This window comes from Odocoileus virginianus, chromosome 27 (assembly GCF_023699985.2).
Source record: "Odocoileus virginianus isolate 20LAN1187 ecotype Illinois chromosome 27, Ovbor_1.2, whole genome shotgun sequence".
Lineage (NCBI taxonomy): Eukaryota > Metazoa > Chordata > Mammalia > Artiodactyla > Cervidae > Odocoileus > Odocoileus virginianus.
The window spans coordinates 25,983,245-26,049,107 of record NC_069700.1 but is presented as its reverse complement, the minus strand read 5'-3'; the positions used below and the strand labels follow the sequence as shown (position 1 = coordinate 26,049,107).

At 54.8% G+C, this 65,863-nt stretch overlaps 6 protein-coding genes and 2 long non-coding RNA genes across 10 annotated transcripts; 4 read left to right on the top strand and 4 right to left on the bottom strand.

Moving 5' to 3' along the window:
* The first annotated feature begins 2,744 nt into the window (after nt 1-2,744).
* On the top strand, nt 2,745-12,715 carry SLC29A1 (solute carrier family 29 member 1 (Augustine blood group)). 3 transcript variants are annotated; one of them, XM_020890763.2, is made up of 14 exons: nt 2,745-2,833; nt 5,115-5,224; nt 6,418-6,500; nt 8,352-8,433; nt 8,548-8,750; nt 8,856-8,995; nt 9,247-9,381; nt 9,474-9,571; nt 9,728-9,806; nt 10,239-10,336; nt 10,561-10,669; nt 10,921-11,006; nt 11,551-11,750; nt 12,074-12,715. In XM_020890763.2, exons 3-14 carry the CDS (start codon nt 6,472-6,474, stop codon nt 12,183-12,185), a joined length of 1,371 nt encoding a protein of 456 aa, XP_020746422.2. In that variant the 5' UTR covers nt 2,745-2,833; nt 5,115-5,224; nt 6,418-6,471; the 3' UTR covers nt 12,186-12,715. The 3 variants fall into 3 exon arrangements, with proteins under 3 accessions (XP_020746422.2, XP_020746426.2, XP_020746423.2); XM_020890767.2 differs by having other exon boundaries at nt 2,745-2,847; XM_020890764.2 differs by lacking the exons at nt 2,745-2,833; nt 5,115-5,224 and adding an exon at nt 5,877-6,209.
* Nucleotides 12,716-15,040: 2,325 nt separating this feature from the next.
* LOC139031426 (uncharacterized) lies at nt 15,041-19,347 on the top strand. The gene is made up of 2 exons (XR_011483901.1): nt 15,041-16,410; nt 18,442-19,347. It is a non-coding gene; the product is annotated as an uncharacterized lncRNA (long non-coding RNA).
* Nucleotides 17,854-23,491, bottom strand: LOC110135635 (uncharacterized). The gene is made up of 2 exons (XR_002313419.2): nt 22,851-23,491; nt 17,854-22,122 (listed from the first exon to the last, which is right to left on the bottom strand). It is a non-coding gene; the product is annotated as an uncharacterized lncRNA (long non-coding RNA).
* A 753-nt stretch (nt 23,492-24,244) lies between these two features.
* HSP90AB1 (heat shock protein 90 alpha family class B member 1) lies at nt 24,245-29,956 on the top strand. The gene is made up of 12 exons (XM_020890768.2): nt 24,245-24,354; nt 25,722-25,868; nt 26,178-26,384; nt 26,481-26,640; nt 26,769-26,902; nt 27,017-27,325; nt 27,692-27,857; nt 28,069-28,259; nt 28,368-28,515; nt 28,640-28,908; nt 29,169-29,502; nt 29,587-29,956. The coding sequence occupies exons 2-12, from the start codon at nt 25,722-25,724 to the stop codon at nt 29,694-29,696; spliced, it is 2,175 nt and encodes a 724-aa protein (XP_020746427.1). The 5' UTR covers nt 24,245-24,354; the 3' UTR covers nt 29,697-29,956.
* A 1,841-nt stretch (nt 29,957-31,797) lies between these two features.
* SLC35B2 (solute carrier family 35 member B2) lies at nt 31,798-35,088 on the bottom strand. The gene is made up of 4 exons (XM_020890773.2): nt 34,995-35,088; nt 34,263-34,459; nt 33,936-34,090; nt 31,798-33,300 (listed from the first exon to the last, which is right to left on the bottom strand). Exons 1-4 carry the CDS (start codon nt 35,003-35,005, stop codon nt 32,362-32,364), a joined length of 1,302 nt encoding a protein of 433 aa, XP_020746432.1. The 5' UTR covers nt 35,006-35,088; the 3' UTR covers nt 31,798-32,361.
* A 905-nt stretch (nt 35,089-35,993) lies between these two features.
* Nucleotides 35,994-43,458, bottom strand: NFKBIE (NFKB inhibitor epsilon). Its single transcript, XM_020890774.2, has 6 exons — nt 42,848-43,458; nt 40,392-40,494; nt 39,454-39,676; nt 37,969-38,057; nt 37,618-37,857; nt 35,994-36,993 (listed from the first exon to the last, which is right to left on the bottom strand). The coding sequence occupies exons 1-6, from the start codon at nt 43,213-43,215 to the stop codon at nt 36,928-36,930; spliced, it is 1,089 nt and encodes a 362-aa protein (XP_020746433.1). The 5' UTR covers nt 43,216-43,458; the 3' UTR covers nt 35,994-36,927.
* Nucleotides 43,459-47,579: 4,121 nt separating this feature from the next.
* Nucleotides 47,580-55,115, top strand: TMEM151B (transmembrane protein 151B). The gene is made up of 3 exons (XM_070456361.1): nt 47,580-48,206; nt 50,327-50,767; nt 51,177-55,115. The coding sequence occupies exons 1-3, from the start codon at nt 48,081-48,083 to the stop codon at nt 52,311-52,313; spliced, it is 1,704 nt and encodes a 567-aa protein (XP_070312462.1). The 5' UTR covers nt 47,580-48,080; the 3' UTR covers nt 52,314-55,115.
* On the bottom strand, nt 54,351-65,044 carry TCTE1 (t-complex-associated-testis-expressed 1). Its single transcript, XM_020890776.2, has 5 exons — nt 64,864-65,044; nt 62,150-62,525; nt 59,990-60,558; nt 57,561-58,010; nt 54,351-55,994 (listed from the first exon to the last, which is right to left on the bottom strand). Exons 2-5 carry the CDS (start codon nt 62,427-62,429, stop codon nt 55,785-55,787), a joined length of 1,509 nt encoding a protein of 502 aa, XP_020746435.2. The 5' UTR covers nt 62,430-62,525; nt 64,864-65,044; the 3' UTR covers nt 54,351-55,784.
* Nucleotides 65,045-65,863: the final 819 nt, after the last annotated feature.

Sequence of the window (65,863 nt, the reverse complement as noted above, 5' to 3'; positions counted from 1 at the left end):
TCCCGGCTCCCTGACACCGGAGCCCCCCCGGGGAAGTCCCAGCAGGTGCGCGGGCAGCAGAGGCGGGCAGCGGCGAGGGGCGGGGCAGCGGGAGGGGGCGGGGCCTGCTGTTTCCCGGGCGGGCGGGGCGGGGCGGGGCGAGGCGGAGAACGGAGTGGGCGGGGCTCTCGTGGGGTGGTGGAAATCAACGGAGTTTGCATCTGCGGTTTCTGGCGGACTTTGGAGGCCGTGGTGAGATGACTGCCCTCCCCTAATCACTTGCAGATGTGTCCAGGGTCAGAGACCTCGGAGCCAAGGATGGGGCAGAGGTCTGAGACAGGAAGCTGGAAAACCAAGTCCAGTCTTCCTGAACCCTGACCCCTTTACACACCCAATAATGAAGGTGAAGGACTTGAGGTATCTGACTGAGAGGGCTGGATTCTGTCTTCATCTTAGCTGATATTTTGTTCTTCATGGATTTTTGTTTCTTTCATTAACTTTAATTTTTTAAAAAATATTGTATTAACACATTATTTATCTGGATTCTGGAATATTTGGGCTCCCCCTTAAATATTGCACCTCAGGCAAGTTGCCTCTTTGGCCCCTCTCTGGCCCCAGCCCTGCCGCAAGGCCATGGAGATAGAGTCACAAACACAACTGAGAACATACAGTCATGAGACACGTTGGTGACAAACTGCAGAGCCAAGCAAACACTGAGCAAACGCAGATGGAGGCAGGGCTAAGAAAAGATAGGACTGTATGTGCGAGGTGATGAGGCACCCTTGGGGCCTGGAAGGGGGAGGCGGGAGTCACAGGTCACAGCCTCACAGAGGTGGGGGATCGGGTGGGGGTGGGGGTGCAGCTGGGTCAGCGCTTCACACCCTACTCCTGGACCCAGGACCTGAGGGAGCCAAAAGACTGGGCAGCGAATGGCTGGGCCTGGTGGGCCCAGGCCACTGTGAGTTGGGCTCTGAGGCTGTCCAGCAGAGAGCCCTGGCCCTCAGCAGCCATCCCTGTGTAGACAGGCGGTGCTGGAGGGGTATGGGTGCTGGCTGGGGGCCCAGGCGAGGAGAGTGCCAGACAGGCTTCTGTCCAGCAATAACAGCCCTGCCTGCTGCCATCTACTAGCAGGCTAGGCTTCAGCGGGGGTGGGGAGGGGAACCAGCCTTCCCCTGTCTGGCCTGGGACCCTCACCACTTCCTCCCAGTCTCTTTCCACTTCCAGCCCCCTTTGCACACAGCAGCCACTGGCCGCCAGCCTGGCCATGCATGCCGGATCCATTTGGCCACTAAAGCCTGCCACCCCCACAGGCTCAGAGACGGGAAATGAGCATGGGCAGAGAGACAGGGGCCAAGAAAAAGGGGAGAGGAGGGCCCGGAGAGGATGAAAGAGGCTGGACAAACACAGGGTAGGAATTGGGTGGGGGAGACCCAAACATGAAGCTGCCCTCAAGCTGTGGGGCAGTGCCTAGATAAACACTACTCATATCCCTCTTCCTGCCCTCTGCTGGTTAAGGCCGGGGGATGATGGTGTATCATGCCTCCGTGGGTTTCCGAGCCAGTAGGCTGGCAACAGCTCTTCTGAGTATCTTGGGGTGAATCCACTGATCAGTCCTAAGAAGAAAAATTACCCTTTGCCTCAAAGCCCAGTCTGTTCACTGGAGAGAGGGTGTTAGTACTAACATCCCTATGATGTTAGTACTGCTAATTGTTAATTAGTGTCTGTGACTTTCTCCAGGGTAAAAGCCTCTTGGGTAATTGGGTTAAAGGAGTGGGGCTGGACTGGATTTTCTCTCCTCAGCATCTCTCTAGCCTTTGGATCGTCCTCCTGTACTGAGGGCTGCTGCAGGGGCAGTGATTCCCCTATCCCCTACATTTACTGACCAACCAAAAAGGAGGGAATCCTTCCTCCTTCCTTGCAGGTACAAGAAGGACTAATCATCCCTCAGCGTGCCCACCCCCTTCCTCCTCAGATTGGGAGGATGCGGGGCTCAGCAAGGCTTCCCTCGCTGAGTATTAAGGATTACAGGATTCACTCAGGATGTAAGACTTTTCCCGTTCCCAGCAGTATCTTAGCTTTTCCAAAGTTCTGGATTTAGAAAGGGTGAATCATAAGAGGGCTAGAGTAGGGCTGCCACCCCCTCCCCCAACCTTCTCCCCCACCCCCTACACACATCTCTCTCTAAATCACAGTTGTGGGTGAGCGGATCTGTAAGTGTTCGAGGTGGGAAAACCCTGGTCACCCATCACACTGATTCGGTCAGAGGGATGCCCGGCATGGGGACTGAGAGGATAGTTCCAAACGAAGAAAGTGCTCTGAAAAGGGAAGGGGGCGCTGGAAAGGAAAAAGGTGCTGTGGGAGAGTGGTGTATGTAGGAGGCAACTTCGCGAGCCATAACGGAACATCTGAGACGGTGTTTGGACGGGGCGGAGCGGGGAGGGTGGGGGGCTCCGGATCTGCCTGAGCAGGTTTGTCGCTGGGAGAGTCCCGAGACGGCCGTGTAGGAGTTTGTGTAACCCCAGCCAGGAGACCAGGGATGTACTCAGCCCCACGTGCTCCGTGATGGGGCAGCGTTTGGCGGGGCAAGGCCCCCAGAGGTCCAGTATACAGAAATAGTACAAAGGGTGGGCCAGGCAGGTACGGGGTCTTGGTTCTGGGGGTCCCTTGTTGCTCCCGGCAGGCGTGCGGGGGGCGGGGTGAGGGCGGGGCCGCGGCGAGCGCCGGGGAGCGGATGCGGGCGGGGGCGCGCCGGGGCGGGGCGAGCGGAGGGCGGGTTTGAATGTGCTCGGGCGGGCGCGGGAAGCGGCCCGGGAGAGCGCGCAGGCCTCCACGCGGGAGAACTCCTTCCCAGCAGGTGCTGCCCGAGGGGTGAGAGGGGGCCGGGGGTCGCCGGGGCGGAAGGCGCACCGCTTTTGCCTCCTGCCACGCGGGCAGGGAGGCTGGGCCTGGCAGCTGCGCCGCCGGGACTGGGGGATGCGGGGTGGGGCCCCCGTGCGGAGCCGCGCAGCACGTGGCGCGCCGGGGCCCCGGCATAGGGTTACTGTGCGGGGACCTGGACCCCAGCAGGCGGGGACGACCTGGCTACCGGGCCTGAAACTGCCTGTCGCCGAGCTGACCTCCCCAAGGGGCGGGCGAGTTGAAGGTTAATCTCGATCAATCTCGTCGTTGGTACTGGGGAGGGGCCTCACCGTTAACTGCGCCGGGTGAGGGGAATGGACAGGAGAGCACGCGGAGTGGAGGTGGAGGCCTGTCTCTTTAACACCCGGCCTTTTATTGGCCGAACCCGTGTACCTGGCCTCCCTCCCTTGCTGGGCGCGTCCTCGTTTATTCCCAGAGAGAACACCCTTGCTTCACTTTAAAGGACATCCCAGATTTTCTTCCCAGGGGAGAGCTGTGGCTGATGAAGGCTGCTCCCACCCCTGCCCCTCACCCCTGTTGGGGCCACTCCTTTGCCCGTTCCTCTCGGTCACGGTCACCTCCAGATCCTCTTGCCTTTTCTTCCTGTCTGTGTGAGCTCTCTTTGCCAGGATGTGTGTGTAATGGGGTGGGGGAGCGCCTTACACCCAACACAAGTCAGACTGGAGATGACCTGACCCCCACCATACTTTTTAACCCCCACCTTAGTTTTCATTCACCACCCTATTTCCCCCCCCCCCCACCTTATTTTTTAACCCCTTAGTTGGAGTAGAGTTACCCCACCTCCCAGTATATGAGGCTGGCTGGGAAGCTGCCCTTAAACCTCCCTCCCCTCCCCGGAAGGAGCCTAGAGTAAACTTCACATTGAGTTTTGAATTTCAGCTCACTCGTTCACTAGTTCTGTTGCCTTACGCAAATGATTCAACCTTTCTGAACTTCAGCTGTCCTCATCTGTTCAATGGAGACAATCTATACTAGCTTATGATGGTGGTGAAGGCAGCCAAGGGCCAGAGAGGGTATCTGCAGGTAGTGGCTGCCCCATATGGGATCCAGGGAAGTGGTGAATTTGATGCCACCACAGAGATGTCTCTAGAAGCTGCCATGGGTGAGAGGTGTTGGAAGTCAGGGGACCAGGGGGCCAGGGAGGTGCCCGTTTGGTGGCTGCTATCAGGGCCCCTTCTGGGCAGGCCAGGGCATGACTGGAGGGACACCAGTTGTTCTGAACTGGTATCAAATCCCTGACTGGGCCAAGGCAGACAAAAGCAAAAGGGGTGACTGGCCTTCAGGATGTGGGCAGGAGGAGTGGGCTGCCCCTGGAGTTGAGTTGTGCCCAGGGCTGGGGTTGGGGGCAGCCTAGAACACAGAGTAGGGGTGTAGCTGGTGGGGGGTGGGGGTGGGGCTGGGGGAGGTGAAGAGGAGGGCCAGAGGGCAGAAAGGAATACTCCTAAGCCTAAGCCAGGTTTTCCTGAAATAGAGGAGATACTTTGTCCGCCACCCCAGTCTTCACCTATGTTGAAACTGCACCTGCTCTTGACTGCCAGGAATCTTGCCTGTGGGTGGAGCACAGGGTTGGCTGAAGTGAGAAGCTGGGGGTTTCCCTCTTTCTACCTAATAGAAAACATGAGTCTCTCACCTCCTCTGCCCACCCCCCAGAGTAGAGCCCTGTCACCACCACCCCCATCCTTCTAGAAAACGTAAAAACCGTCGTTCACCGCTCTCCCAAGTGCATAGAACATTGCCTGGCTGGCATGCAGGGGTCCTTGGTACATATTTGTGGAAAGGAAGGAAGAGTGAAAGAAGCCGTCTGCCTCCTTCTGAGGTGTCTGGGTCTGCCTCTCCCGTCCCTGTGCTGTCATCATCCAGGTGTAGTCAGGGGAGGAGGGAAGCAAGGCCTTCGGAGAGGCTGGAGTTGACGCAGGGAGGGGTGGAGAGGAATTTTGGGGAGGAGCAGAAAGGTCTGTCCAGGTTCTTTCTCAGAGGCCCTAGGGCTGTCCATCTCAGGCTGGGGCCTAGAGTACTGGCTGCACCTGGGAGTGGACCCACCCCCTCAGCTCTCCTGCTGAGACTGCTGGTGGGAGATAAGGGCTGGCTTTTATCTCCCTGGCTGTGTTAGTGCAGAAGGCTTCTCAGAATGGAGGTGCTCTGTCCCCCAGCAGGACCTGGGGGGTTCTCTCCCGATACGCCCGCTGCCGCAATTTTCACTCTGGACCCTTATTCAGGAGGAGCCCATGGACAAGACCTGCCGCCTGCCTCTGAGCTAGGACCACCTCCCACAGACTGCCCGGACCCCCTCTGCCCCGACCCTTCTGCTGGCAAGTCTGGGCATCCGGTGAGTGCTGGTCCAGGTGGGCGAGGAAGCCAGTCCTCATCCAGAACGGCAGAGTTGGCTCCAGAGCTCGCACGTGGGGGACAGGCCCGCCCACCCCTGCCTGGCTTTCTACACTTGATCTTAGGCAAAAGGCTGAGAAGCGATTCCTGCCTGGCTTTCCATGCCATCCAAGGGAAAGCTGGTTCCTCTCCTAGTGCCAGGGACCCCCCCCCCCCCGCCCTGCCTGAGCGGGGAGCAGGGAAGGGGTATGAAGTGGAGAGGCTGGGGACTGGGCAGGCCCTTGCTCCCATCCCTCCATCTTGCCTCCAACTTTGCTCTCAGAAAGGGGAAGAAGCCAGGGGCCTGGGAATGAGTCAGAGAGGAACCCAGCAGTGGGGGGGAGGGAGGATGGGATGTCCTCGGGGGTCAAGGGAGCAGCTGTGCCCACACGCACGTCCTGAAGTGTTTTCCTGGAAAACAGGACAGGAACCAGGAAAACTCTGGGCATTGGCTGGAAAGGATGGTTAAGGTGCCACCCACAGAGAGGCTGGCATCTGGGTTGCCTGCAGGAGAGGACAGGCTCTCCAGAGCCCGCCCTAGCCATGAGCCCAAGGGCTCCTCGGGAGAGCAGAGAGATCAGAGGGAGAGCCCCGGGGAGGGAGGGAGCGAGGCAGGCCGGCCTCTCTGGCTGGCCTGGTCATCACGCCTGAGGCTGCTGCTGCAGCAGTTCTGTTTGTTTTGCGTCCTCCTCCCTCCCTTTTCCCCCTTATCTCTCTTCTGTTTCCCTCCTCTGTCCCCACTTCCATCGTTGTCACTGTCGCTGACCCCTCTCATCCTCTCATGACCCCCGTCATGCCTTTGCCTGTTTTTTTCCCTCCCTCTCAGCCATACTTTCTCCTCCTCCTCCTCTCCTGCTCTCCACCCTCCCCTGTTTCCCTGCTCACAGACAGCTTCAGCTGCGGGATAAAAATAGCGGAGGCAGTGGCCAGGCCAGGCCGGGAGCCAGGTAGCGTCTGAGAAGGCAGGGGGGCTCAGCGGGACTGGCCTGAGGGGGTCAAAAGGAGCAGCCTTGAGAGGCAGGGCCAGGAGCGGGGCCTTCAGGACCCTGCAGCCTGCCTGCTCTGTCAGCCTGGCCCTCCTCACCCACCAAGAGTCTGAAGAGGCCTATAGGGGAGCAGGGCCACGACAGGGCCTCATACTGCTTCTGCCCCCAGCAAGCACCAGAGGGAGGAAGCTGTCAGCCAGGCGTAACCAAGAACGCTGTCACCATGACAACCAGTCACCAGCCTCAGGACAGGTACCGGGGAGGGGGACCTGGGCTGTGGATCCAGGGGAGCGGGAATGGGTCTCCAGGGGGGCTGGGTGCTGTATCCTTTCGAATTTGGGATTGCCACTGCTGATGAGCCTTCCAGCCAGGTAGCTACAAGTCACGTTTGCATCAGGGGACCCTGCGTGTCATGGCTGCGTGCTGAGCGCGATGTCTCCAGGGAGGCCCAGGGCGGTGGTGGTGGCCCCTCCCTGGCCTGTTGGAGTTCCCAGTGTTGCTCTTCGGCAGCTTCCGGCTCCTCCCGCCAGCACCGCGGGGAGACATTTGGCAGCACCCCTCATTCCCAGGCTGGCCAGCGGATGGAGCTGGCCTCGGCCTCAGATGACTTTGGCCCGCCCTGGTCCTGGCTTTGACCTCCCTCTCACTTCCCCACCTCCAGAGCCTGGGACTTCCCTCCAGTTAGACCCATAGCTGTGGCCATGCGTGTGTGTTCTGGGGGAAGAGATTGTAGCTGTATTCAAGTTCTTCCAGGAGTCTAGACCCCAAGGAAGTTGATGAAGCCATGCCTGGTTCCCAAAACATCTTTTCATCACAGTCCCCCAGCCCCATCCCCTGCTCATCCTGCCCCTCTGCGCCATAGGCCACTTCTGGCGGTGTGATCTTAGGCGCTTAGCTTTATCTCTCTGGGACCGCCTCCCACTTGTGAAGCAGAGGTGGGGTTTACTTGGATGGGAGGGAATTTAAGGAGACGTAGTAAGTATAGGGCCCAGCGTTGTTTGCTAGGATCCCTCCCTGGTGTCCTTCATTCCCAGGCTGACTACTACCCCATCCCAGCACCCCCATTCTGGTGGCAGCCCTCTGAACCCCGCTCCGCCTCCTCCAGTGGCCCCATACTGGGTCCCTATCCTGTGGGACCTTGGCTGGGAGCTGTTCCCTTCATCTGGGCCTCTGAATCCAGGCCTCGCCTCTCTTCCTCAGGGTGAAGACTATAGGAGGGAGATGGGAGGGGGCTGCATTTGTCAGGACTCAGACCTGCCCACCTGGGACGCGGGGCCAAGCCCTGCTCTCTGGCCTGACCAGTTTCCTCATTGCCCTGGGCTTGTCCCTGCCAGCTCTGTGAAGACAGCAGGTGTGGACACTGGGGAAAGTATGGCAGACACATTTAGGGACCACAGGGCTGCCTGGGAGAAGCTGTCCCATCCCAGACAGGCCCCAAGGTGTAGGGCTTGGGGCAAGTGAGTGTCCTGACCCAGGCTGGGAGGCTCTTATTTACACTCTGGAGCCCAGATGACGTCTCGTGGCCCATCCCTCCCGGCCTCCTATGTGGTGCAGCCTACAAAGCTGGTTCTGTCTGGGCCAGGAAAAAACAGCTCCCTCATTTCCCAGCCATCCCAAGACACCAGCATCCCTGTCCTCCTAGATCCAGAATGGTCTGGGAGTTTCCTGACCTCAGATTCCTCTTTAGAAAGCCACACAGCCCTGCCCAGACAGTGTAGTCACTTCCAGCCTACCCAGCAGGGGTAGAGGACTTGTGTTTTGCTTTCTCACTCACCCGCCCACCCCCCAGCCTTTTGCAAGATTTCCAAAAACACCTCCGGATGTGTGGGTCACATCGGTTCCCAAGCCTGCAGGGTCCCCCGAGTCTTTGGGACTGAGAACCAAGGTCCTCTGGCCATGCCCTTCGGTCCTATGTCCCTGATCCCCCTCCCTCTCGGGACTCATCTGTGCCCTTTCCCCCATCCCAGGCCACCTCCTCCTCTGCATGTTCTGCGCCCTGGGACAGCTGGAGAGATAGAAGGGGGTGGGGCTGCCCCAGGTTTGATTTGGGAAGGAAGGTGGGGTGGTGGGTCACCTGGCCCCACTTTCCTCTCCCATCCCTAGGTACAAAGCCGTCTGGCTTATCTTCTTCGTACTGGGTCTGGGCACACTGCTGCCCTGGAATTTCTTCATGACAGCCACTAAGGTGAGATGTGGGAATGGGCTCCCAGGGGCTCATCCACTGGGCATTTAGGGCCTGGATACGTGCTTGCAGGCACAGGGCGAAAGGTGCCAACACTCCTCTCTGTAACCCTCACAGTATTTCACAAGCCGCCTGGACATGTCCCAGAATATGTCCTTGGCCCCTGCTGAAGTAAGCAAGGACATCCAGGCCTCAGCCAGCCCCCCGACACCCTTGCCAGAGCGGAACCATCTCAGCGCCATGTTCAACAACGTCATGACCTTATGTGCCATGGTGCCCCTGCTGATCTTCACCTGCCTCAACTCCTTCCTGCATCAGAAGTGAGCCCCTAGGCCCCCACCCTGACCCCCTTGCTGCCTCTTGCCCACTCTGGGCTGGGTCCCCGGCTTCGCCACCCATCTCTGCCACCACCTCCTCTCCAACAGGATCCCCCAGTCTGTGCGGATCCTGGGCAGCCTGGTGGCCATCCTCTTGGTGTTCCTGATCACTGCCATCCTGGTGAAGGTGCACCTGCATGCGCTGTCCTTCTTCGTCATCACCATGATCAAGATCATGCTTATTAACTGTAAGCGGGGCTGGGTGGGGACCTGGGCAGAAGTCCCATGGTTGGTCAGAGAGGAAACTTTTCCTCTCTCTGGGTGGTGAGGATTCAAGAGCCTGAGCAGGGAAGGACCAGGGCTGGGAGACGGGGCCCTGGGAGCGGGAAGAAAAGGGGCTGCTCAGCGTCAGGACTCACTGGGAGTCAAGCGGGACTTGCCGAGGCCCCACGACCCACCCGGCTCCCCTCTCCCTTTCGCTGTCCACCCTGTTGCACAGCTTTCGGCGCCATCCTGCAGGGCAGCCTGTTTGGCCTGGCTGGCCTCCTGCCTGCCAGCTACACAGCCCCCATCATGAGTGGCCAGGGCCTGGCAGGCTTCTTCGCCTCCGTGGCCATGATCTGCGCCATCGCCAGTAAGTCCTGCCATCTGTCTGCCTGTCACCCTGGTGGTTGTGGGGAGGAGGGGAAGGGGCCGGCCTCTGACCGCTGACACCCTCCGCCCCAGGTGGCTCTGAGCTGTCGGAAAGTGCCTTTGGCTATTTTATCACAGCCTGTGGAGTTATCATTTTGACCATCATCTGTTATCTGGGCCTGCCACGGCTGGTGAGCACTCGAACCCCAGGTTTGGAGATCTTGGCAGGGAGAGAGGGGGCCCAGGGCTCTAAGCCAAACCTGTGGGAAGGAGAAGCTCTGGAGATTCTGCTTCTTTCTTTTTTTTTTGAGATTCTGCTTCTGAATCCACCTTCCTTCACTTGATAGGAATTCTACCGCTATTACCGGCAGCTCAAGCTCGAAGGGCCTGGGGAGCAGGAGACCAAGCTGGACCTCATTAGTAAAGGTCTGAAGAACCTGAGGAAGCTGGGGTGGAGGATGGCTGCTCAGCAGGGGGCTAGCATGAGCTGGGAACAAGAATGAGCCTCCTGCAGTGATGCCAGAGGGATGCGGGGGTGAGGGGTAACACCAGTAAACAAGGACTGGGCTAGAGAAGCTGGGGGAGATCCTGGGTGGCCTTCAATGCAACTGGGAAGCAATTACGGATTTGGGGGCAGGGCGTGGCCTGACCTGAGACTCCTGGGAGAGGTCAGGACCCAGAGGACTTGGGCAGTGGGGGTTGGAGACCATCTGGGCTAAGCCTTGGGTGGGGCTGTGCACTGGTTTAAGGGGGTGTCCACCCCCAGCTGACCCCAGCCCTTTTGGGGATTGTGTCATTTCCTGTTGCTCTGTTCCTCCCATAACTTGAAGACCCTCTTACCACCTGTCACCCCCCCAGGAGAGGAATCAAAAGCAGGCCAAGAGGAGACCAGATTCTCAGCCCCCAGCTCTCAGCCCACCGAGGAAAGCCACTCTGTCCGCACTATCCTCAAAAGTGTATGTAGGGCTGGGGCATCCTGCATTCTACCCCTCCCTTTCTTCCCTTTTTTCTGATCCTTTCCGACCCCATGCCCATACCCTCCCTTTCTGACTGGAGACTGGCCACTTTCCTGGATTTTCCTGCATGTATGTGTGCGTGCATGTGTGTGTATTGGGGAATCTTGATTCTTTAATGATGCACAACCACCATGAAGACACAGACCAGGGTCCCTTTCCTCCAGATCTTAGTCCCAGCCTTCTCCGTCTGCTTCATCTTCACCATCACCATTGGGCTATTTCCTGCTGTGACAGCTGAAGTCGAGTCCAGCATTGACGGCACGAGCGCCTGGAGTGAGGAAACCATGGGTTCCCAGGATGGGGGAGGACAGGGACTCGAGAGCAGGGCTAGGAGCCTGGGAGAGGGGAGCCTGGGCTATTGCCTCCGCAGCCAGACTCTGCTGGTCCATTTACCCTTCCCCGGCCTGGAAGCATCTTCTCCATTTCACAGCTGGGAAACTCAAGTCCCAGTGAGAGTCAGGGTTGCTAGATCCTGCCTTTCTTGGACCCCCTAACCCTCTCCTAATCTACTCTTTGTCTTCCAGAGGCCTACTTCATTCCTGTGTCCTGTTTCTTGACTTTCAATGTCTTTGACTGGCTGGGCCGGAGCCTCACAGCCATCACCATGTGGGTAAGTGAAGGAGGGTCTCCAAGCACCTGTGAGGTGGGAGAGTCCAGACAGACACCCAGGGAGGGAACCGAGAAAGTATGGTGGAAAGGGGACTGTGCTTTTTTAAATTTTTTTTTTCATTTATTTTTATTAGTTGGAGGCTAATTACTTTACAATATTGTAGTGGTTTTTGCCATACATCGACATGAATCAGCCATGGATTTACATGTGTTCCCTATCCCGATCCCCCCTCCCGCCTCCCTCCCCACGTGCTTTTTTTTTTTAAAACACCGAGACATCTGTGTATAAGGTGTAAAAGTTGTAGATGTATAGTTTAATAACTACACACACACACACACACACACACACACACGTAAACATACACGTACCCCTGATAATCACCACCCAGGTCACGCTGTAGCACATGGCCAGAAGGCTCTATCTACCATGGCCACTCCCTACAAGGGTTACTAGGCTTGGAGGTTTCAATTCAGGTCCTGAGGGCCTCCGAATGGAGCCCTGGGGGCTGGCCCAGCCTGACTGCGGCGTGGCCTGGTCCCCGCAGCCTGGGAAGGACAGCTACTGGCTGCCGAGCCTGGTGCTGGCCCGGCTGGCCTTCGTGCCCCTGTTGCTGCTGTGTAACGTCCAGCCCCGCCGCAACCTGCCTGTGGTCTTCGACCACGACTCCTGGTTCATCATCTTCATGGCTGGCTTCGCCTTCTCCAATGGCTACCTCGCCAGTCTCTGCATGTGCTTCGGGCCCAAGTGAGTGGGGAGCATAGTGGCCTCAGATGCGGTCTAGTGCTCCAGCCGGGGATACTCAGCAGAGGGAGCGTGGGCGGAAGGAGACTCCTGATCGCGGAGCTCAGCGTTTCCAGGCTGAGAGAGGAGCCCACTGGCTCTTGGGGGCCAGGCAGTGGGAGGGGAGGAGGGGCTCCCAGGGAAAGGTAGAGACAGCCCTAGGACACACCCCCTCCCCAAGAGGGAGAAGAGGACAGGTGGGTGGGTCAGCAGAATGAGATGCTTTGGGTGAGGCTGGGGACTGGGGTTGGGGACATCCTAAGGTCGGCTCGTCCTCCCTCCTTTAGGAAAGTGAAGCCGGCTGAGGCCGAGACAGCTGGAGCCATCATGGCCTTCTTTCTGTCTCTGGGCCTGGCCCTGGGGGCTGTCTTCTCCTTCCTGTTCCGGGCAGTCGTGTGACCGCGGATGGACAGCAAGATGGCACCAGCTGCCGGCTCCTGCCTTCCCCTTTAGGGGTGGGCAGGGGTCCTCTGGAGGTTTTCTTGTCTAGCCATCTTCTGCTTGCTCATGGCCTGCGCTGGGCCCGGCATCCAGGCCCCGAGGAGAGAGCCTGTATGGATGAACATGGGGAACACTGGGCTGGAGGGTCAGAGTCGAGGGAGGGGATGCAGTCTCTGCTCACGTGCACCCCCCACTCTTGGCTCTGACCAATGCCTGCCTGGGCAGAGTGGCAGGGGTTCCTAAGCTCAGAGAGTGTGAGTTGTGTGTCTTGTCTGTCTGCCTGTACCGAGGGTGGCCGGGGGCCAGGACTGCTTGTTCTGAAGTCTGATCTGGTATTTCCGCAGCCCCCTTCTCCCCATGTGCCTCTTCCTCCCACCTCTCCATGTTCCTACCCATCATGAACCCTATACATTTGCCATTTTACTGCCTTTTTTTATACTTAAACCAGGTGCCTTCAAAGCCTGATTAAATAAACTTTTTTTTTTTTTCCTCCGTGGCTCCCTGTGTCCTGCAGCCCAGGCTTCACGCCCTGGAGAGGCTAGAGGGATGGCAGCCCGAGTCTGGGGGGATGAGCATGACCCAGATGGGCCTTGGCCAGCACTGGGCCTGGGTCCAAGGCATGAGGGGTGGGGTTGGTCCTCTGTAGTCTCAGAGGCACTACAGTGCCTCCTGCTGGGGCCACAGAAAAGAGACAGACCTGGAGCCAGGACACCCAGACTGTTGCCTGAGATGGAGAAAGGCTATTTCCTTTTGCCATTTCATTCCTCCTTTCACAGGCCTGGGCGTGGAGACAGTGCCCCATCTTTCTTTTGTCTTCAGTGTCACCCCCTCTATTCTGTCCTCACCCCAACCCTGGGGAGGGAGCTCTCTAAAAGCAGCCGGCTCCACCTCCCCACCCCCACCCCACCAGCAGGAAGAGGCTGCAGCCGGAGGGTTCTGCCCTGCCTGGCACTAGGCCCTGACCCCGAAGTCAAGGCAGACTTCTTGGCGAACAAGGGGCCTGTGTGTCCTCGTTGAAGCTGGGCCCCTTTCTCTTCCCAGACTTTGGCCTTGGGAGGTGTGCAGTGATTCAGGACCGTGAGAGGACTCGGTGGAGGGGGCCATACCACTGGAGTCCCCCTTCTCAGAAAGAGCTCTTCCTGATAGGAAGTGAAACCAGAGCTCTGGTCGCTGAGCTGACATTGACCCCCCCCCCCCACTCCCCCCGTGCCCTTGGCACTTCTGTCAGGGCTTTACTTCTGACAGTTTAATTTAATTGAAGACTTCTTTAAGGGCTGTTGGCACATTTTTAAGGGTCTTTGATTAGCTCTGAAGTCCTAACAGAGAGTTAAGTATTATCATATGGGGAACTGGAGCCCACAGATATACCCCAGGGTACACGTCAAACCAGGACACGTAATCTGAGGCTGGTGGGAAACAAGGTGCTCCTTTCCTATCAGTTTCAAAAGCAAGGGGTGCCCTGAGTCTTCTCCCATTCCTGCAGAGCCCTTTAGTCACGAGGCTGCGGGAAAACCACACCCCTTCTCTGCTCCCTTTGCTCCTCGACAGACCCATGGTACCCAGAGCGGACCGTCCTACAGGGCTCCTTCCTCAGCCCAGCCCTTCAGGGACCCTGTGCTTCCTCCCTGGGCCCCTTCCTGCCTCTTGCCTGGCCTTTCAGGACTCCAGCCAGGTCTACTGCAGCCCATCACACACACGGCTGCAGAATAATCTGAAAAGAACACTGAGTCACAGGCTGGTCTATCCTGGAGCACGCCAGGCATTTCCTGATTTTCCTCCACCACCAGCAGCCACCAGTTTCCATAGTTCCTTCCCCTTCTGCACCTTTTATAACTGTGGCTTATGCTCTTATCTTACTCCAGTTACCAGTCATGTTTTTCAGGTTCAGGTCCACATTTTACGTTTTCACTCTAAGCTCCCAGAGATACTCAGAAATGTTCGCTTCCTTGATTCTGCTTGTCCCCCTCACAGTCTTTGCAGGCCAGACTCCAGCTGTGTGGTAGGACTCAGTTCATCTCCAGCAGTGACTTGAAGGACAAACATTTTAGATTACAGTCACATCTTTCTGAACTTTGAAAAAAAATTTATCTGACTGCTTGATCATGTGGGATCTAGTTCCCTGACCAGGGATTGAACCCAGGCCCCCTGCATTGGGAATGTGGAGTCTTAGCCACTGGAAGTCCCCTGACTGAAACTGATGTTTGAAGATGAGTACTAGAATATCTTTTCCAAAAACTTTTCTAATGCAATTATCAAAAAATGTGAATCTCATTCATTTTACTCGAGACCTCACCATCCTCACCCTGAGAGCCGGGCGGTTAGAAAGCTCGGGGTTAGACAACAGCTCCTGCCGGCCCAACTGCAGTGACGGTTTCTGACCACAAGCGAGCGCTCTGCAAGCAACGCTGCCTGTGGGAGGCAGGCCTCTGGGGCCTCACCTTCCCTCCCGGCACTTTGCTTCCTGTAAAGTGGGCAAAGGCTGGGCTTGTGCTGGTCATCGCCTTCCTTCGTGTGACATTTCTGCCCCGAGCAGTGGTCTGTGCATAGGCTACTGTACTCCCTGAGGTGGCCGCCACAGCCTCACAGAAACTTCCCTCTTGTTTAATCTTATTTGGTGAATTGTTGGGGCTTCAAATCTTTGAAAAGTTAAAGAACCCCAGAAAAATTAGCCATCATCCTTAAAAACAGAAGTGAACCATCAGGTATAACCGATGAATTGGAATATACCTGTTTGTAGTCTTTGGAGTGAAGATGGGAAGAGTAGGGTGTGGGGTAGTATGATGCAAGCAGGTGCTTGAAAGGAAACACCCCCCCCCCTCCATTATTGGGAAAATTATTCTCAGAATGTAAAACTCTTGATAGTGATTCAAAATGGATGTGAGCAGAGAAGTGCAGAGTCACCTTAAAGAGATAGCCGGGTTCTGGCCAGCAGGCCCTGCGTGAAACCCAAGTCTTGACACACACAGGAAGAGTGGCAGTCTGAAGGAGGGAAGCCAGGCTTCCAGGGAGGCCTCTCTGGTTCCTGGGGCAAGCTAATAGGGAGGGTGAAGGTGAGCAGAACCCACGTTTCCCCACAACCCACCAGGAGCCTGTGTCCCAGCTGGGTTCCTCCCGCTCATCTCCACCTGACCCGGCTTCCTGCGTGGGTGCCCTCGGGAGAGTGTGCTCACCACAGCCCCACAGCCTTGGCGGTTCGGGTGATCCCTGCCAGTGAGCCCGCCGGCGTTCTGGCTCCAGACAGCAGGGCAAATGCTAAATGAGTCAGCAGGACCTCACAAAAGCAGGGGCTTCTGCTCAGGACAGCTACCCGCTCCCAGGAACTTTGTACGGGGTGGGGACGTAGTTCAGATTCAGAGACGAGGAGGATTCCATCTTGGTCCTGCCAAGAACCATCTGTGTCACCCATTCTCTGTGGCCCAGATTCTTGTTCTTTAAACGGGGTGACGTGTACGGACTTGCTAAGGGAATTAAGCGAGCCTGCGGGAGAGCCTGGGTGCGGGAGATGCGAGCCCTAGAGACAGAGGTGCCAAGAGTCATTAGGGCGACCTCTGGTGGGCTCCCAGCCCCCATCTAAGGGACCCGCGGCTCCTCCCTCCACGCTGTTCGGGCCCCTCCCCTGCACCTTCAGCCCCGGGAAGCCTCGAGAACCAGACTTCATTTCCTTCAGCCCAGCCAAGTGCGAACGAGCACTCGAGTCCCTGCCTCGCGCGCGACAGCCGAGAACCGCCAGGCAAGGACGCGAACGAGGGGAGCCTGCGTCCTTCTCAGCCCCGCCCCGCGCCGGGGCCTGGGGGCGCGACGTCGGCGTGCTGCGCGCGCCCCCTCGCGGGAGCGCGGCCTCCATCCGCGCAGCCCTTCGCATCTGCCCCGCCAGCTGGGGTGAGGGGCCGACTTTACTGCCCTTTGAGTCCGAGAGACCTTAAGCCAAGCGCTTTCCATCTCACAGTCGCTCATCTGTAAAGCAAGGGTATTAATATTTGCCTAGCCTACCTCTCCCGGTTGTGAAACTCCACGGAGTTAATGAATAACGCTCACCTGCGGCTCCTTTTACATATATGGACTCCTACGAACGTCTAATAATCCTAAGGAGGGCTGACGATGGCCAATGCCTGTTTTCGTCCATAAAACCGAGGTTGGAAAGTTTAACGGATAGGAAAACATTTTGTAAACTTCAAAGCACCAGGTACGTTTAAGTCTCTGTTTCTCTGTGTCTCTCTCTCTCTCACACACACATACACACACACACACACGTTTCAAGGTAGTGAAGGGCGTGGGAAAAGGTCCAGAGCCTCACTTGATAGGGTGGCACCGTCACCTGCCTCCCTGCCTCCAGAACATTCCAGAGAGGCATCTTCTAACATCCCAGGGATTCTAAGCCTCCTAGGATCCCGAGTTCCCTTGACATCCTTCCTGGGAGAAACCAGCAAGGTCCTTCCTAATGTGTAGCCTCAGGCCCTCCTGTCGGTGAGCTCCTCACCCCCCACCAGCAGTACCATGGCCCTACCCGTCTCTTACCTGGTGCAGGTGGACCAGGCAAGGCTTGAGTCCTGTGACTGACCCAGAAATCCAGGCAGTTGAGACCTGCACATTGAGCCTTGTGCCTGGAGCAGGACAGGTGTCAGGCAGCACAGTTAAGCAGGTCAGAGTTGTTTGTGGTGTCACCTGCCCCCTGCACCTTTCCAACTATAATCTGTTCTGAGCTGAGCCGGTTTGGGGTTATGTTTTCCCTTGTTAGTCAGAGGGGACCCAGAACACTGAACAACGCCCAGGACAAAAAGGGCTGCCTGGTGGGTGTAATGGCAGGAGGAGGACAGGCATTTGGGGGCTGGGCTGACCACAGCAGGTAGGCAGGACTGTCACACCCCCCCAGGCCACATATAACTATGCCCTTAGAGTCAAGACACTGATATTGAATATTAAAGAGAAAGTTACCAAAGGTGTGCCCCATTTACAATTCCTGAATGGCTTAGACCACAATTTCTAGCTTTCGCACCCCACTCTCCTGACATATTTCGTTCTTGCCCCTGACTTCAGCCGTCAGCCTTTGCCTCCTGAACGTCTCTCTTTGATGCCCTACAATCCCTGAAACAGACTTCTAGACCCCTCCAACCCAGTGGTCCTCCTCCCCTCAGCCCCCATTTCTTTTTTTTTTTAATTTATTTTAATTGGACGTTAATTACTTTACAATATTGTGGTGGTTTTTGCCATACATTCACATGAATCAGCCATGGGTGTACATGTGTTCCCCATCCTGACCCTCCCTCCCCATCCCCATTTCTTTTTTTGATATTTTTAATTTTTATACATTTATTAGCTGCACCAGATCTTAGTTGCAGCATGTAGGATCTGCTTGATGCAGCGAGCAGGATCTTTAGCTGCAACATGTAGGATCTTTTTAGTTGTGGCATGCAGGATCTAGTTCCCCAACCAGGGATAGAATCCGGGCCCTGCTCTGGGAGCACAGAGAATTGCCTCAGGCCTACTTCTGTCACCCTACCTCAGAGAAGGCATGCACCCTGCCTCTGCCCCACCCCTGTGAGAGCTCCCCACCTTCAGCCTCTCCCTTCTCCAAGCTATGTCCCAAGGAGTCTCCAAATGGGTGTTTTGTTTGTTTGGAACAACACAATTAACTGGCTTGATTTAGTAAGTTTAATGTATTTAGACTTATCCAACAGCTAGGTGATACTTTTTCTCAAGCATACATGGAGGGTTTATAAATATTAACCACATCCTAGATTACAAAGGAAGTCTCAAATAGAAAAGTTCAGCACCATACATACCATTGTATATTGTCGGCATAAATGAAAAGATAATATAAAACAACTGACCATTTTAAGCACTTATGAATGGATCAACAAAGGTACCATAAGGGTAATCAAAATCCTTTAAACTGAGTTAAAAATACTATATATTGAAATTTGTGGGATATAGCTAAAATAGTACTTGAGAAGAAACTTATAGTCTTAAATCCTTATGTCTGAAAAGGGGAAAGGCTGAAATTTAATATGCCAAGTATTGAAGTTAAGAAAATAGAAAAAGAACAACAGACTCGATCCCCTGAAAATAGAAGTCGTGAGAAAAAGTTTAGCAGAAATTTAAAAATTAAAGGAATAAAGTAAAAAAAAATTAAAGAATTAAGCAGAAAAATTATGTAAATGAAATAGATAAGTCCCCTGGTGAAACTGATTTTTTTTTTTTTTTTTTTAATTTTTAGGGAAGGAGATGGAACCTGAAGGTCTCTGAAGACCTGGTCCCCAGCCTTTTGCTCCCTGCCTGGCTATGCCCGCACTCCTGCTCTGGGGCCATGGTCTCGGAAGAGGCACCCTGCTGTCTGCACAGCAGTTTTACTGCCTGGCTCCCCTGCTCTTCTGCTCCGCCCTGACCCCAGGCACAGCTTCTGCCACCTTCTGGGTAGACAGACTCCTGTCACCTCTCCTGCCAACACAGAGTACAGTGCGATGGACTCCACCCTCGCGTTTTCCAGCCATTCTGAGCTGCTTTTGGTATTCTCAGTCCTGTAAGGGCTTTGCTCCTGCTCGCCCCTCTGAGCGGGCTGCCCTGCTCTTCCCCGTTCTCCTGTGGGTAGTTTTGTCATACTGGGGCTTTTACTTTATCTCCAGTCACTAGTCCATTTAGGGGGCCAAGTCTGCCCAGCCAAGACGAAGGGCTGAGGCATGGTGGGGCCCCTTGTCTGTCCTGACCCACCAACTCCCTATCAACCCTCTATTCTGAGATCACTGGGTCAGCAAGAAGAGGCTGAGCCTCTGACAGGCATTCTCCCAGTTATCCTGAGACGGGCTGCCCTCCACCCCCAACTCCACCCTTGCCTGAGGAGTGGGCCTCAGACTTTTTCTCTCCCCGAAACTGATTATTATAAAAAAGGAAAAGACACAAGAAAGAATTGTAGGAGTGAAAAAGGAGACATACTTGAGACAGAACAGAGATTTAAAAGTTAGTCAAGGAAACAGAATGCCATAATCTTTAAAGCTTTCAAGAAACATCCGGAAAAATTATTAAACAAAATTCACTCAAGGAGTAAGTAGTAGAAAACTTGAGTGCACTTATATCATGAAAAAAAATTGAGTTTCTAATTAAAATGTTTTATTTAAAAAATTTTAAATCTTATGTATTATTTATTTATTTGGCTGCACCAGGTCTTAGTTGCGGCACAGCACATGGGGATCTAGTTCCCTGACTAGGGATTGAACCCAGGGCCACCTTCATTGGGAGCATAGAGTCTCAGCCACTGCACCATCAGGGAAGCCCCTAAAAAGTTTTAATATACAAAACAACAGAAACAACAGGCAGTTTTATAGATGGGTTCTACAAAACTTAAAATAGATAATCTCAGTGTAACATTAATAAGTCTGTTAATGAATTAAAAATATCAATAGATAAAGGAAATTTTAAAAACAATATTTTCAATAGATGCCAAAAAAAATCCTGATACTTACTCAGTTTAAGATGTATCACAAGTGGGGAGCAGAGACAGTAAATATGCTCAATGATAAAGGGTTCCTTTTCTGATCAGAAAGGAGACAGGGATACCCAGGACCACTCTTTTCACACATCATTTTTCTGCAGGTCCTAGCTGGTGCAGTATAACAAGAAATAAGACACACAAGGGTTAGAAAGGCAAGAAACAAAATATCATTGTTCTCAGATGATAGCTAGGGTTGTACTAGAAAACAAGAAAAACTATAAAACAAATACTGACGGACAAATTAAGAATTAGTAACATAGCTTACCAAGTTGTGGGATCAATACACAACAATCAATTGCTTTTCAGACTCTCCAGGAAACAGAAAATGATCAAAAATTTCCGTTTGCCACTGCATCAAAAAATAACATAACAATCAAATGAGCAAATGCTGTGGAAGGCATGTCCCAGCAGAACATGGAAACTAAGGCAAAGAGATGGAACACTGGTTGGCCCTGCAGACCTGCTCAGCTCTCCCATCGTATCTTAATGTCAGGTCCATTGGCCCAGGAGGATGTCAGCTCAAGAATTGAGAGATGTAAACTTGGTGAAACCAGGAAGACCAAAACTGATAGAGCATGCCTGGCAGGCTCTGAACTTGGGGGGCTGCCTGTTCTGGGGGTTAAGGATCCAGAGCTACGTGCATGCTGAGTCGCTTCAGTCATGTCTGACTCTGTGTGACCCTATGGACTGCAGCCTGCCAGGCTCCTCTGTCCATGGGATTCTCCAGGCAAGAATACTGGAGTAGGTTGTCCGTGTTCTCCTCCAGGGGATCTTCCCGACCCAGGGATCAAATTCACATCTGTTACGTCTCCATTCTTATACAGTCTCTGATGTCCTGATGCCCACAGTTGTTTGATTCATCCATTGCCCGGTATCTAAACTCCCCTCAGTGACCCCGACCCCCATGAACGACCATTTGCACTTCCTAACTAGAAGTCCCAGAATGAGCAGCAGCAGGAAGCCTCTATCCAGGTCTTGTGTGGCCTGCAAGACCCTACTTCTCTTTAGCTAGATCGGGGGTCTGCAGCGCTTTTCTGCAAAAGGTGAGAGGGTAAATATTTAGACTTTGCAAGCTATATGGTCTCTGTCTCAACTATCAGCTCTCTCATTACAGTGTGAAACAAACTGAAGACAACATGTACAGAGAAGCAAAGCTGTGTTTCAGTAAAACTTTATGGACACAAATTCAAATTTCATCTACTTTAAAAAATATTTATTTTACTTGGGTGCACCAGGTCTTAGGTGCAGCATGCAGGATCTTTTAGCTGTGGCATGTGAGATCTAGTTCCCTGACCATCAATGGAACCCAGGCCCCCTGCTTTGGGAGTGCAGAGTCTTAGCCACTGGATCACCAGGAAAGTCCTCACATACTTTTCACATGCCAAAATCCTATCTTTCCTTTGATTTTTTTCAACCATTAAACATCGAAAAAACCATTTTTATTCACAGGCCACACAAAAGCAAGTGATAAGACCACTGGCTAAGGGCCACAGTTTGTCAGTCCTTGCTTCATCTGGCATTGCTCCAGGCAGCAGAAGGTGAGGCTGGGTCTTTGAGGCCTGGTTGGAAATAAAGGGTCTTTTGGGAACATCAAGGATTGCAAATAATGCTGAGAAAACACTTCTGGGGATGGGGGGGCGGGGTCAAGTCATCTTTAACAGCCTTAAGTGACTTCCTTGACCCTAAGTTAAGGTCAGAACTACTTAGCATGGCATTGTGACCCTATGTGACCCGACTCCTGCCTGCTGAGCCGCTTTCAGTGACCCCTGCCTCCCTGGGTTTCCCTGGTGGCTCAGAGGATAAAGCGTCTGCCTGCAATGCGGGAGACCCAGATTCTATCTCTGGGTTGGGAAGATCCCCTGGAGAAGGAAATGGCAACCCACTCCGGTATTCTTGCCTGGAAAATTCATGGACGGAGGAGCCTGGTGGGCTACAGTCCATGAGGTAACAAAGAGTCGGACACGACTGAGCGACTTCACTTTCTTTCATTTTCACTTTGCCTCCCTTGAGGGTTCCTGGTCCCTCTATCAGGGCTGTGCCTTCCCCATGCTTTCCCTGTGCTGGGGGCAGACCTGTGCCGGCCACGTTCCCCAGGCTGAGCTGGGAGACTCTGAGGTTTCTCCCCTGCTTCTAGCTGCTCTGATTCACAGCTGGTCTGCTGCAGCTCCCCACAGTGGGCTGAGGACTTCTTGTCTTGTTGCCGCATCTCCGCGTGGTAAGGCAAGGCTTACAAGTGGGGCTTAGTGAGTGTCAGTGAGCTGGAGAGGTCATCCTGGGAGGCTTCCAGAAGAGAAATCAGAATTTCTGTCCTGGTGTTGAGACTTGAGATTTTCCCATCAGGAACCCCCTGAGGAATTTTTGGTCCCAACACTGGTCCACAGGAGTGATTCTTGTTCTGCTTCCGGCTTGAGTCTGGGAAGGGAAACATCATCTGCACTACTGGATTCCTGCAGCAGGGAGCTCGGGAGTTAGTGGAGCAAAGGCTCTGAGCTGACCCACCCAGGGGTACTCACTAAAGCCTTCCTCTCTCACTTTCTAGGTGTGCAGACTCATTCCCACCCCTTCACAGGACTGTGAAATACTGTGGATGCTCTTGTGAACCAGGGAGGTGTTTAATTACTAACCCCTTCTGTGCATAGGGAGGCAGGTGCACTGGGGCGGGGGTGATGCTCCTGGTTTGAGGTTTCCATCAGGAACAGAGCAGCCGGGGGCCCCTCCTAGCAGCAGCGCCCATGCCCCTTCCCACACTCATTGACTTCTCCCAGCCACAGGCTTCTCCCACACCATAAGGAAGAGAAGTCTTTGGAGAGATGAAATTGAGGTAATGGGGGCAGAGCTGTTGAGGGCTGGAGTGTGGGCCAAGGAGAAGGGAGGCAAGGGTCCTTTGTTCCCTGGAACTCAACACATGAACAAAGAAAATGTGAAAGAATGAGACTGGAAACCAGGGCTGCTGAGGGAGGTCCGCGGGTGGGTGGTGGGGCAACTCTCCCCAGGACGCCAGGGACCGACAAAGAAGGTCACAAAAGGAGTTGCTGGACATTCAAAGAGTCACGGCGTAGGGAGGGGCCATCCTCTCCTGGAGGGTATCTGCGTGAAGGAGGTTTCAGAGGTAAGGCCTTGGAAAAGCAAGGCCAGCTCACCAGCTGGAGGGTACGCAAACGGAGCAGAGACAGCAGAGGTGGGCGTCCGTCTGGCACTCCCTGGGCAGGCCCATGGCCTTGAGGCTCCGGCGCCACAGCCGAAGGGGAACGACTTGGTTCTGGCATCTGGAGCAGGCCACACTCTGACCAGAGTCCTCATGCTGACAAGAACTCCTGCCAACCTGCAGGAGTCCTTAGAGACCCGACTTTCCCATTTGTAAGCAGCGGCAGGAGGAGGGAAGAGGGTGGGGAAAAAAAGAAAAAGGAAGCCAGATTGAGAAACAACTCGATATGCAAGTCTCGGCGCTCCCGCACCTGTGGGCGGCTGCAGAAGCTGGGGTTGGGGGGTGGGGGGTGGGCGCGGTCCGTCGGGTACGCGACCGCATCCCCAGTGTCTGCTCTCTGAAGCCGGCGCCCTCAGAGCCGCCCCACCGGCCGGTGTGCTGTGTAATCGATAGGAGGAGAAGTGGGGTCATCCCCGCTCCACCCCACCAAGGACGCAGTGCCGGGCTAGCTGGGCCTGGCGGGTAGGGTAGACGGTCCCATCTTGCAGTTTCCCAGAGGAAAGGGGATGAGGGTATACCCTCCTGGTCCCCAGGATCCCAGCAGTGCGGTTGCGGGGCGGAGCCGCCGCAGACACAGCCCAGGCCGCAGAGGGTGGGGCGGGGCCTCAAGGGAAGGGGCGGGGCAGGGCCGCCCTGGCCGGTCTGGAAGCTGCTGGAAGTGTCGCAGCACCGCCGCCCTGGCTCCTTCCGCCGAATGTGCAGGCAAAGAGTCCCCTCGCCGGCTGGAGCCAGCGCCCGACCCGCAGCCGGAGCCACGCCCCGCGGCGAAACGCCGGCCCGCCCCCGGGAGGGCCTGTATTCCGGGCATGCCCACGAAGCGGGACCTCTAATTCCACAACGCCCGCGGAAAAGACCCCTTTCCCGCATCAGGCAGTTGGAGTATGTGTAGGGCAGCTTCTAATGAGGAGGTCGAACCTAGGAGTAGCGGGGAGTGGGTGACCCCTGTTTAGGCTAGGACCTTAGTCCCGAGGCTGGGACTCTCGGGAGTGGAGACGCCTGCCCTGCAGGTTTTTACAGAGGTCAGTGGGTAATCCTCGCCTCTAGTTCCACCGCCTATGTTATATGAGCACTCCCAACATCTGTTTCTGATGGTGTCCTGTTTTTGGAGCGCGGAAACAGGGCTGTGAACATGAGTAAATACGTGAGCTCTCCGGGCCGGCGGCTCCCGCCTTTCACGGCCCCCTACCCTATTTTGGACCATGACGTCACGTTGGGCGGGCGGGCGGGCGGTGGCAGGTGCGCGGCCGACAGGCATCCTCCTTTAAGGCGGAGGGATCCGGGGGCGGGCAGCTGAGCTGTGCTTCGCCTTATATAAAGCGATTGGGGGCACACAGCCGTTCTCTTGAGTCACCCCCGTGCAGCCTTCTTGCGGCGATTGAGCCGGAGGCAGCCATTGCCCTTTCGGTGTTCTCTAGTACCTGTGATTCTTAACCTTGAAGGTAAGGTTCCGGTCTTATCTGGGCTTTTCAGGTAACTTGTTCTTTTTCGTTGCTTTCGGCCCATGCGTCCTTTCCGAGACCTACATCTTGTTTTGGGGCGGTTTTTGGCCTAACGCTCCCATTTCTTCTCTTGGGGAGGGGGTGGGAGCGAGCTCTGAATTAGACATTTTTCTGCTGTTGGCGGCGGAGCTGCTTTTCCGCAGCTATTAAGCGTCGTTTTGTGGGGCCGCAGAATAGGGCGGAGGGGTAGGCATTGCACGTGGTGGCCGCGCCGGCCCGGGACGCTGCCATGTTTGTCTCTCCACTTCCGGACGCGGCTACGGGGGCCCCGGAGGGTCCCCGATCGGGGCTGGTGGGCGCGCCCGCTGTGACTCAGCAAGGCTGGTCATGACCAGGTTTTGCCACTTCTTTTGTAGGACGCAATTTCTTAAAAGTTCTTTTGTTCGGGGCTTTTCCGTGAGGGTCTGCGGCGAGCTCTGTTTTTGGTTGCCGGCGGCGTATATCGTGCTTCCTCCATCCTTCCAGATCTTTCCTGCGCCTCCGTGGAGGAGGGGCTGGCGAGCGGAGGGGGACGGCTCTGGGATTCGTGGGCACGTCCCTTCCCCCGCCCCTCTCCGAGAGCTGAGATTGTTCTGGAAGCTTCTGGAGCCCGGCGCCCCGCCCTGGTGCCCGGATGCTGGGGCGAAGGGAGGCTGCGCGGTGGCGCCCCCTCCTCGTGTGGTCGACGCATGTCCAGCCGTGACGAGAGTCGGCCCCGCAGACTAAGGCCACCATCTTAGTGTTTGGTTTGGTCTTGAGTTTCAGTCACGTGTGCTGAGGGGTTACGATGGAGCTCTTGCTTTATCGGTTCTTTGTCTTAATAGCCCACCTGGATGGGCATCCCGCCAATCTCGCGTTAGCCGTTTCTACGGGACAGCTCCCTACGGGAGGCAGCAGTACCACATTATCTCTTTGGAGTTATCTAATGGGAGGACAGTTTTAAATCATTGCCCTTTAATGTGAAACTAGTTACCTTGAAGGTAGAACTATAGTCAGTAATTTGCGTATTTAAATTTGTGTGAATCTACCTCAAGCGTTCGCGATACCTGGGTTGGAGTGCCTAACAAATGAACTAGATTGTGCTGATCTATGATTCACTTAACAGCAGTTTGGCTTCAAAATACAAGAAATACTAACGCAATTTGTTCAACGCGTTAGGCGCGCCCCTCCCCACATTGTTTCTAAGGGTGCTGCCTGAAATTGATAGAGGGGGGGAGGATTTTCCAGTCTTAGTACCCAGCTCAAAACAGTTTGAGTAGAGTCTCTTCCTGGGTATTGTGGCTGAGGGTGAACTTGAGGAGTCTTAAATTCTTGCCTTTTTATTTTAGATGCCTGAGGAAGTGCACCATGGAGAGGAGGAGGTGGAGACGTTTGCCTTCCAGGCAGAAATTGCCCAACTCATGTCTCTTATTATCAACACCTTCTATTCCAACAAGGAAATTTTTCTTCGGGAGTTGATCAGTAATGCTTCTGATGTGAGTGCCTTGAATGTCTTCATTGATATTGGTTTTTTGTTTTTCAAGTACTCCAAGAGAGGGAAAGTGGGAGTGGTTTGGCATTTTGTGGTGTTTACTGATAAAGGGGATATAAATTTAACTGCCGTTCCAAAAACTATTGCCTTGCTCTCTGTGGATAGATAGGGTACTGTAACCCACTGGATGTGGTTCTCAACCTACAAGCTAAAGGGGTAATCAGAATTAGGGTGTTTGGAGAATTTAAAAAACTCTTGGGTGAGATGGGATTTGAGGAAGCAGAATTGTAAAATTGAAATTTTGTACTTTTAGGCCTTGGACAAAATTCGTTATGAGAGCCTGACAGACCCTTCCAAATTGGACAGTGGTAAAGAGCTGAAAATTGACATCATCCCGAACCCCCAGGAGCGTACTCTGACTCTGGTAGACACAGGCATTGGCATGACCAAAGCTGATCTTGTAAATAATTTGGGAACCATTGCCAAGTCTGGCACTAAAGCGTTTATGGAGGCTCTTCAGGTACGTGGTTAGTTAGGCACACCCCATTTATATTATTGGTGTTTGCTTTGCCATTTCTTTGAAACTTGAGTTTGACTTTTTTAAACTTTTTGGCAGGCTGGTGCAGACATCTCCATGATTGGGCAATTTGGTGTGGGCTTCTACTCTGCCTACCTAGTGGCAGAGAAAGTGGTTGTGATCACAAAGCATAACGATGATGAACAGTATGCTTGGGAGTCTTCTGCTGGGGGTTCCTTCACAGTCCGTGCTGACCATGGTAAGTTAGCATTCCTGTTACGGTGTCTGGGGAAACTGTAATGAAGATCTTGTACTGTATGTGTAAAGCAGTTATAGTTCTGCGTTTATTTAGTTTCTTATACTGTGTTCTGGTTAATTTTTTTCTAGGTGAACCTATTGGCCGTGGTACCAAAGTGATTCTCCACCTGAAGGAAGACCAGACCGAGTACTTGGAAGAGAGGCGGGTCAAAGAAGTGGTGAAGAAGCACTCGCAGTTCATAGGCTATCCCATCACACTTTATGTGAGTATGGATTGGTAACAGGTGCAGGTAACTGCTGCTTTAGAGAATTGCATGGACTTTGGGGTCTTTTTTGCTTTTTTGTACTCTTGACACTGTCATCTTTGATACTTCTAGCTGGAGAAAGAACGTGAGAAGGAAATCAGTGATGATGAGGCTGAAGAAGAGAAAGGTGAGAAAGAAGAGGAAGATAAAGATGATGAAGAGAAGCCTAAGATTGAAGATGTGGGCTCAGACGAGGAGGATGATAGTGGCAAAGATAAGAAAAAGAAAACAAAGAAGATAAAGGAGAAGTACATTGATCAGGAAGAACTGAACAAGACCAAGCCCATTTGGACCAGGAACCCTGATGACATCACCCAGGAGGAATATGGCGAGTTCTACAAGAGTCTTACCAATGACTGGGAAGATCACTTGGCAGTGAAGGTAAGACGTCTTGCTTGTTGGCTCAATAGGAGGAGCTGATATGGACAAATGGAACTTACCCAACTGGTTGGTAGCTGGGAAGTGTGAATGCTATGCGTTTATTTGCTAATGGACCCTTCCAGGGTGGAGAAATGACATCTTCCCCAGTGACCTCACTGTCTCTGGCAGCTTTACCCACCTGAAGTCTTTGACCCAAAGATTATATAGTGCTTGTACCATGTTGGATTCATTTAGGGCATTAGGGCTTAAATTTTCTCTACAGGGATAGGAAGATTTTTGTTTCAGATACCTGGACATTTTGGCATTGGGACAAAAAGCCACTCTTGTCTTCAAGTACATAGTTGGCTTATCTTGGATTTCTTTCAGCACTTCTCTGTAGAAGGTCAATTGGAATTCAGAGCACTGCTGTTCATCCCCCGTCGGGCTCCTTTTGACCTCTTCGAGAACAAAAAGAAAAAGAACAACATCAAACTGTATGTCCGCCGTGTGTTCATCATGGACAGCTGTGACGAGTTGATTCCGGAATATCTCAGTAAGTATCTTTTTGCCCTAATGTAGTTCATTTCAGCGTTCTCAGGGGGACTGGAGTCTTTATCTTAAATTAAGGATCCTTTGCAACCTAACAAGTGAAGGTTTGGTGAGAAATCGGTCCTTCTGTTAAATCCAGATGACCTTATATACCTGTTGTGTTTATCCCCGCCACTCCTGTATCTTTAAAACCCAGCTTCCATATTTGATTTCAGACTTCATCCGTGGGGTGGTTGACTCTGAAGACCTTCCTCTGAACATCTCCCGAGAAATGCTCCAGCAGAGCAAAATCTTGAAGGTTATTCGTAAGAACATTGTTAAGAAGTGCCTTGAGCTCTTCTCTGAGCTAGCAGAAGACAAGGAGAACTACAAGAAATTCTATGAGGCATTCTCTAAAAACCTGAAGGTAAGTGGCAAGTATTTGCTTAATAATTATAATGGATTTTTTTTTTAATTCACTTGGAGGATAAGAAGCTACTTCTTAACAAAATGATTTTTTCCCCCACCCATAAAGCTTGGAATCCATGAGGACTCTACTAACCGGCGACGCCTTTCTGAGCTGCTGCGCTATCACACGTCCCAGTCTGGAGACGAGATGACTTCTCTCTCAGAATATGTGTCTCGCATGAAGGAGACCCAGAAGTCCATCTATTACATCACTGGTGCGTTGGAACCTGGGTCTGATCAAAGCCTTTTTTTAGAGGTGTGGGGAGAACTCTCAAGGGTCTTGGGGAACTGGCAGGATGAGGCATTTGGCCTTTCGAGTCACACTGAGTAATCCTACAGGTGAGAGCAAAGAGCAGGTTGCCAACTCTGCGTTTGTGGAGCGTGTGCGGAAGCGGGGCTTTGAGGTGGTGTACATGACGGAGCCCATCGATGAGTACTGCGTGCAGCAGCTCAAGGAGTTTGATGGGAAGAGTCTGGTCTCTGTGACCAAGGAGGGCCTGGAGCTGCCTGAGGACGAGGAGGAGAAGAAGAAGATGGAAGAGAGCAAGGCCAAGTTTGAGAACCTCTGCAAACTCATGAAAGAGATCTTGGATAAGAAGGTGGAGAAGGTAAGCCATTATGAAGCCAAGTTACCTTGTAAGAGATGCCTTCAGAGTGGTTTCTTTCCATCTTTGGCTGCTACACAGTCAGTGGTTTAGGCAGCCTGATTTGTTCAGTGCTGTTCTCCTTTTTGTGCTCTTAAGGTTGGTGTTTCTATAGAGTTTGCCAAAGATGACACATTTTTCCCCCGAAGAGTAGATTAGAGGTAACCATCTTTGCCTTGAGGTGGTAATTTGATTCAATAATGAGTTTTTGTGACTGCCCTCAGGTGACGATCTCCAACAGGCTCGTGTCTTCACCCTGCTGCATTGTGACGAGCACCTATGGCTGGACAGCCAACATGGAGCGTATAATGAAAGCCCAGGCGCTTCGGGACAACTCGACCATGGGCTACATGATGGCCAAAAAGCACCTGGAGATCAATCCTGACCACCCCATCGTGGAGACCCTGCGGCAGAAGGCAGAGGCGGACAAGAACGACAAGGCTGTCAAGGACCTGGTGGTACTGCTGTTCGAAACTGCACTGCTCTCCTCTGGCTTCTCGCTTGAGGATCCGCAGACCCACTCCAACCGCATCTACCGCATGATAAAGCTTGGCCTGGGTGAGTATGCGTGTCCTCTCAAGTAACAAGGGGTGTCGGGCACTTTTGGGGGCATATCTGAAGTGGTTTCTTTCCTACTCTTAGGCATTGATGAAGATGAGGTGACGGCAGAGGAGCCCAGTGCTGCTGTTCCTGATGAGATTCCCCCCCTTGAGGGTGATGAGGATGCCTCTCGCATGGAAGAAGTAGATTAGGAGTTTCTCCCTGCAGACTGCTCCCTCTGTATAGCGTCCCCATAGCTCCCGCAGCAGGAGCCCCAGTGGCTCTGGCCCATGTGGTTCCTCTGCTCATGTCTAGTGGTTTTATTTGTTTCCTTCTAAGGCAGGATATATGGGCCTCAAGCCCTATCCCTTTCCACGTTTGACATGGGGTTTGAATGTTGTATGTTGTGTTTTGTTTATTTTGTTCTGAAATTAAAGTATTGAAAATAAAGAAGATGCAGGTTTTTTACACAGTTCTGCTCTCATAGATTTAAGTATATACAGTGCTGCGTTTGGAGTTACCCTGTATGTATCCCTTCACAAATCTTAATCTGTCATTCTTGAGTACGGGTAACATGGTACATAGCTGCCATCATCCTGAGTGTAGATAACACGTTACATAAAGTGAAAGTTGAAGTTGCTCAGCCATGTCCGCTCAAGTTTTGTGTGACTCTTCAGACCTCTGTGGATTATACAGTCCATGGAATTCTCAAGGCCAGAATATTGGAGTCGGTAGCCATTCCCTTCTCCAGGGGATCTTACCAACCCAGGTCTCCTGCCCTGCATGCAGATTCTTTTTATCAGCTGAGCCACCAGGGAAGCCCAATTATGGTACATGAGAAGACATTAAAACCATCGCAGGTGAATTTAGAAGTCATAAAAACAAAATGAGCTGTAGTCAAAGTGGGAGAAAATAATTGCAAATGATGCAATGGACATAGGCTAAATTTCCAAAATGGCTCGTTCAACTCAGTCCAGTCAAAAAATGGGCAAAGAACAGACATTTCTCTTAAGACATAGGTGTCCAGTAGATACATGAAAAGATGTTCAAGATGCTAATTTGAGAGATGTAAACCAAAATGATGTACTACCACACACGGGTCTGAATGGCCATCGTTTAAAAGCTGCACTAACATGCTGGAGGGAACCTTCCTATGCTGTGGGTGGGACTGGATTCTGTTGGTCCAAACTTGGTGCAGCCAGTGGGAAACGAGGTTCCTCAGAAAACTAAGAATGGCAGTCCCACTCTGGGACAGAACATCCAGAGAAAACATCCAAATAAAAAACCTACACCCCTGTGTTCACAGCAGCACTTGACAGTAGTCAAGAGTGGACACATGGTCATTGACAGGTGAAGATGTACACACATACAGTGAACTACTCCTCAACCATTAAAAACAAAGTAATGGCATTCACAGCAACATGGATGCAACTGGAGGTTATACTAATAGGGAAGACAAATACCACTTGATAACCACCTATGTGGGATATATGTAGAAAACGAATCTGAATCAAATCATGAACAGACTGGTGGTTGAGATGGTGAGAGAGGGCGCTGGGGTCAGCTGGCCTGTTTTCCTATGTAGAAGTCCTACAGAGAACTATATTCAGTATCCTGTTATAAACCATAGTGGGAAAAAATACTGTGAAACAATCACTGCTCTACAGCAGAAATTAACACTGAATTAGCTACAATTGTTTAAAAATAATGATAAACACTGAAGGTTAAGTGGTATAGTGGTAAAGAACCCACCTGCCAATGCAGGAGACAGAAACCTGGATCCAATCCCTGGGTCGGGAAGATCCCCTGGAGAAGGGAATGGCAACCCATTCCAGCATTGTTGCTTGGAGAATTACATGGACAGAAGAACCTGGTGGGCTGTGGTCGATAGGGTCACAGAACTAAACATAACTGAAGCAACTTAGCACATAACACTTTCAAAAGTCCCTTTCCTAAGCTTAGCATATACAGAGGATCTTCCACTCAAAATTTGAGTTTACTATGGTAATACAAAACCATACATTGAGTACTTTCTGAGTTTTGATCTTTTCCTGGGCTGACAGTATACCTTCACTGGTGTTGCTGGGCATTGAGCTGCAGTTTCCAGTCAGCCACCAAGCCACAAACAAGGACAAAGAAATGGTACATGTCAACAACCACTGTTTTTTTTTTTTCCACTTTCAGTATTTAAACAAGTTAAACATTTGACACTTGTAAAACAGCAATTGTAGGCTGTTCTGAGCTAATGGAAGTTTTAGGTATCTGAAGTTCAAAGTTTGTACTTAGTCAACCAAAACACAGGACCAAACCCACTGCAGCAATTTAATTTAATAAAATAAATCATAAGAGCAAAAGTTATATTTCCAAAGTACCAAAACCTGCAACTGGTTTGTAGGGCAGAGCCTAGGGATCCAGGAGCAGGGGGCTGGTGGTGCCGGGCAGGATTCCCAACCCCTCGCCCAGCACAGCACCATTGCTCACTTTCTCTCCTGGGAAAGCAGCATCGGGAGCCTACACCTGTGCCTCTCGCACTGGAGTAAGAAACGCAAGTCTCGGAGTCTGAAAGGGTAGTAGTCAGGGCAGGGCACAAGCAGAGCCTCCAGGGCAAGACTTCGGGGAACCGGAGAAGGGAGGGGCTTCAGAAGGCACCTCCACCTTCTCAGTCCCCCACTGTTCTCTCCATCCTGGGAAGAACCCTGCCCACTGGAGGCTGGGTGACTTAAGGCAACGGGGAAGGCCGCCTCCTGGGCTCCCTGCCCCCTGCTGCAGCGCTGGTAGAGAAACCTGCATTTTGCCCTGGAGCCAGCTGACTCCGAGAAGTGACAGTAGGAGAGAAAAACTGGTACAGTGAGCGGGCCCTAGTCACCCCTTGGGCCCTTAAACCTTCTGCACAGATGACTCGACCGGCATGGCCTTTTTTCCCCGCTGCTTTAGACGGCCCCGGGCATAGACCCGGAGCAGGAGGGCAGCAAAGACCACAGCCACTCCCAGGCCCCCCACCACAGTGACAGTGTGGCCGTAGAGGAGGCAGGAAAGGAGGATGGCAAAGGCCTGGCGGAGGGTCATGATGATGGTGAAGACGGCAGCCCCAAACTGCCCAATGGTGTAGAAAATGAAGAGCTGGCCACACGCAGAGCAGATGGACAGCAGCAGGGTGTGCGCTGCAAACTGGCTGTGTCGCCCCATGAAGCGGATGCCCTCCAGGAGGGCCCCCTGCTCTAGCAGGGAGCCCACCGTGAAGAGGCAGGAGAAGAGGTTGACCCCAAACATCATCTGCACCGATGACATCTTATAGGCGAACAGGGCGTCCTGCCAGTTGGAGGTGAAGCTGTCGAAGGCAATGTAGCCTGCCAACAGGATGAGGCCTGAGAGCGTGGTGGCCGGCGAGCTGTGGGGCTCTGGTCCGCTGGACAGCAGGAACATGCTGACCCCGATGGAGATGAGGCCGGCCGTCAGATATTCCCAGTGCTCATAGCTGCGCCGAGACACCAGTTTTCCCATCAGCATAACGGGGATCACCTTGGAGGCCTTGGCCAGCACCTGGGTTGGGAAGCTGACGAACTTGAGAGCTTCATACTGGCACCAGCTGCTAAGCACATTCGACAGGCTGGCAAAGGAGTACCGGTACATGGGTGCTCCATGCCGGGGCTGCTTGCATAAGATGCAGTAGACACCAGCCACCATCAGGGCCAGGATTCGGTTCATGAGCACCAGGAACTGAGAGTCGGAGAAGCGCTCGCCTGGCGATGTGGCTGTGGCCCCATAGCTGCGGGTCATCACTCTTTCCTGCAGCACTCCCCACGTCAGATAAGACACCTTGGCAGGGCAGGGCAGAGACAGTGGAGAAGATACACAAGAGAAGGAAACAGCAGCAGGCCCCAAAGCATCCTGACCACCTCCTCCTTTCTCAGGATGATGTTGAAAATGATTAAGATGGACACTGTAACACTCTGTAGTAACTACAAGTTACTTGCCTCTTCTCTCCCAAACCTGGACTCACCTTGTTGAGAATCAAGTGTGTGTGAAACACAATGATTAATGCTTTAAGACTGATCAGACCCTGTTTGTCCCCACAGTAGGGTATGTCAGAGCTGACTCCATCCCAAGTATTTTCTTCTCTATTTTCAACCAATTCAGGGGCCTAAAAGATCGGACACCCATGAGTCCAACTTAGCATACAAGGTGGAAACAGAAGTGCCCACTCCAACATGCCATGGGGTCAGCGTCTCAGTGTCCCTCTTACATACAGTAGAGGGGGAAGGGAAAAATCCCAGAGGGTGAGAAAATAGGAAAGAAAAGACAGTGTTTCCTCCAACCACCCCTAAGATGATGGTATGCCTCTGGTAGAACACACAAACACAGCCACCAGCCAACTGCTGGGACTGGTGGGGTGAGCGCGCTCGCTCCTCAGGGACCCCACCCAGGGAAAGCGGCAGAGCCCACCTACCTACCTGGAGCCCCGAGGCACAGAACAGCAGCTTCAGGGCCTGCCAAGTGGTACTGGTCTCCACTGGCTCTGCCCGGGCAGCCAGGGGAACCTCATCCGGGGCCTTGGGCTCATTGCCAAACACACACGTTTTCACCAGGGGGAAGCAAAGACCCCTACCTGGAGAAAGTGCACAAGGTGAAACCGAAACTTTTCCTGGCACTTCATCTTCCCCACTGCCGCCAGCCCGCCCTGCCTCGCGTGCCAAAGCCCATCCCCTTTGCACTGCCGGCCAACTCTCCTAATTTTTAATCTAGAGCAAGCACACTTCCCCCCCTCTTTCCCCACACACCTGTTTCCAGGTAATTCTTCCGCCTGAAGTACTGCACCAGCAGGTAGCCAGGTACCATAAAGCTTGCATAGCCAGCCGCGTTCACCAAAAAGCGGAAGAACCAGAGCTGTGTCCACGACTCCGGAGGGGCTTCGGGGTTCTTCTCCCCACCTGCCCCCAGGGAGGGCAGAGCAGCCAGCACCACCACTGCCCACCACCTGCGAGCACCAAGATCAGAGTACAGCTCCTCACCCTCTGGGCCCTCCAGAGGGGACGATACTGGAGAAGGGCCCGGAGCCTCCTCCCCGCCCCCCTCAGCTGCAGCCCAGCACGGACAAAGAGCCTCTCTCTCCCCGGGTGGGGAGGGAGGGTGTGGAGGGCGGCGCGGGCCAGGCGGGGCTCCCTCCGTCCTCAAGAGCGGACCCGCCCCTCCGGCCACACAGGTTCCCTCTGTTCCCTCCAGCGCCCGCCGGCCGCTCCGGTTAGAGGCGCGGCGCCCCCCGACCCCGCCCTCGGAGCTCCCAAAAATCCAGGGTCCCTCCCGCGACTTCTCTCCCGACCCTCCTGGAGCCCCCGAGGAGCACAAGGCCACGGCGCGTCCCCACCCGCGCCAGCTCCGGGCGGCGCTAGACCGGCCACCAGTCCCGGAGCTGGGACCCCGCCCGGCCCCCCGCGCGCGCGGAGGATCGGCGGTCACGTGTCGCGGGGCTCGGTCACGTGGGCTCGCCGCTCCCCCCACCCCCTAGTCCCCACCTGGGGTCCATGGTCCCGGCTGCGTGGGGCGGAGGGGGGGCCGGGGACTGCGGGGCCCCGGGCCGCGCGCTCCCTCCGCTCCCACAGAGGCCTCCAGGAGCCGCCGGCCAGCGGAAGTGCAACGCTCTTCCCGCCTCCCTCCCGCGGCTCCCCCCGCGCCCCCGGCCGCGACCATGCAGCGCCCCGGGCCGCCGCTGGGCCATAGCGCCCCCTCGCGGCCCGGCGGGAGACGAGGCTCGGCGCGCGGGAGCCCGGTGCCACCTCCGCTTCGTCATCGCCCGCAGCCCTGTCCACCGGCCTGGAGGTGGCGGTGACCACTGCCGTCCTAGGGACGCGGATATGGAGGTTCTGCATTCCAAGTATACACCCGTTATGTTACCGTTTTAACATCCCCCCCTTATGTTACCGCTTCCCCGTTTTCTGGCAGGAAGATGTCTACTTGCTTTGGGGGCTTGGGCCGGTCTTGCCCCCCCATCCACATGACCTTTGAGGATGTGCATGACCTGTCCCCCGTGTACCTCGCCCACTCACCCATTCCCTGCAGATTCCTACTGGCTTGCTCCCGGTTCTACTAATTCACCAAAAAACCTTTCCCCAGGGAAGCTCTCCCCTGTCCCCTCCTGCAGCTTCCCAGGTGGCTCAGTAGTCAAGAATCCACCTGCCAATGCAAGTCGAGACACAGGAGATGCAGGTTCGATCCCTGGCTCAGGAAGATCCCCTGGAGGAGGAAATGGCAACCCACTCCAGCATTCTTGCCTGGAGAATCCCATGGAAAGGAGCCTGGTGGACTAAGGTACATGGGTCACAAAGAGTCAGACACGAGTGAGCAACTGAGGATGTGTCCCCTACTCAGGCCTCCCCTGACCACCAAGTATGGCCCTCCACCCAGCCCATCGTTCTCCCTCCCACGAGCTTCTCCTTCCATTGCAACTTGCAATTACATATTTAGATGTTTATGATTTTAATATCTGTCTCACTCACTAGACTATAATCTCTAAATGGTCAGAAACTGTATTGCTTTATTCCCCAAATTCTATCACAGCATAGGCCTGACCTAATAGATGCCTCAAACACATGTGGAATGAGAGAAAAAAACATACGAAGCCACGCTCCCTCGTGTACTCTTCACAGACTAGCCCTTCTCCCAACGCTCTTCCAGGGCCGTGATGAGGCTCCCACTTGCATCTTCTCACTCCTCTTTCTCTTCCTCCATCCTCTGCATTTCCACAGAAAGGGTAGGAGTCTGGGCTGAACAGAGAGGCCTGAGGACCATCAGCCTCCCTACCCACCCTGGCAAGGCCCTACACTACTCAAGTACCAATTTCCTTCTCTCTGCCTTCACCACAAGGTCACAGGACAGGTCTGTCTAGAAATCCCCAGTGCACACAGGCACGCGCACGCACACACGCAAAACAACCGGGGGTGGGGGTGGGAGTTAAAAGTTTCTGCCGTTTTAGTGTCATGTTATTGAAACTTCCCCTTCCCCAGAAGTTCAGGGCCTTCTGTGTGAAGTCTTTAAGCAACAGTGTTTCAGAGTCCTCCTGGGCAGAGAGCTGGAACCCTTCTGGGCCCTGCTCACTCACAGTTCAGTATCTCTCCTCATTTGGAAGAGTCCATGTTGTCTTAACTGGTTGGCAGCTTCAGGCTGACCCCATGTGGGAGAGATGAGAGCCCTGCCATCTTTGACAGAGGCCAACAGGCTTCGCCCACGCTGCCTGGGGATTTGAGGAATCTTCTATCCACTCCGAAGCTCTTCCTTCCAGACTGGCTCTCTCACTTGGGATGGTTCCTCTCAGCTCAAGACTGTGCTGGCCCCAGGCTCTGGCCTTAGCAGTTCCCAGGACACACGGCCTGGGCCCAGACTGCAGCAGCGTGGCTCCAGCTTCCAGATGGGAAGAGGGGGAGCATCCGGGGTCCGAGAGCGTGTCCGGCTTCAGTCAGCACACAGCAGTGGCTTCCCGGAGATCTTCAGGTCGTCAAAGGGCAACAGGGCAAAGGGCTGAGGAAAGGAATGGAGAGAAGCAAGATCAGGGCCAGTGGACAGAGGTGGCAGTGGGTGAAGGAAGCTGGGAGACCCATTAGGCCTTTCCTCCCCACCAAGTGATCGCTGAAGGACATCAGGGAGCAAACCTTCCTACTAATCCCCAAGACAGTGGTCCCTCTGGGCAACTGGGGCCTGTTCTGGCTTTCGTTTTGGGAGCAGAGGGTGTTGAGAGAGGGCACTCACAAAACATTTTGAATTTTTTTTTTACATCAAATATTTAAAAATGGGAAAGATTCTACACAAACTCTAGGTTTTATCTCTCTTAAAAAAAAAATCCAAGATCTGGAAATATTGGGTCCGTCTTCCTCTGCTGCAAGAATCTGCTGAAGCTCAGTAGAGCGAGTGACCCTCAGACAAAAGACTGGTTTCCCGCAGGCCCCAGCCCGCTTTAGCTGCATGGCTCCTGCAGGAGTCCCAAGTTCGGGCCCCGGGTCCTGAGAACACAGGCTGAGAGAGTGACAGAGTCGTGGATTACAACCCCAGGCTCCTAACTCCTTGGCCCTTTCAGCTGTGATAGCTCCTGTCTCCAGTAGGGATGTGGGAGGCCCTGGACCGCAGAGCTGAGTGTCTGCCTCTTACATCCTCAGCCAGGTCCTGGGGAGTCTCATCCTCCACGTTTCGCAGCAGGGAGTCAGCACCTGCCTCGCACAGGGTGGATGAGATGCTGCTGAGGCCCCGGCCTGCCGCCAGGTGCAGGGGCGTGCAGCCATTGAGCATGCGGGCATCCACCCGGGCGCCTGCCTGGAGGAGGAATTGCACCAGACCCCGCTCCTGGGTCTCCACGGCCAGGTGCAGCGCTGTCTTCCCACTCGTGCCCTCCTGCGGGGGGAGAGGGATGTCAGCCAAGGCCCTCAGAGGAGGCATGCCTCTAAGAAGAGGGGCCCCGTGCCTGGGCCCTGGGCCCAGCAGCTCTCTGATGGGGCACCCCACCTGCACGTCAATGTCAGCTCCGTTCTGAAGCAGCAGTTCCATGAGTGGCCGATTCCTCTGCAGGGTGGCGATGTGGAGACAGGCCAGACCTGAGATGGGGAGGAAGGGGTGAAGGTGGGGGCTGCATCTGCCAGCTCGCTCTCCCTTTCTTCAGGGACCTCCCTTACCCCTCAGCCCCAAGGGACCCCCCCCGCCCTGTCCCTGCCTGCTCAGTGCCTCTGATCACAAGACTGTTAAAACACAAACCCAAAAAACCCCTCAAAAGTCTGGGGGAAAGGAACTCAAAGTTTCCACCTTTTCAGTCATGTTATTGAAACTTTCACGCTTCGGGAGTCAGGTTGCTAAGTGACATCCCCCCATACACACACCCTCCCCCACCACATACTGTCCTCCCCTGTCCGCGAGCGCACACAGTCTTTTTGTAAAACTCTACCTGCCTTCAGGCCCCTTCTAAAAGTCACCTTCCTCAGAGCTCTAGGGATCCTCAGGCCCCCAGCCCCTCCCCGGGGGCCTCCTCCTTCCATAAGCCCCCCTGTGCTAGCTCTCTTCTTGAGAACTCGATGCAAATTCACATCCTTCATCTCTTTCAAGTCTCTGCTCAAATGTCCCTGCTCCATGAGGGTTCTCCCTGACCACTCTGTTTAAAAATCCCATCAAGCTCCCCCCCGCACTTAAGCCCCCTCACCTGGCTCTCCTGTCCCCAGGCAGCAATGACTGCCTGTTAACCTGCCAGAGAACTCACTTATGTTTATTGCTTGTCTCAGACATTCTCTTGTTTTACTCACAGACGCAGGTCTGGCTCCTACAATAATGTCTGGTACAGAGAAAGTTCTCAGTACCTTTTTGTTGACTGGATTAAGGAGTTCATCTAATCTCTGTCAAACTGATTATCTTTTTTCTTTTTTTATAATTTTATCTATTGATTTGTTTTTGGCTGGGCCAGGGTCTTCGTTGTTGCGTGGGCTTTTCTCTAGGGGTTACTCTGCTAGTTACAGCGCTACAGCTTCTTATCGTGGTGGCTTCTCTTGTTACAGAGCACAGGCTCTAGGGCACACGAACTTCAGAAGCTGTGGCACATGGGCTCAACAGTTGCAGTTCCCAGGCTCTAAAGCACAGTCTCAGTAGTTGTTGCTCCTGGGCTTAGTTGTTCCATGACATATGGGATCTTCCCAGATCAGGGATCGAACCTGTGTCTCCTGCACTGGCAGGAGGATTCTTTATCACTGAGCCACCAAGGAAGCCCCCCAAACTGTACATCTTGAGGGCAAAGTTGAGCTCTCTGCTTAGCATATAATAGGTTCTCCATAAATTCTAACCAGAAACCATTCATTCATTCACTTCTTCATTCAACAAAGGTATTCTGAGTACCTGTGTGCTTAGAACTGGAGATGCATCAATAGACAAGCTGTGAACCTCCCTTGCCTGAGAGTGGGGTCCCTGTCTCCTGTCCCCTCCTCCTCCCATGGGCCCTGAGGCCACCTGTACCTTGCCAGTTTTGCAGCTGGAGGTCCAAGGAGTGAGGTGGTCCTCTGCCCAGCTCTGGCTGCCCTTCCAGTAGGCAGCGGGCACAGGCCAGGTGTTGGCGCTGGCAGGCCACATGCAGGGCTGTGTCACCATGTCGGTCCTGCAGCACCCGGCTGGCCCCCTTCATCACCAGGGCCCGAACTGCACCTGGCTGGTCCAGATGTACAGCCAGATGGAGTGCTGTCTGCAGGCACAAAGAGAGGGTCACGGGGTGGCTGCAACATGCTGCAACCTCTGGGAGCCTGCTGGGGTGGGCAGGGGAATTGCCAGCAGCCAGCCCCTTCTTTGAGGAATGCTTATAAAGGCTATGGCCCTGGTCTTCCTTCTGTTATCCCCTATCAAACTCTCGGGGCCCCAATTCTGGAGGTAGGGTAAGGCAAGTGGCCCCCTGCTACTTTTTAAGTCCCCTTAGCACCACCCCCACCCCCCCGGCCCCGGAGAAAGAACAGAGCTGGGGCAGGGAAGGACAGGGTGTGATGGTGATGGTGGGAGCAGAGTCTAGCTTCTCATCTTCTGGGGAAGCCTGTTATCCCAGGTGAGGGGCTGAGGTCTCAGCAGGAGGCGACAGAGGCTCCCTGCAGACATCATGTCCTGTATTAACACCTTCCCTGGCTGCTTCCCACAGACAGTGGTTCCCACAGCAGCTGGTATGTGTCTCTATCACCACTCTTGTCACCGTGCTGTGTCATTAGCTGTTGACACGAGTCCTCTAGCCCAGGCTCAAGCACCTTGTGGGCAGAGTCTGTTTCCTACTTGTCTCTCTGTCCTCAGCTTCTTGCCCAGTGTCTGGCATATGGTTGGTTCCCTGAGGGAGCAGCCAAAGGATGCTTTCTGGTGGCTGGGGATGGCTGCTGGGGCAGACCCAGGTTATCTGGGCTCAGCCCACCATCTCCACCCACCTGGTAAAGGTTGTTCTGAATGTCCAAGACTTCCTGGGGCAGTAGAGCCAGGCAATACAGCAGCACAGTGGGGGCCTCGTGAATCACCGCCAGGTGGATCAGCCTGGGAGGCAGAGGCAAGGTGTGGGGTCAGGGCTCAGGCCAGACAGAGTGGGCCGGGGTTCTGGGGTTAGAAGGAACACATCAATGTCTAAGTTGCCACCCAGAGGGTAGGTGCAGGAAGTGAGAGTTTGGGCCAGGAAGTGAGGGTTGCTGCGGGAAGCCAGGATCCCGAGGGTGGAAGCTCCAAGTTCCCATCTCTGGCCTTTGCGAGGGTCTTGGCTGAGTGAGAACGTGGGCAGGGTGCTGACGGGACAAGGTCCTTCCTGTCCACCCTGCCCACACCCCGCTCCCCTCTGGCCCCCTGGGGCCCCCACTAGGCAGCTGCAGCTCAAAGCCAAACTGAAAGCCGCTGGGGTAGCACAGAGGTGGTTTCCAGGGCTGGGCTCCCCACCTCTGCCCCCCTCAGTGGGGAGGGCAGAGAGGGCAGGGGTGGGGTCACCCGCTGTCCCCTCATGAACACCTCCCGAAAGAGAGGAGACAGAAGCGCTTGGAAGAGGAGCAAGGAGACAGAGCAGCACCCTCTCCTGCTGCCCTCCACGGGCCAGCCAGAGGGCCATTCTTCAGACAGAAGGGCCGGGATGGGGCCTGACCTGGGGCCCCGCTCCTGCGTGTGCCTCTGAGAGGAGGACTGTGCAGTGCAGAAAATGTGCGCTTGGTGTGGGGGATAAAGAGCCTTAACCTGGGGCGGCCAGGAGGGGAAGTTCCAGCCCTGGGGTTTCCCCACATCAGGTGGGGAAAATGAAAGCCAGAGCCAGAGGGTCTAGGCCAGGGCAGGCAGCTGCTGGGGCATTTGTCAGGGGGAAGCCTGGCTGAAAGGCCCGTCTGGGCTGGGGAGGGGGCTGCTTGGGGCAGGAGGGGGGGCGGGCTTTGGTGGCTGGCAAGGCCCAGGAGAGAGTGACGGAGGGAGGGAGGGAGGAACCGCGCTGGAAATCCCCTCGGCCAGGGCCTGCTCTCTGGTCACATTCCTGCAGCCACCTCCCTCTCTCCCTCAGTCTCCCTCCTCCCACTTCCTCTTCCCATTTCCATTTGTCCACAGCCCAGACACCTCCGGAGGGGAGAGAGCGCCCTCTCCTCTCAGGGAACCTCCTGGGGGGTCTTGACACCTCCCTCCCTCCCCCCGCCCCCAGGTCTAGATTCCACATCTGTCTCTAACTAGAGGCAATTAAAGCTGGGACTGAGAGGCTAAGCAATAGGGGCAGGGCAGAAGCCTCCACTCCATGGGTCAAAGGTCAACCACAGGTATTCTGAACAGAGCCCGCACAATCTTGGTTGTGGGCCTGAGGGCTGGTGATCTCTAGGCACAGAGGACAAAAAGGCCTAGGGTCACCCAGTGGGTCCAGAGTCTGTCTCTGTCAGAGGCCACCCAGGAACTTTGCATCTCCAAAAAAACAGATCAAGACAGACAGCTCCTGCCTCCTCATCCCAGTTCATTCCAGCATCCCAGGTCCAGGACCCCAGCCCCCCTCCACTCTGTTTCCCATCCCCAAATCCCAGCCACCCCCTCTCTCGTCAGTCTTTTCTTCCTGAAGGGCGAATCCTCACCTGGCCAGCCCCTACCACACAACTGCCTCTTAGTTCAACTGCCCCTCTGACCCCCCACCCCCACCCCACCCCAGTCTCCACCAAGCTCCACCTGGGCCTGGGGAGGAAGGATGAAGTGAAGGGGTCACATAGGACAGTGAGGGGGATTTGTAGAGCTCAGGAGGTGGAGAGTGTCGGTAAGGCTGACTCTAGCCCTCACTTCCCCTTTCTCAACAGAGGAGGAAGTTAGCTGGGGTAGCCAGCCGCCTGTCTGTCTGCTGGGGCAAGAGTGCCCCAGCCTGGCTCACTTACTCCACAGGCCAGCCTCAGCCATGCACCCTGGCAGCACGTCGGACCCCAGCTTCCTGGGCCCACTGGCAGCCTGTAACTGGCCCCTCTTGTTCTTTGAGACAGGGCATTCTGAGGTCAGAGGCCGGGAATCCCAGATATTAAGCAAACAAGGATGCCCTGTCCCCCAGCAAGAAAAACAAAACAAAACTAGGCTGGTCAGGGGAATTTTCTCTTCCCCGGGATGGGTTACTGGTAGATTTCCAAGAGGCTAGCTGGGGTTCCAGGTGCCTGGTAAGGGCCCTGCCAAAAGGTGGGGCAGACAGACGATGCCAGGTCCTCTGGACTGGGTCTGGCTACAGCTCAAAAGTGGGTTGAGAGTTCAGTTTGAAAGAGAGAGTGGGGACCGCCCCTTCCAGAGCTGGTGCCTTGAGGGATCCTCACAAAGGGAATGCCGGGCCTGTTGTCCGGCTCCTGGGGAAGGCCCCGAGTTAGCATCGGAAAGGAGGAAGGGGGTCCTCTCTTACCCTAGCCCCCATACTCACGTGTCTCCGTCCTCGGAAATGTACGTGAGTGCTTCCAGCTGCTGAGGGCTCAGCGCCCCGGCAGCGGGGAGCGGTGAGTCTGGAACTGCGTCCTCGGTCCTGGGGTCCCCCGATAAGGACAGGGGCTCGGTGAGCGATGAGGAGCCGTAGGTGGAGTCAGCCCGCTCCCCGTCCGTGTCTTCCTTCTCCTCTGGCTCCTTGGCGGTCCCCGGAGGATGAATCCAGGGCTGGGGGCCCCCGCCGTCTGAGGGCCCCGAGACTGGGCGCGGGGTGGACTCGGGCAGGGAGCGCAGGGAGCGCAGAGACTCGATGCCCGAGTCATACTGGCTCTCATCGGTCTCGTCCGGCCCCTTCCGCGCCTCCGACATCCCCGCGGCGCCGGTCCGCCGGGCCCGGTCCCAGCAGGATCCGACTCCTCGCCGCCTTTCCGGGTTGCAGGTCCGCCTCGCAGAGCGGGTGCGGGACCCGAAGTGGCCTCCTTCCCGGGCTGCTGGGGGGCCTGCGGGGGTCGGCGAGAAGCGTGGACGAGGTTCGCCGCGCCGCCGGGGTCCACGGCAGCCGCTACTCCGGGCAGCTGGGCAGCCCAGTCAGAAGCGCTCGCTCGCCCCGCCCTCAGGCCCCGCCCCCGGCAGGCGCCGCGCTTCCGGATGGAGGCCCCGCCCTTCGGAATCCCCCTTACCCCGCCCTCTGCATTGGCTCCGAGTCAGGGGTTCCCCGGTCCTGACTCACTCTTGCGTTAACTCACCCATTCATTCATTCATCCAACCGTCCATTCATTCACTCTTTCCCCCTTCCTTCATTCCATGTATTAATGCCATGCATTCTTTCTTTCCTTCCTTCACTTCCTCTGTTTTCTTCATTTTCCCATTCATTCATTTATTCTTTCGTTTAAGAGGAATATATGTTAATCGTCTGCATAAGCTGGGCGTCTTCTGGGGAAGGCACGTGGGAGGTGGGACGGGGAAGCGTTGCTACCTGTCCCCGGCCCACTACTCTCAATTTCTCTTGCTTTTCCCGGAGATAAAGGGGACACCCATGTCTTTAAAGGAGTTCTCCCTTTGGGTTCTGGATACAGAGTCTCCTGTGTCAGTTTTTCAGATCACATAGAATTGGACATGAGGATGTGCTTTTCGCAAGTGGTTTTTCTGCTGAAAAGACTGTGGTCTAAAAAAGCAGAGTGGTCATTCCTCACAGGGATAAAATACTAGTCTCAGACAGTAACAGCATCTGGCTGGGCAAGTGTAGTTCCTCATGGTGGGGCCAGGATGGGGAGGCCCCAGACATTCTGGGCAGCACTCTGCTGAGGTCCCCTTGGCAGCCTCAGCCCTAGTACCAGCACGTCTTTCCCCCTTTCCCATCCCTACTTTCCCTGGTCCTAGCCTCAGGAGGCTGTAGGCAAATCCCACCCACGTGGTGAGCCCCAAATCAGCTGCCCAATATTTATCCCCTACCCCAAATTCCAGAAATGCTCTTACAAAAATCACCTCTAAGAAAACATCTCCCTTTCCCAACTCTGGCTTTGGAGGAAGGAAGCTGGGGTGTGAACACACAGCTACTAACCAGGTTCCCTCCCACCCTCCCCATGAAACCTCATTCTATTCATCCATTTGATAGACATGTAAGGAGCTTCTTCTATATGCCTGACATTGTTCTCTCTGCTGGAAGCAAAACGGAGGCTCACAGTAACAGTAATAACCAACAACTACCACCCCCCCCCAAACAAACAAACAATGTCCCACGGTTCCAGCCTTCAAAACCCCCTAGCAGTTGCAACACAGAATGATTGGGCTAAGACAGGAGTGAGAACAGGATGCTGGAGGGGCACAACATGGGGCCAACTACCCAATGGGGTGAGTGGTAGAGGAGGTTCCATTTGAACTGGAGATGGGAAGGGAAGAGGGCTGGGGAGAAGTATCTTGTCTCTGTTCGGGAAGGGGGTGAGTGGAGGGAGAAGGGAAGGGGGAGGACAGACAGCAGGAGGTGACCCACTGTTCTCCACCCCCCACTGAAGGCCAGAGTGGGGAGGATGTGTTGAGCATGAGAGGGTGAGGAGCCATGAGGGGAAAGCCCAAGGAAAATGAGGCATCTCCTTCCCTTGGGGTCATTGTGATTTCAGACATCCTCAACTTCCTCCCCTGACCCGTTCCTCTCCCAATCTCAAAGGCTGCAGCAAAAATACAGACCTTAACCACTTGGGTTCAAAATCATCTCCGTTTTAAAGTTGGGAAGCTGAGGCCCAGGAAGGTGAGTTGACTTGCCCAAGGTCAAACAATCTGAAAGTGTAGAGCTGTGTTCTCCTGTTCCTCATACAAAACTTTAAAAATGTTTTCAGTGAGGGACTTCCCTGGTAGTCCAGGGCTTAAGACTTTCAGCTGCCAGTTCAGGGGGGCTCAAGTTCGATTCCTTGTCCAGGAACTAGATCCTGCATGCCACAACTAAGCCCCAGGGCAGGTGCAGCCAAATAAAAACAAACAATGTTTTCAGTGATTTTCTTTCCTTTATGAAGGTCTAAGAAGTTGGGGGCATCCAAGCCCTTTGCAAGGACACAAGAACTCAAGGGTGTGCAGGGAGCACCTCTGTTATACCCACAGGCTGATTTTAAGGAAAAACCTACCCCATTAATCTAGCCAGAAACCTACCCGTGTCTGACTCTAAACCCTAACGGGTATGTGGCAGTCCCTTTTCTGGCCACATGAGGGCAGCATTGAGTCACTAACTGCTTCCAGCACCTAGTCTGCACTCCGATAAGAAGCTCTTCTGAGTACAATTTAGGAATGGGGACAGGGACCATGGCAGTGTCATCTGGAAAGATGACCTGGGCACTCTGACTCAAGTCACAGCATGATCAGGGTCCTGACTTCACTCCCTCAGCCCCACCCAGTCTTCTCCAAGGTCCTCTTCTCTCTCTTGTTTTCTGGTTCCCTTTGTCATGCTCCCACTCCCCATCTCTGCCCACTCCAGCCAGACTCATCTTTAGGAAACAGGCCCAGTTGCTATGGTGACCAGCTGGTCAGCTGGCTCCTTCCACAGCCCCCTTTTTTCTCTGGGCTTCCAAGGAGGGGTAATGCATATGTATGGAGAAAGGGGAGGTGGTCTTTTATCTCTTGAAAGCTCTGGGGTTGGCCAAAAGAAGTTGAGCTCTCTTCTGAAGCCCCCTGCAGGGGAGTGATGAAGGCAGTGGGGCTGGGGAACAGGAGGAAGATTAGAACAACTAAATGGTGAGTGTGAAGATCCTATCTGGGTTAGGAAAGGCCAGGATTAGGACCTCTGCTGTCTATCTGCAGTAAGTACTGAATTAGGTGAAATGAACTGAAACCAGAAGAGGAGTTAGAATTAGTTGTGGGCAGGACTTCTCAAAAATTATGGGTAGGAGAGAGACATTGGAATGAGCCAACGAGATTCCTCCTCTGCCATGGGGATGAGGGAGAACCATGCCTTTTGGGACCATACTCCCCCTTGGTTTGGGCAGGGAGGATGGACTCACTGACCTGGGGAGGATCACACAGGCTGGGTAGTACTGAAGTGACGGGCAGACCGAGAGCCCCCTTCAGCTTCCCTGGAAAGAGAAGAGTAGTAACATGGAGACAGGACCAAGAGTAGGGAGGTGGGTGTGTGGGTGAAGGTAGAGGCTCTTCTGCCCCAGATGAGGGGCAGGACCGTCAGAAGAGCAGTGGGCTTGTCCTCTATTCCCAAAGATCAGATATCCAGGTTTTGCCTCAAGCTGACCTCCGACCCCTGAAGATCCCAATGGACATCTGAATGGGAAAAGTCTGGATTCTAGGACCACTCTGTGAGTACCAGCGGGTGACCTTGAGAAAGTCCCTCACCTCCTCTCTACCTTGGTTCCTTGTGGGTAAACGGGGAAAGTCACTATATGTCAAAGACGAATGTAGCGCATGACACACAACAGGCTTCCTTGGTGACTGTGAACACACAAATGGGTCAAGCATAGCCTTTTTCTTATTCTTTCATAATGACAGGCTTCCGTGTCCTTCTTCCCCGTTAGACTTTGTGGTCCTTGAAGATGGGAAATTGTATTTTGCATTTCTATACAAGGCACAGTAGGTTCTTAATACTTTCTAATTGAATGGATGCATTCAGGAATGAATGAATGGCAGCTTTCTTTCTGCCCCTAACTGGGGTGGGAAGGAGCATTGTGAGTAGATGACATGAAGAGACAGGCGACCTGCATGTGGCCTCTGACTTGGCCTCCTACACTCAAAAGTCAGAGCTTTAGAGATTGTTCAGTCAACTTTCTCACTGCACAAATGGGGAAACTAAGGCTCAGAGAGGGGAAGGCATTTGCCCAAGGTCACACAGCTAATGAGAGAGCCAGGATTAAGAATCTCTTCTCAGGTTTCCTGATCTCCAGTCTAGGGCAATGTACACACTTCATTGCTTCTCTGGGACTTTTCTTCTAGGATAGAGAGCTAGTTCAGTGAAGGCTGGTTTCAATATCCTCTCTTCTGCCCTCTGCTAGTCCTTCCTCACATCCAGCTCCAATCCTTTCCTTTTCAGCCTTTCCCAACCTTGTTCAGCTAGGTATGGCCTCTGAAGTCTGGCTCCTGCCTTAACCCTTTACCATCCAACTGGGAATGGGGATCTTGCCTAGGGTTCCCCAACTCAATTTCCTCTCCCCACTCTCAGCCCTGGGAACTTGCGAGAACCCACAGTGGGGAGGGATGTGAGCTGGCCGCTGGCGCCCCCTCCGCGAACAGACGGAGGAGTTTGGGCTTAGTTTTCTCCTCCTCGGAAGGATGGCGGCGGTGCGGGTAGCGAGCGGGGCTGGGAGTGAGGAAGGGGTGCCGGGAGCCCCTGTTGCTTGTCCCCTTTGGGGTGGCTGTTAGGTAGGCTTGGGGAAGGCGGAGTTTGGGGGGCCGGGGGCGGGGCTCCTGTGCTGGGAGGAAGAGGGGGGGCGCGCTGGCTCCAGCTCCGCTCAGACAAAAGGCGGCGGCGGGAGCGGGCGGGAGGCGGAGCGGCGCCGCGAGGGCCTCAAGGTGACACCCGCCCCCGGCCCCGGCCCCCCCAGCCCGGCCCCCCAGCCAGCCTCCCCATCCCTATCCCCAAGCCCCTTACCCGTGGAGCCCTTTCCAGGCCCCCTCCCCCCGGCGGGGGGTGGGGAGCAGCGAGGGCCCCGCCCCCTCCCGCCCCCCTTCCCAGGGCCGGCGCAGGATGCCCCCGGCCCCCGGCAGCCCCCCGGGAGGCCCTGAGCTCGACGCGCCCCCTCTACGCCATGTCCCCCCCTGGCTCGGCCGCGGGAGAGAGCGCCGGCGGCGCCGGCGGCGGCGGTGGCGGCCCCGGAGTCCCGGAGGAGCCCACGGCGGCGGCGGCTACGGACGAGGGCCCCGCCCGAGAGGAGGTGAGAGCCGGTGGCGCCCCTTCCCAGGGCGCGGTCGTCCCTTCCCCGGGCGTGGCGCCCCTTCCCCCGCCGGTTCCGCCGCAGCGCGCCCGGCGCCCCGCACCCCGAGCCGGCCGCCGCAGCCGCAGTCCCGCGCCGTTGCCCCCGCCCGGCGGCCGGAGCTGTCCGCGGTGTCGGGGAAGGGGCCGCGCCGGGGGCGGGGCTCGGGGGTCCCGAGCAGGGGGAGGGGCCTAGGGGCGGAGCCTCGCGGACCCCGGGTGAGTGGGGGTGGGGACGGTAGCCGGGATCCTATCTCGCGGAGGGAGATGCTCTTTAGAAGGCCAGGAAGGGTGACTTAGAGGGGCTGCGGAAGGCAGGAGAGTTCCTGCCAGGTCCATGGAGGAAACGGTGGTGTTACCTGAGCTGGGGTCCTAAGAAGGTCAGATGTGAGCAGAAGCCATCCCCCCTGAGGTCACTGGGACTGTGTGTGTGTGGGGGGGATGTGTGCCTCTTTCATCCAAGGTCCGTGTAGCACCCCCCTCCAGGGGACTCCCAGGAATCTTTCCGGGTGTTGGTACCGAGCATACCTACCCCTCGTTGGGGGCATACTAAACCTGGAGACAAAGCGATGAAGGAAAGTACCAGGGGCTCCCCAATCTCCCATGCACGCTCCTGCACACACTGCACTAGGGAAAAGCACACAGGCGGGACCTGCAGGGAGGGCCCCTGTCACACGCACGCTCACTGGGGCAAGCACACACTCAAGTGGGCATGCAAAGGGGCACACATGCACTCCCCAAGGGCGAGGCTCCCACAAAGGCACATGCACCCTAATCTTGTCTGCATGTGCTGAGTACTATATCCTAAGCCAGCCACCTATCTGTACTTCCAGATCTTTCCTTGGATTTCACACCAGTCCAGGGCCCACTGCCTGTTATTGTGCCTTTCCTCTCTCCACCTTCTCTCCCTTCCCCTGGGGAGCCTCCAGGTCCAGGCAGGGGAATGGAAAGAATAAGTCAGGATCTCAGCAGGAGGGTATGTGGAGAGTTCCTAAAGCTAGATGGTGGGGGGAGCAGATGGGGGGAGCAGAGGGAAAGCCCAGGTCGCCACCAGACATCTGACTCCGTATACTTGTCCTTGAGTGGCTGTGGGTGCCAGCACCCAGAATGCAAAGAGAATGAGGCCCTGCTTTCAGGAGCACCCAGTCTAGTGAAGGAGCCAGACACATAAACAACTCACCGGGACCACCGCAGGGCAGAACATGATTTAGTGCTTTAAGAAGCCTAGGTACCGAGAATTGTTTTCTCTTGTCAAAGAGCTGGGCCACAAATATCTTCCTCCTTGCCTCCCACCCCCACCCCCGTCTCCCATCCCCTCTCCCCAGCCATATGTCTCTGCCCTTCTGGATGTTTCCTCCTGGACCACCTGCTACTCAGGGACACAACCCCCCTGCTTTCCATCTTAGAACAGGGGTAGGATGTTAAGGAGACTTGCCAGGGACCTGGGGTCCAGAGCGTGGGGAAGGAGACAGCGCTTGGGGTTTCCTGGGAGGTATGAGGGAGGTGGATGGGTCCGAGGAAGTGGCTCCTCCTAGGTTCTGGAAGAAGGGAGGGCCCCACCTGTGAAGTGGGAAGGGGATGTCAGTGGGCCCCTCCCTCCTTTACTAGAATACCTGGAAGGGGTCCGGGCTGGGGACTTGCCTTCGCTGATGCCTGTCTGTCCTCCCTGTCTTCCCTACCCACACCTTCTCCTGTTTCACTGCCATCTTTGTATCTGTCTTTGGACTGTTCCTCTGGGTGCCATCCTGCCCATCTGTGTCTTCTTTGCTATCTGGGCCTTCTCCCTCCACCCCTGGCTCTGATCCCTCTGCCTCTTGGGGTATCTCTCTCTGAACTTCCCCAAACTGGCATTCCGTTCCTTTTTCCTGACCTCATGGCTCACTCTGGGTCACTTCTGTGTTTATCTCTGATCCTGGCCTCCCATCTTGGTCTGACTCTTCTCTCCACATCCCTGTCTGTCTCTGCCTGTCATCTCGGGTGCTGGCCTCTGGCCCTCCCTTCCCGCATTCATCTCTGTACTGGGTCTTGCCACTCCGTCTCACTCCCCAATCATCTCGGCCCTTTGCCTGCCCATCTGAGCAGCAGCGTCCCATCCAGCCCTCTTTCACCAAGTCCCTCTGCCGTGAGTCCCACTGGAAGTGCCTGCTGCTCTCGCTGCTCATGTACGGCTGCCTGGGGGCGGTGGCCTGGTGCCACGTCACCACGGTGACCCGCCTCACCTTCAGCAGCGCCTACCAGGGCAACAGCCTCATGTACCACGACAGCCCCTGCTCCAACGGCTATGTCTACATCCCCCTGGCCTTCCTGCTCATGCTGTATGCCGTCTACCTGGTGGAGTGCTGGCATTGCCAAGCCCGCCACGAGCTGCAGCACCGGGTGGACGTGAGCAGCGTGCGAGAGCGCGTGGGCCGCATGCAGCAGGCCACGCCCTGTATCTGGTGGAAGGCCATCAGCTACCACTACGTCCGCCGCACGCGCCAAGTCACCCGATACCGCAATGGAGACGCCTACACTACCACCCAGGTGAGGAGCTGGAGGGGAGCACAGGCCGGTCCAGATGGGAGGGGGATGGCTGGGACCCTGCCCGACTGTCCCCAGGGGGAGCACAGCCCGCAGTGAGCTCTCGTGGGCACTGCCACAGAAGAGCAATAACCACCACCATAAAAATAACAGCAAACACTAGCAGACAGGTTCTGCTCTAACTACTTTACCAATATCAAAGTCAAACAGCTAGTGTATGGTGGAACTGGGATTTGAAGCCCGGCAGTCTGACTCCAGGGTCTGTGTTTCTGGAGATGATAAGATCCTACCTGGCTCCAACCGGGAGCTAAGCCAGGACAGGCTGAGGGTTCGATCAGGCGCCGAGAGCCGCCATGGGGCGGACGAGGGTGAGCGGACTGAAGCGACCCCGCCGCCTTCCCCGGCGCCGCAGGTCTATCATGAGCGCGTGAATACGCACGTGGCCGAGGCCGAGTTCGACTATGCGCGCTGTGGCGTCCGCGACGTGTCCAAGGCGCTGGTGGGGCTGGAGGGCGCGCCGGCCACACGGCTGCGCTTCACCAAGTGCTTCAGTTTCGCCAGCGTGGAGGCCGAGAACGCGTACCTGTGCCAGCGCGCGCGCTTCTTCGCCGAGAACGAGGGCCTGGACGACTACATGGAGGCGCGCGAGGGCATGCATCTCAAGAACGTGGACTTCCGCGAGTTTATGGTGGCCTTCCCCGACCCGGCCAGGCCGCCCTGGTACGCCTGCTCGTCCGCCTTCTGGGCCGCGGCGCTGCTCACGCTGTCGTGGCCGCTGCGCGTGCTGGCCGAGTACCGCACAGCCTACGCGCACTACCACGTAGAGAAGCTCTTCGGCCTGGAGGGCCCGGGCTCGGCGGGTGGCAGCGCCGGCGGCGGCCTCAGTCCCAGCGACGAGCTGCTGCCGCCGCTCACGCACCGCCTGCCGCGGGTCAACACGGTGGACAGCACGGAGCTCGAGTGGCATATCCGCTCCAACCAGCAGCTGGTGCCCAGCTACTCGGAAGCGGTGCTCATGGACCTGGCGGGGCTGGGCGCGCGCTGCACTGGGGGAGCGGCCGGTGGCTACGCCCCCACCTGCCGCTACGGTGGGGTGGGTGGACCGGGAGCGGCTGGCCTGGCCCCGTACAGGCGCAGCTGCGAGCACTGCCAGCGCGCCGTCAGTAGCTCGTCCATCTTCTCGCGCAGCGCCCTGAGCATCTGCGCCAGCCCGCGGGCCGCCCCCGGGCCCGGAGGGGTCGGGGCGGGCTGCGGGGGCAGCCGCTTCTCTCTCGGCCGCCTCTACGGCTCGCGGCGCAGCTGCCTGTGGCGCAGCCGGAGCGGGAGCGTCAACGAGGCGAGCTGTCCCACCGAGCAGACGCGACTGTCCAGCCAGGCCAGCATGGGGGACGACGAGGAGGACGACGACGAGGAGGAGGCCGGGCCGCCGCCGCCCTACCACGACGCCCTCTACTTTCCGGTGCTCATCGTGCACCGGCAAGAGGGCTGTCTGGGCCACAGCCACCGGCCGCTGCACCGCCACGGCTCCTGCGTAGAGACTTCACTGTGACCCCGGGTCCCGGGACCGGCCCGACGGTCTCTTCCCTGCCCCTTGCCGGGACGGCGCGTCCCGCGGGTGGAGCAGGGGGAGTCACGAATGTGGCCGAGGCCGTGCTGGGAACAGCGCGGGTGGGGAGGTGGGCGGCGAGGGGGCGCGGGCCAGACTCAGACGGGGCCGATCCGACCCCCCCACTTCCTGTACATAAAGAGACAGCTGGGGGGAGGGGAGGCAATCCCACCCCCGCAGAGCCGTCTCTTCCAGGCCTGCCCGCCCCTGAGTTCCTAGGGGGTCACCTCCCGTTCCGACACACACACTCGCACATTGGAGATTCCCTGTCCCGCCTTTCAATGGATCCAATGACTGTTACCTGGCGACTGCGCCCTGGAACCCGCCTTGGGCTCCGTCTCCAGGGAGAGGCCCTCGCTGTGCCCCTGGGGAGGTTTGGAGGCCGGGGGGAAGGGCCGGCCCGCTTTCTTTTCTCGCTGCAGCCTGATCCTGCGGGGGCCTCACTCTACCAAGGGGGCAGTGGTTCGGAGAACAGCAGGGCTGGCTTCCAACCAAGCTAATGAATTCAGTGGGTGTGAGGCCGGGGCCAGGTGTCAGCCGCGGTACTCCATCTCAAAGCCCTGGAGATGTTGCTCTCTTCTTCTTGGCGCTGGCCCCGACAAGATCCGAAGATCGGGGTTTCCTTTCCACCACTCCCACCACTGTTGTTTATCTCCCTGGGCCCCCCGGGAGGTTGGGTCCTGGGGGGACCTACTCACCACAGCTCTTCTTCCCCAGCCTGCTTCCTGGCTCTGAAGAGCTGTTGCCAGGGTGAGGGGGAAGGCAAACTGTGGAGGGCAGTGCACCTCAGTCGTTTAAACTTCAGCCTCCTTGCCTCGGTTCTGGGAGGGCACCCCCTTCAGGCGGCATTCCTTTAAGCTGACCAAGGCGTACGACTCAGCGGGGAGACTAGGAGACAGGCCTGGGTGACAACAGAGAACTCAGGAAGCAAGTGGGAGTCGAAGAGGAGAGGATCACGAAAAGATCCTCAAAGGTGGGGGTGTCCGTGGGGGCCGACCCTTGGCTCCCCCGTGTTCCTGGGGAGGAGTGGTCGTCCGCAAGCTGAGCCTCTGCAGGGCTGAGGACCTTGTCACGAGCCCAGCTGGAAGCTCTGTTCCATTGGCAGGGTCAGAGGCAGGAATTTTCTAAATCTTGCCCCATCCCTCTGTCCTCCCCTAGCCCGTGAGCTGAAGCCCTGCTGTGTGTCCCAGGGTCTTCAAAGGGGCATGCTGTCACCACCCCAGGGCGCTGGCCCCATGTCCTGTCCCCCACCGCTCCTACCCTGATGTGCTTCCGTGTGCATGTCTGTGTACAAAACCCCTGCCCGCCCAGCTCCGCTGGCTAACGTTTTCCCAGCTGACTTAGCGCCCAGGGAGAGAGCTCACATTTGCAGCCGGAGAGGATAACCCTTAGCCTCGACATGGCTCGCCGTCGATGCTTCTCACTTCATCTGAGCCATCAGAACCACTCCTCTCCCCTCTTCCTCCAGCCTGGCCAGGCCCGCACCACCCGGGGCGTGGCCTCCACCTATGCAACATCTCTGGCTCCCTTGCTCCCCTTCCCTGGGGAGTTGGGGGTGCACAGATTGTGGGGACACCATGGCCTGTGGCGCATTGGGGTTGAGGTTAACTTTCAGGTGGAGATGGCTGAATGGGAAGGGGAGGAGGCAGGAGAAGGGGAGGCTTGGGCAGGAGGGGACAGCTGCCCACTAGGTTTCCCTGGGCGGCCAGCACTGTGCTCTTCAGGGGCCTGGGGGTTGGAGCGCCCCTCTTTCCTTTGAATGGATGTCTGCGAGGTACAGGTGGTGAGCTGTGGCCTTGGCACCCAGTTCTTGGCCAGCTGGCACCCGGATGTCACACCTTTGTCTGGGGCATCCTGGCCACCTCGTGGCTCTGGGGAGGGAGGAACTCAGCTCCCTGCCTCAGGCAGATGCCTGAGACAGAGCCTGAGCTGGGAGGAGGGGAGAGGGGAGGGGCTGTGATTATTTTTGCCTGTATTGACCATTTCTGCCTAGGTCTTCTCACACTGACAGCCTCACACCTCCCACATACGCACAGACTTAGAGAGAAACCAAGTCTTTGGTCTATTTTCTTGGTAGCTTTATTGATTGCCAGGGAAAACGAAAACCAGAAAAATTAATCTCTAAAATTAAACTTTACACTGAATGTTCTTGTTTCTCTAATTAGAACCTCTGCTAGCAGCTGTGGCTATGTACACTCACACACTCACACACACCCTCACACCTATAAGTTTGCACTCCGGAACTGTCAGAGGGTGTCAGGCACAGACAGACTTGAAGTTGCCCAGACAGGCACACACGTGTGGTCACTCCCAAGCCCCCTTTGGTGCTCTGCTCCGTGCCTGCTTGTTGGAAGGAGTCCCTGGAAAGCGCTCCTAGGCTGTGGTTGCAGCCTGTGACCCAGCCTTTGGAAACATGGCTGGGGGTTCAGTCTGTGGAGGATGGGCCCTGGGGCTCAGCCTGAGTCCATCGGGCAGATCCTCTCATGGCCTCGTGGGGAGATGTGATTCCTGTGGGTGTGGCCCCAGGGCGGGTGGTCGTAGAGTGATGGGGACTCTTGGAGGGTGCCTGGAAGGTTTCATGTGTCCTGGGACAAGGGCTTGTGGGGTGGGCTGGGCCTGGCTGGGGAGAAGACAGGTCTCTGTCAACTGGGTGCATCACACTGTGGCCTTTCTGTTGTGGATTTCCAAGCGCAAAGATTGTATAAATCAAACTGGTGGATAATAAAGTTGCGGATGACTCACTGACTTCCCTCCCAGGGTCACACCTCTCTCACCATCTCCCAGTCCTGTGAGCAGCTCTTTGGGGAGGCCGCCGGGTCTGAGCCTCTCCCGTCACCTCTGTTTCCTCCTGCCCAGGTTGGGGTGGGGTGGACTAGGGCTGGCATGCCCTGCAGAACTGGAAGACTTAAGCAGAGTCAAGTAAGAGGGAGGTGGCATCTGCAGCGGTGAGGGTGGAAGAGCCAGGCAGAGCTCTGCTGAAGCCGGGGGAGGAGGAGAGAGTGTGAGTGTGTTTGAAGGTCAAGAGGTCAAGGATCTGTTTGGTAGAGAGAACAATGGTGGGGAGGAGGGTGGTTGGGGAGATGGATGGCCCCTGTGGGAGAGTCTGGGCCTCACAGTCTCAGGGTCGGCTTTCCGTATTCTTGGGAGAAGTCAGTCATTTCAGTGAGTCCCTTCATATCCTCTCCCTAGGTACCAGGGCTAAGTCCCACTTCCTACCTCTATCCCACACTCCTTCCTCTCCTCACAGATCCCTGCAGAACCTCAGTTGCTCACCCCCAGGATAGTCTTGGTCTCACCTCCCCCTCCCTTGGGACCAGGGTGACTCTCAAGAGCAGGCATGGCAGGGGCATGAAATGAGGGATGGGGTTGGGGCGGTGACCTAGGTCTGGTCACCACCCCAGCCCTGTTCCCATCTTATCCCACAGGATTCTCAGGGCCCTTGGCAGTGACTGGGGACATGAAGTGGCTGGGATTCAGGGCCCGCTGGCGGGCTGCTTCACGGTTGGCACAGAGGGCCTGGCCGATGAGGTACTCGCTCTCCTTGGCGATGTCTGACAGGCGCAAATCAAACTCCAGGAGGGTCTTGTTGTCTGACATGCCTTCCAGGAGCTGCTTCCCGCCATCCTGGGTCAGGAATACAAGGGAAAGGGTCACTTTCCACCATGACCCAGGACCACACAAACATGGGTGGATGTGTGCACATGTACACATACTGATATACAGACATGATGGGAACAACAACTTCACAACACAGTTCCTACTTTGTGTAGCGTTTTCTGTCCTGTTTCATCTTATTCCCTGAGAAAAATGGTGCTTGAAATTCACTACATGGACTTTTCAACCCCAGTGGTTTGAAAAACATGGTGCTGTATCAGTGACGATGACTCCATTCTTCTGGTTCAGCCATGAGCACGTGAGACCAATCTGGCCCGTGAGATATAAGGAAATTTGGAGGGAGTGGCATGTGGGAAGTTTTTTCTCGTAAAAGAAAAGAAGAGAGAAGTGGTCTCCTTTTTGCCTGCCTCTGAGCGCAGCCCTGTGGGAAGTACAGCCGCCATCTTGGGCCCATGAGAGTCACACAAGAGACAACGGGGCCATGGGGCTGGGTAGGCAAAGCTGAGGTACCTCAGAAGCACTGAGCCAAGGAACTCCCCAACCCCAGAACCCCCTTCTCAGGGGCTTCTGATTATGGGACACCGTGAACATTCCTCTTGTTTAAGCCATTTCCCACTGAAGCTTTCTGTTACTTATAGCCAAGAGCACTCTCTCTCGAGTCAGTGTCTGTGAGCCAGACTGTCCTCTGGGGAGGCTTGGTAGAGGGTGCAGGGCCCTAACTGGAGTGCCTGGAGGGCCCTCTTCTCTAAGCCTCATAGTTCCAGCCCCTTCTGGGTTGGGTGGCCCTCGCCCAGTAAGAAAAATTTCCTGTTGGGAGGCAGAAGGCTGGTTTTCTGTGGTTGTGACCCAATAATATGTTGCAAAGTCAACTCAATGGGTCACTGAAGCATCTTTAAAAAATGAAGTAGCAAAAAAAAAAAAAAATGAAGTAGCAGACATCATACAGGAAAACATGAGCATATATCACAAGCAGTGCAAGTTAAATTTCAATTACGTTATATCGATATATGTGTTCACTCGGTGCTCATGCAAATTGTGTTTCTTATTCTGAGACTTGGTCAAGATTTGAAAGACACTGTCTGTTGGCAAGGACCCAAGCTTTCAACCTGACTGGATGCTCTCAGGCAACTCACTAACCTCTCTGAGACTATTTTCCATCTCTAAAGTGGGGCTATTTTACTAGATAAGTTGAGGGTTAAAGAAAAACTAACGGATACTGGGTGCCTAGCATAGTATAGAATCCCAAGTAGTAGCAACAGCTAGTAAATACTGAGGACCTAGACAGTATCTGCAATGGTTGACTTCTTTACAATTATAACTCGTTTAATCTGCCCATTAACAACACTTAGAGGTAGATGCTACTACTATTTGCATTTTACAGATGGGGAAATGGAGGTCCCAAAAGGTTAAGTAAATTTAACCAAGTGCTAAATGGCAGAGCTGGGGTGAGAACTGGGTAAAGGCTGTGGCCCTAACAATTTCCCGGTAACTACTGGCGGTCGTCAGATTCCAAGCCCTCCGCCCAAGGCCCCAGGGTTCCCCTTGGCCCTGCGTGCCCCAGAAGCCGTGGCTCACCAGCCCGATGTGGTTGCAGGACAGGTTGATGCTGGTGAGCGTGGTGTTGATGGTGAGCACCTGGGACAGGAGGGTCGCGGTGGGCTCGGACAGCTCATTGCCCCCGAGGTGCAGCGTGGTGAGGCACTTGTTGGTATGCAGAGCGTGGGCGAGAGCCTGGCCGCCCTCATCCTCGATGCAGTTGAGGCGCAGGTTGAGGGAGATGAGGTTGCTGTTGTGCCCCAGGGCGTGAGCCAGCGAATGGGCGCCGGGCGCGCGCACCTGGTTGTTGGCGAGGTTGAGCACGCGCAGGCGGCTGTGGCTCAGCAGCTTGGCGGCGGCGCGCGCGCCCCGGTCCCCGATGAGGTTGTGCGACAGGTCCAGCTCCTCCAGGGCCGGGTGGTCCAGGAGGCTGCGGATTAGGATGCGTGCCTTGTCATCATCCACCTTGCTTCGGGTCAGTCTGAAGATCTGTGGGCAGCAGGAAGAATGTGCCTACCTACATACCTCCCCCAGGTAGAAGAGGGACCACCAGGAAGGCCAGAGATTCTGTTCTTTCAAGAACCTGGCTGTCCGGTGGCTGGGGTTCCGAGCTCCCAGTGCAGGGGGCTCAGATTAGATCCCTGGTATGGGAGGTGGATCCCACATGCTGCAATAAAGATAGAAGATCCCGCATGCTGCAGCTGTGTATGTGTGCTCAGTCCCTTCAGTCGTGTCCAGCTCTTTGCGACCCTATGACTGGAACTCCGCCAGGCTTCTCTGTCTGTGGGATTCTCCAGGCAAGAATACTGGAGTGGGTTGCCATGCCCTCCTCCAGGGGATTCTCCTGATCCAGGGATCAAACCCACGTCTCCTGCGTCTCCTGCATTGCAGGATTCTTTACTGCTTGAGTCATCAGGGAAGCCCATGCTGCATATGGACCCATCCAAATAAATAAATAAAAAGAGAGAGAGAGAAGAACTTGGCTGGGAAGTGGGGAGAGGTGGAGCAGTAAGGGAGAAAGGATTCAACCACCTGGCTGGCTTTTGGGCAGGACAGGTCTACCCAGAATGACAGTGATGCAGAACTGGTGGCAACTGGTAGGGAAAGGACTACCCCTTACTGAGTTATGACTACGTGCTGGGCATGCTGCTGCAGCATTCCATAGCCGTGCTCTCTAACCCTCAGCATCCTAGTGAGATCGAACAAGTTCTCTGCATTTTACAGGAGAAATGGAGGCTTTGAGCGGAAACGTCATTTGCCCATAGTCACACGGTGATTAAGCCATGGAGGCAGGTTTTGAATTCAGGTCTGTTGGATGAGTCAGCCCTTCACTGCACTCTCCTAGACTTTTGTGAGGTGATACCCCACTCTAGTTTTGATTTGCATTTCTCTAACAATTAGCTAAGTTGAGCATCTTTTCATGTGCCTGTTGGCCATCTTTGGAGAAACGCCTAGGTCTTCTGGACATTTTTGGATTGGGTTGTTCTGTTGTTATTGAGTTGTATAAGCTGCTTGTATGTTATGGAAATTAAGCCCTTGTCTGTTGCATTGTTTGCAAATATTTTTTCCCAGTCTGAAGGTTCTTTGTTTTATGGTTTCCTTTGCTGAGCAAAAGCTTATGCATTTGATTAGGATCCATTTGTTTTTGTTTTTATACATTGGTTTTAAACACATGCAAGTTTCTTCTTAAGGAAACCCAAAGCCCTCATCTGTTACTGCTCTACCTTTCTCTCCTTTCACAGCCAAGTTCTTGAAAAAGCTGATCTGTCTCCTCACTTTCCACTCTCTCCATGAACGCCTCTGATCTGGACTCTGCTCCTGGCACTCCACTGACATATCTTCCCCTCGGTGACCTCCAAGTTTGCTACATCCAGTCCTCAGCTCCACCCCACCCCACCGCTGCTCATCCCTCATCTTGAAATGCCTCCCTCCATAGGCTCTATGATACAATGCCATGTCCTCCTTTTCCTCCCCCTCTGATTCTTGGCATGCTCTCCTTCTTCCAACCAGAATATTTGGGACATACTTAACCTAAAAAAAATTCATTGTGTATCTGAAATTCAGATTTAACTGGACATCCCGTATTTTTATTGGTAAATCTGGCAACCCTATTTGAGTTGCAATTTCGCATTTATATGATTGCTGATTAGTGCCTTTTATCCCCACCAGATTGTCAGCTGGAGAGCACATATGGTCTAATTGTGCTCATTGTGGAATCTTCAGCACCTAGGACAGGGCCCGGGGTGCAGTTGAGTGTTGGATAAATAGCTGGTGAATGGGCTGGGCAGAACCATGTGCGTTTGTGCATTCCCAGAACCCAGTTTGGTCCAGGGCCACCAAGGACACTTGGTCAAGGAGCGCGAAGGAAATAGGAGCAAGAAGGTGGTGATGGAGGAGGAGGGGAAGGGGAGAGGGACTCAGAGAGACGCTGAGAATGGGAGGTGGGGGGAGGCGGGAGTAGGTGATACCTTGAGGGTGTGGCAGGCCTTGACAGTGGCCGCCAGGGAGTGGCAGTCGCGGTAGGTGAAGAGGAAGAGGTTCCACTCAAAGTTCATGCCACAGTCCTTGACACCGTATACCAGGTCCAGCTCCTCCAGATGGCTCAGGCCAGCCACCAGGTCGTCCAGTTGATAGTGGTCCATGGCCGGTTCCTCCATCTCCCCTTCGCTGCCGGAATCGGATTGATCCCCGCCGCGGGGCGGGGCTGGGAGCTGCATGGGCGGAAGGAACTGATCCACCCGGAGGGCGCGCACGTAGTTCCTGCAGAGTGGCAGCAGGCTGAGGATCACCGCGGGGTCAGTGGTGTTCGGGATGAAGTGTTTCAGCAAGTTCTCCAGGTGCAGCTCAAAGAACATGCGCTTCCAGCTGCCGCCGTGATTGTCCACGTGGCACACGGGCCACCGCTGCGTGCAGCAGCGGCGCCAGTAGCTCTCATCATCGATCAGGTTGGCGGTCACAGCCAGCGGCAGGTCAGGAGACAGGTGGTTCAGGACCTTCTTCTGATGCTCTGGGAGCAGCTGCTTCAGGATGGGGTTGTCTTTGGGAGCAAGAATAGGCAAATAGGAGGCACATTGTTGGGGACACTGCACTGTGGTACCCTGGGCTCTGCCTGTCTGTCTGGGGGCACCCAGGAAAGGGGAAGACCCTCCTCTGCCTTCAGAGAGCCCCAGTCTGTGAGAAGAGATAGCCTTCATTCTCAGGGAGGCTTGATCTGAGGAGGGACACACCATTCCTGACTCTGGAGTGGTCCTGGTTGAAGGTGGATATCTTACCATCTGGTCTCAGGGAGCTCTCTGTCTGAGACAGAATCCCAGGTCCAGCCCTCAATTTTTCCTTAATCTAGTAGAGGAGGTAATTCCTGACTTCAGAGGCTCCCAATGTGATTTGATTCATTCATTTCAAAACAAAAACTTTTTTTTTTCTTTGAGCACCTACTATGTACCACAGGCTTCCCAGTTGGTGCTAGTGATAAAGAACCTGCCTGCCAATGCAGGAGGAGACATAAAAGAGGCAGAGACATGGGTTTGATTCCTGGGTCAGGAAGATTCCTTGGAGGAGGGCGTGGCAACCCACTCTAGCATTCTTGCCTGGAGAACCCCATGGACAGAGGAGCCTGGAGTGCTACAGTCCATAGGGTCACAAGGAATCAGACACGACTGAAGTGACTGAGCATACACACACACACTACGTACCACGTGCTATCCTTGCATCCTAAGTGCTGAGGATACAAGAGTGAATAAAACAGAGGGAGGTGCTCCATCTTACTAGTGGAGGCAGACTGTAAACAAGTCACATGAATATATTGTAGGCCTGGTGGTGACAGGTGCCGTAGATAACATGATGGCCCTGTCCTCAGAGAGCTCCCCATCTGGTAGGAGAGGTTGGCGACTCTTCTTTGAAAAGGATGACCATTAACAGAGACTAAAGTACAGGACAAACCAAGGATCTATACATGCCCATAGAAGACTCCAAGCGAGTGGAGGATGGTCAACCAGGGAGGACTTTCTAGAGGAGGAGGTAGATGTGGTTTGGGCCAGGCTTTGTTGGAGAGAGTCGGAAAAGTAAGGAGCAGGCCTAGATATGGAGGGCACAGTGCGGGATGGGGGAGGTGTGTGGTGGGGCCTGGAAGTGGGGATGGCTGGAGAAACTGACTTGGCCTCAGGGTAGGGGGTAAGGGAGGAGGTGAGTGGGGATGAGGACATTTTCCTAAAGGAAATCAGTTCTGAATATTCACTGGAAGGACTGATGCTGAAGCTGAAGCTCCAATACTTTGGCCACCTGATGCAAAGAGCTGACTCATTAGAAAAGACCCTGATGCTGGGAAAGATTGAAGGCAGGAGAAGGGATGACAGAGGGCGAGATGGTTGGATCGCTTCACCAACTCGATGGATATGAGTTTGAGCAAGCTCTGGGAGATGGTGAAGGACAGGGAAACCAGGTGTGCTGCAGTCCACCGGTTTGCAAAGAGTCAGACATGACCGAGGGGCTGAACGAGACAAGGGGACATTGTAGGAGAGGGCAGGGGCTGCCCCCAGACCCGGCTCTGAGGCCTGGCCTCCAGGCAGTCCCCTCCCACCCTGCCCCACTCCTAGCTTTCTCTCTCCCAAGCGAGGAGGGGACAGACTCACTCTGGAAGTTCTTGACAATGTGCTGAATGCAGAGCTCTGTGAGGAGGGGCACAATGGCCAGCGACCACTCAGCATCCTCAGCGATGATCCTGCGCATCCGCCGGACCCCAGACCCAGAGCCTGGGCCCGTGGACTTCACCAGGGGGGGGATAATCGGGGTGGGCTTTGAGGGCTGTGGGCCTGTGCTCGAAGTTTGGCCCACAGCAGAAGACCGGTCCTGGGTGGAGGTTGAGGACCGGCTCAGGACCGACGGAGACTCTGTTGTCCGGGTCTCCTGCATGCTGGGGGCTGGCAACACAGGGCCAGGTGGCCCCCTGGTGATGGGCACGTGACGGGGAGCTTCTCAGACAGGCAGATCCTGGGTGCTGGCAGGAATCTGGAGAAAGAGAAGCAGGGAGAGCTGTTATTTTGGAGGGTTTCAGTGGGCATTTACCAACAGACATAGCACAGGGTGGTTCTGAAGGGCCAGTCTCTGGACTAGAGCAGGTCCAGGTGCAAAGCCCACCAGCTGGGTGGCCTTAGGCCGGTTATTGAAGCTTTTTGAGTTTCAGATGCTTCCCCTGTGAAATGAGGATAGCAGTTACCAATAAGATGATTGGGAAGAGTGACTAAAATAATGCATCCGAAGAGGCATAGCTTTCCGTGACACACGAAGCTGTAGCAAGCAGCAGAGCCACATTTCAGACAATAATAGCTACGCGGTAATTACGAGCAATTGCTGTATGCTGTCCCTTTTTTTAGTTTTTTATGCATATCAGCTCATTTGATTCTCACAGAAGCCTTTTTGAGATAGGCGCTGATGGACTAATTTTTTTCAGATGTGAAACTGAAGCTCAGAGAGGTTAACTGAGTTGCCTAAAGTCACACAGCTTATGTATAACAAAGGTGGATTAAAACTCAGCCTATGGGGACTTTCTTGGTGGTCTTGTGGTTAAGAATCTGCCTGCCAGTGCAGGGGATATGGGTTCTATCCCTGGTTGGGGAGATCCCACATTCCACAGGGCAGCTAAGCCCATGTGCCCACTCTCCACAGCTAGAGAAAGCCCCAAAGACCCCGTACAGAAACAAAGACCCCATACAGCCAAAAATTGGTACATAAACAACAACAACAACAACAACAACTCAGTCTGTCAAGTTCAGCCAAAAGGGTGAGGTATGATAAACATTTAGTTTGAAACAGCTCCCTTCCACTAAGCATTTTACAGAAAAACAACTGCCTAACCAGAAGGAAGGGATGAAGAACAGTACTGGCCAACTGAAGTATAGAAATAGAAATAGAATGGCTGCCAAAATGTAAGCCACATTTACTATTTAAAATTTTCTCCTATAGACATTAAGAAAGGAAAGAGAAAACAAGTGAAATTAACTTTATGTTTAACCCAGTATGTCCAAAATATTTAAACATGTAATCAATATAAAAATTATTATCTATATAATTATTAGGTATATGTATTTAAACCTTCAAAATCTGGTGGCTAGTGGCTCCCGTTTTAGGCAGTGCAGGCCAGAAGGGAAGGCTAGGGAAACCGGACCCATACCCTGCCCAGGGCATCAGCACCTTCTCCTCTTCCCTCAGTGGGCTTCTGCTTGCCCCTCCCTCAATCTTCCCATCCCAGTCTTCTTATTTCTCCCAGGCTCCGGGCATTCCAGACAAGCGGCAGCGGGAAAGTGTGGGAGGCTACAAGGCAGCTAAATCTGGGGCTGAAGACAGAGGGTGTATCCGGGCGCGCCATCACCTCGTTTGTCCATTCCTGCACCCATGCTGCAGTGTCCCCGCTCCCCCCAGGACCTCGGGAAGAATAGGGTCTGCTCAGCCCAGCACGGAGCTCCCGCTCTGGGTTTGCTCCCCGACTCCATGCACCGGGTAGTGGCTGGTGGGCAGGAACACTGTGAAACCAGCAAAGGTGTCCTTGGCAGATGGAGGGGACCAGATGGTGCTCCCCAGTCCTCCAGGCATCTCAAGGAGGAAGAGCCTGGCTGTGTGAGTGTGTGTGTGTGTGCATGTGTGTGTGTGTGTGAGGGGGAGAGAGGGAGAGAGAGAGAGACGGAGGCAGGAAGGGGCAGTGTAAGGAAGATATCTATGTATTTTGGTGACACACTTATGCAAATAAAATGCAAATTGACAGATTGGGTCCATGCATTGTGGGACAAGCAGCTGGCCTTTTTGACTCATGCTCCCTCCAAGGGTATGGCTGGGAGGGGATGTTGCTTGGAGGCCCCAGATGACTTTGCATTTCTGGCTCTGCCAGGCACTTGCTGTGTGACCTTGGCCAAGTTACTTGGTCTGAGTGCCAGTTTCCTTATCCGTCAAAGGGCACAGTAATATCTTCCTATGCAGGCTTTGTGGAGATTCCCCTGAGATAATACTTGGATCATATTCATAGTATTTGACGAGTGGGATTTCTCTGGTGGTCCAGTGGCTAAGAATCCGCCTTGCAATGCAGGGGACACAGGTTTGATCCCTGGTCAGGGAAGTAAGATCCCAAGTGCTCTGGAGCAATTAAGCCCATGCAACCACAAAAAACCAGTGTCCGTGTGCCGCAATGCAAGATCCTGCGGGAGGCAATGAAGGTACTATGTTCTGAATAAATAAACATTTTAAAAGGTTTTTGGCAGGAGTACCAGAGCAGGTGTGTGGAGGATGGAGGCATTCTGAGGGACAGGGGTTTGGGCTGGGGAGGGAAAGCCCTAGAGGCCTGCTTCTGAGTACTAACCTGAGATGGTGTCTTTGAGTGAGGTGCTTCTCTTCCTCCAGGGGACATGTGAGGGCAAAGAGGTGGTGATGTTCAGGTCTGGACAGGACGGGGTGGGGGTAGAGGGCTGGCAGTCTGGGCCAGAGGAGGAGGGTAGGGACAATAGGCCAGCTCTGCTCCCGCCAGCTCCGTGTCTGGACGCCTGGGGCTCCCTCCACAGTTCTGGTCTAACACATTCTGGTATTCCCCTTGGTCCCAGATGCAACCCAGGACAGCCTTTGGGCCATGCCTGTGGGAGCAGAACCTAGCATGGCTCTCCAGGCCTCTCTCACAGAACTGCCTAGCCTCACCACCCTGATCAATGGTCCCTTCTTCCTCCCGGGAAGCCACATGTTGGGAGACCCCTCCTGGGGCCTAGCGGGGTGCTCCCTGGAACAGGGTGGCCCTGTTCTCACCGTCTAATGCCTCACTGTCTTAGGACCTGGCTCCTCAGGTCTGGTCCTAACTGCCTGGCCGCTGTTTGGAGCCCGCAGCCTTCTCTGGTAGGACGCTTCATGACCTGCCCGGGGCCTGGTCCAGGGTCCTGAGCCATCGCCTCAGAAGGAGGGGACAGGAGTGGCCCTGCATGTGCTCCACGTGCTTGGCTGGTATAAATAAGAGCCCCTACTGTCCCATGACATTCAGAGACCTCCATACCCCAAGGTCTGATGTCATTTTAAAGGCAAATGTTGATAATGTTAACCTCATAATAAGATCAGATTGGTAGTTTTCACTTATCACGTCTTGATTTAAAAAAAAAACTCAACATCACAGAAATATTTTTGGCAAGCAAATTGTTACCAGACAGAGGATTCTTCTAAGAAGGCTTTTAGTTCCAAATGTTTTTTTTATATATATACCTAAAAGAATCAATCAAATATAAAACAGAGTATGTTTCGAAGGATAATGAGCATGATGAACTCTTTGCCTGCCAGTTACTAATGTTACAAAGATGGTATCAAGTCACGCGCCCAAACCTGTT

Excerpts from the sequence above, each read along its gene's own strand:
- SLC29A1 (XM_020890763.2), top strand. The coding sequence starts at position 6,472 with ATGACAACCAGTCACCAGCCTCAGGACAG. Across the intron at positions 8,751-8,855 it reads AACTCCTTCCTGCATCAGAA|GATCCCCCAGTCTGTGCGGA; the intron begins GTGAGCCCCTAG and ends CCTCTCCAACAG. Across the intron at positions 8,996-9,246 it reads CAAGATCATGCTTATTAACT|CTTTCGGCGCCATCCTGCAG; the intron begins GTAAGCGGGGCT and ends CCTGTTGCACAG.
- HSP90AB1 (XM_020890768.2), top strand. The coding sequence starts at position 25,722 with ATGCCTGAGGAAGTGCACCATGGAGAGGAGGAGGTGGAGACGTTTGCC. Across the intron at positions 28,909-29,168 it reads TGGATAAGAAGGTGGAGAAG|GTGACGATCTCCAACAGGCT; the intron begins GTAAGCCATTAT and ends GACTGCCCTCAG. Across the intron at positions 29,503-29,586 it reads CATGATAAAGCTTGGCCTGG|GCATTGATGAAGATGAGGTG; the intron begins GTGAGTATGCGT and ends TCCTACTCTTAG.
- SLC35B2 (XM_020890773.2), bottom strand. Across the intron at positions 34,091-34,262 it reads GAAGAATTACCTGGAAACAG|GTAGGGGTCTTTGCTTCCCC; the intron begins GTGTGTGGGGAA and ends CACTTTCTCCAG. Across the intron at positions 33,301-33,935 it reads TCTGTGCCTCGGGGCTCCAG|GTGTCTTATCTGACGTGGGG; the intron begins GTAGGTAGGTGG and ends TGCCCTGCCAAG.
- NFKBIE (XM_020890774.2), bottom strand. The coding sequence starts at position 43,215 with ATGTCGGAGGCGCGGAAGGGGCCGGACGAGACCGATGAGAGCCAGTAT. Across the intron at positions 38,058-39,453 it reads CCAGCTGCAAAACTGGCAAG|GTCTGGCCTGTCTCCACATC; the intron begins GTACAGGTGGCC and ends TCCCCATCTCAG. Across the intron at positions 37,858-37,968 it reads GAGCTGACATTGACGTGCAG|GAGGGCACGAGTGGGAAGAC; the intron begins GTGGGGTGCCCC and ends CTCCCCCCGCAG.
- TMEM151B (XM_070456361.1), top strand. The coding sequence starts at position 48,081 with ATGTCCCCCCCTGGCTCGGCCGCGGGAGAGAGCGCCGGCGGCGCCGGC. Across the intron at positions 48,207-50,326 it reads AGGGCCCCGCCCGAGAGGAG|CAGCGTCCCATCCAGCCCTC; the intron begins GTGAGAGCCGGT and ends CCATCTGAGCAG. Across the intron at positions 50,768-51,176 it reads ACGCCTACACTACCACCCAG|GTCTATCATGAGCGCGTGAA; the intron begins GTGAGGAGCTGG and ends CCGGCGCCGCAG.
- TCTE1 (XM_020890776.2), bottom strand. The coding sequence starts at position 62,429 with ATGCAGGAGACCCGGACAACAGAGTCTCCGTCGGTCCTGAGCCGGTCC. Across the intron at positions 58,011-59,989 it reads AGGCCTGCCACACCCTCAAG|ATCTTCAGACTGACCCGAAG; the intron begins GTATCACCTACT and ends TGCTGCCCACAG. Across the intron at positions 55,995-57,560 it reads CCTGCAACCACATCGGGCTG|GATGGCGGGAAGCAGCTCCT; the intron begins GTGAGCCACGGC and ends TTCCTGACCCAG.